Source organism: Anabrus simplex, chromosome 6 (assembly GCF_040414725.1).
Source record: "Anabrus simplex isolate iqAnaSimp1 chromosome 6, ASM4041472v1, whole genome shotgun sequence".
Taxonomy (NCBI): Eukaryota; Metazoa; Arthropoda; class Insecta; order Orthoptera; family Tettigoniidae; genus Anabrus; species Anabrus simplex.
Window position 1 is genome coordinate 16,789,404 of NC_090270.1, and position 72,089 is coordinate 16,861,492.

Here is a 72,089-nt window from a genome sequence, read left to right on the forward strand (position 1 = left end):
ACAGCATACTTTGTAATGAATGCGTACTAGGAACTAAATAATTGAGGAATATCTCTTCAATAGATGCTGTTTTCACTTCAACTTTCCTTTTAGTATTTCGTCCATATGCACTGAAGTATAGTACCGGTCAAAAGCTTAGAACCACATAAAGAAATAACGAAATGTCATCTAGGAAATCATAACGTCCCATATAGAACGTCCCCCTGTGGGTGGGGGCGGTAGAATAACACCCACGGTATCCCCTGCCTGTCGTAAGAGGCGACTAAAAGGGGCCCAGGGGCTCTGAACTTTGGAGCGTGGGTTGGCGACCACGGGGCCTTAGCTGAGTCCTGGCATTGCTTCCACTTACTTGTGCCAGGCTCCTCACTTTCATCTATCCTATCCGACCTCCCTTGGTCAACTCTTGTTCTCTTCTGACCCCGACGCTATTAGGTTTGCGAGGGCTAGGGAGTCTTTCGTTTTCACGCCCTTCGTGGCCCTTGTCTTTCTTTGGCCGATATCTTCATTCCTCGAAGTGTCGGATCCCTTCCATTTTTCCCTCTGATTAGTGTTATATAGAGGATGGTTACCTAGTTGTACTTCCTCTTAAAACAATAATCATCACCACCTCAGCTGAGTCCTGGCATTGCTTCCACTTACTTGTGCTAGGCTCCTCACTTTCATCTATCCTATCCGACCTCCCTTAGTCAACTCTTGTTCTTTTCCGACCCCGACGCTATTAGGTTTGCGAGGGCTAGGGAGTCTTTCATTTTCACGCCCTTCGTGGCCCTTATCGTTCTTTGACCGATATCTTCATTATCCCTTCCGTCTTTTTCTCTCATTAGTTTGATATAGAGGATGGTTGCCTAGTTTTACTTCCTCTTAAAGCAATAATCATCACCACCACCACCATCTAGAATCTAAAATTGTGCCACTAGAACTGTAATTTTCTTTATGAGCTCTCACATCTAATAGGATATATGTCGCCTGAGTTCGTTGAGTTAGTCCAAATAATACAGAAGTTATGAATTTTTTAACTCTTGGAAGGTCACACCAAGAAATCAAAAAATTGGTTTTTGCGTGTTTTTTCTTCGAACCAGGGCAAAAATGGTTGATTTTTCTTTGCTTTTGTCATGTATGGCCCAAGGTCTCAGGACGAGCTATCGGCGTCAAACTTATCTGCTCTGATAGTTTCATTTGCACTCTGCGGATGGCATCCAAGAACGCGTGTCCGACGACATGTTCGACTCGCCAGATGCAGGTCTTTCGATTTGACACCCGTAGGCGACCTGCGCGTCGTGATGAAGTTGAAATGATTATGAAGACGACACATACACCCAGCGCCCGTGTCGCGAAATTAACCAATTATGGTTAAAATTCCCGACCCTGCCGGGAATCGAACCCGGGACCCCTGTGACCAAAGGCCAGCACGCTAACCATTTAGCCATGAAGCCGGACACGTACCTGATGCTGATAGCTCATACTGAGACCTATGGCAAGAACAAGGAAAAATTGACCACCTTAACGGTGGTTTGAAAAACAATAAACACACAAAAATCGCTGCCACATTATTTTCGAAATGTTTATATTTATACTGAAATGAACCCCAACTACTGCTAAGTCTATAAAAGAATCTTGGTGGTCATACTTGAAACCAATTGTAGTATATAGTACATAATATTTCCAAAAATGTTGACTTTCTTATATGACATTCCAACAGTTAAAAATGTATAACTTGTACAACACTTGGCGTAAATAACTGAAATTAGGCGACGTACATCATGTTATATCCGAGAACTGAGAAAGAAATACAGAAGTCTAGGAACACAATTTTAGGTTCTAGATGGAACTTCATGATTGAGGAAAATATATTTCCTCTCTCCTGAAAATGTACTGATTTGTTTTGCTAATTGCTTTACGTCGCACCGACACAGATAGGTCTTATGGCGGCGATGGGATCGCAAAGGCCTAGGAGTTGGAAGGAAGCGGCCGTGGCCTTAATTAAGGTACAGCCCCAGCATTTGCGTGGTGTGTAAATGGGAAACCACGGAAAACCATCTTCAGGGCTGCCGACAATGAGATTCGAACCCACTATCTCCCGGATGCAAGCTCACCGCACGGCCAACTCGCCCGTTTACTGATTTGTTGATTACATTCTGGTGAAGTGTTCAAATGAGGCTGATAATTCATTCTACGAAGAGCCTCCTCATTTGTGATGTGGTCGGTCTGCGAAATCTCAACATCCCATTATACAGCCACATTTCCAACGACGGCACTCTCTTCTCTGTAGCTGCCGAAATGGTATCACCGTCATATTGAGAAGACATCACATTCTACTATCGTATTCTCCGGGCCTAGGTTCCAGGGTCCCCAAAAATAACTGGGGTAAGAAGACGAAAATGTGTTGTCAACTTTTATCACGGACAATTGTTATTAGATTCCTGAATTTCGCGGAGTTCTCAAAATATATTTTTCTCACGGAGAATTTTTTAGAAATATATCTGTTTTCCGCATCGCTATGCCGTACAGCAGAGACGCTTTAAGAACATAAATCAGAAGGGCGATAAAGGCGCTGTAAGCCACAAGCATGCGATATTAATATCAGTGATCGCTAACAAATGTTACGTGAGTTACGTTCTCCTCTGCCCACTTGCTACAAATTAGGGCGGAAACTGCGAGCTTAACCGCCAGCTAATGTGTCACGCAGGATTGCCAATATGCTGAGAGCTTCCGCTAATTGTCCCATCTCAAGTGATCTTAAAACAGATGATATTGCTATATGATCTAGAGGTCAATGTGTCCATTCCGAGTTCATAGGACCATTAATAAATGTCACGAAAGAGTATATAAGTAATAATAATGGTTTTAAGTCTCATCAACTACCTTTGCGGTTTAGAACACGCAGAGGTGCCACAATATCATCCCGCAGGAGTTCTGTTACGTGTCCGTAAATCTGCTGACAAGAGGATGACTACTTTAGCACTTTCAAATACTATCACATTCGCCCGGAAACGAACCCGCTAACTGGATCTCAGAAGGCAAGCACTCAACCGCCTGTTCCCCCTGTGGGTGGGGGTGGTAGAATAACACCCACGGTATGCCCTGCCTGTCGTAAGAGGCGACTAAAAGGGGCCCGAGGAGTTCTGAACTTTGGAGCGTGGGTTGGCGACCACGGGGCCCTTAGCTAAGTCCTGGCATTGCTTCCACTTACTTGTGCCAGGCTCCTCACTTTGATCTATCCGCCCCAGGGGCTCCGAACTTTGGAGCGTGGGTTGGCGACCACGGGGCCCTTAGCTGAGTCCTGACATTGCTTCCACTTACTTGTGCCAGGCTCCTCACTTTCATCTATCCTATTCGACCTCTCTTGGTCAACTCTTGTTCATTTCCGACCCCGACGCTATTAGGTTTGCGAGGGCTAGGGAGTCTTTCATTTTCACGCCCTTCGTGGCCCTTGTCTTCCTTTGGCCGATATCTTCATTTTTCGAAGTATCGGATCCCTTCCACTTTTCCCTCCGATTAGTCTTATATAGAGGATTGTTGCCTCGTTGTACTTCCTCTTTAAACAATAATCACCACCACCTTTCATCTATCCTATCCGACCTCTCTTGGTCAACTCTTGTTCTTTTCAGACCCCAACGCTATTAGGTTTGCGAGGGCTAGGGAGTCTTTCATTTTCATGCCCTTTGTTGCCCTTGTCTTCCTTTGGCCGATATCTTCATTTTTCGAAGTGTCGGACCCCTTCTATTTTTTCTCTCTGATTAGTGTTATTTCGGGGATGGTTGCCTAGTTGTACTTCCTCTTTAAACAATAATCACTACCACCTTTCCCCTGAAATGGCTGGAAAATATGTAACCTCAGCGAAAGGCATATAAACTGACTGACGAAATGTCATGGGATAGCGGAGCACTGATGCACAGTTGTGTTGTCTGCGCACCACACGCGCCCTGTGCCAGCGGCAGTTGTATAGGAGACCTTGTGAGCAGTGTCTGTGCATGTGACAGGTGTAACATGGAACGTCGTCATGGACTGACACGTTCGAACGGGGTATGGTGGTCGGTGCCCGACGGATGGGAAGTGCGATTTCGGAAGTGGTGCGGGAATTCGGCTTTACACGATCAACCGTGTCCAGGGTGTATCGTGAATGGTTGAGTGCGGGTGTCACCGTCCACCATAGACGAACGACCGGCCGTCCAGCCCCCCTCGATGACCGGCGAAATCTGAGACTGGAACAATGGCGTAACGTGATATGGTCGGACGAATCACGATTTCAACTGTACCATGCCGATGAGAGGCACCGTGTATGGCGCAGACCACATGAAGGGATGGATCCCGCATGCCTGAAAGGTGTGGTCCAGGGCGCTGGTGTTTCTGTTATGGCCTGGGGTGCATTTTCCTTGTATGGAATGGGCCCCCTAGTTGTTCTGGAAGAGACTTTGAATGGTACGCGGTATATTGAGCTGCTTGGAGACCATCTCCACCCATTTTGGGCCTTCCAGAGCCCAGACGGTTCTGCGGTGTTTCAACATGATAACGTGCCCCACATCGTTCCCACATCGCCCGGGAATGGTTCCAGGAACATGCAGCGGAGGTCCAACGACTGCCATGGCCACCCAGGAGCCCCGATATGAACCCTATCGAGCATATCTGGGATGTCCTAAAACTCAGGCTCCGTGCCATGGATCCTGCACCCACGAACAGACCAGCATTGGCGGCCGCTCTACAAACGATTTGGTGTCAGCTGCGTCCAGTGGACTACCAGGGACTTGTCGACTCACTTCCACGGCGTCTCACTACAGTTCGCAGGGCCAGAGGAGGCCCCACAAGCTATTAGGTGACTATCCCATGACATTTGCTAACTTAGTGTATATCTATTCTAGATGATTCTCATATTCAGTATCGAATTCTTTATTTCAGAATTCCATTACTCAAAGCTCTCCATACTTTAAAGCATTTGTGATTTTTATCAGGCTCCTCTATTTTCCCTCCTCCTCACAACATGGCCTATGTCTTGGTATTCTCTATACTGTTGCTATTTATCCAATATTCCAAACTCCTATTTACTGCATCAGCCCGTTATTGAACTCTTTCCATATTATTTCCTTCAACCACAATGTCATCAACAAACAATATTGTGTCCATTCCTGTACCTTTGTGAGTTGTTTGTGCTGCCACTGACCACAAATGCATGTTGAGTATTCAATCTGAAGGCTGGTTTGATCGTCAGTTCCGTAATCAGCTGTCGTAGATTGCCTAGGCGTCAGAGAAGCCATGTAGAGAAATAAAGAAGTAATTTCTCGTTACGTTCCTCACCGAGCTAGAAGTTCGACTCGTTGGCTGAACGGTCAGCGTACTGGCCTTCGGTTCGGAGGGTCCTGGGTTCGATTCCCGGCCGAGTCGGGGAATGTAACCTTAATTGGTTTATTCCAATGGCACGGGGGCTGGGTGTACGTGTTGTCTTCATCATCATTTCATCCTCATCACGATGCGCAGGTCGCCTACGGGAGTCAAATAGAAAAACCTGCACCTAGCGAGCAGAACCCGTCCTGGGATATCCCGGCACTAAAAGCCATACGTCATTTCATTTCATTTTTTTCACCGATCCAGAAGTTGCTATTACATATCACTCTGCCAAACCTACCCCAAGAGCGATATTTTCACACCATTCATAACCGGGGCTGGCCTTATAGAGAATTACATTAGTAGAATTGCTCATACCTTGGTCACTTTCATAGTGTTAAAGCCAAGAATGAGACCCCCTCTAGGGACACCATGACCTTGAAGTCGGTGTGGGGGCTTGTGTGCTTGTTGATACCGAGGGCTGTGCCAGCTCAGGGTTACCCAAGCTGGATAGGCCTCGGTGTAGAGCCAGACTAACAAGGTGTCCCCCGAGTTGCTTGGGAGGTGTCTGTGCTCTTTATTCTTCATCACTATTTCTACCCTTCTATTCTCACCATCTTTAATTTCATTCCTCTTCCTGTCTGGCCACCCTCTCTGCCTCAGGTAGATTAGGTTAGACATTACAGAAAAATAAAAAATAAAATCAAAAAAATTAAAAAATAAATTCAAAATTAAATTAAAAAGATAATTAGGTTAGCACGGAGGTTTTATCCTCCCCCAATCACAAGTTTCGGGTCGTGGCGAGGTGATGCATGGCTACTGGGTGAGTAGTTCTTAGCGACCCCCTCCAGATACCGGGCGCCCTCTGGAGTATATAGCCTTGCCTCCGGTAAATCTCCTTGGCTCTGCCCGAGGTCGACGTCATATTTCCGTGAGTACTCGTGGGACCAAGAAACGGAACCTCTATCTTCACTTTCAAATAATTCAAACGGTGGCACCCTTCAAAAAACAGCGTCAAATATTGGTAAAAAAAAGTAAGCTGTATACTCCAGTTCCTGTAGACTACATGAGTGACGAACGTCTTCCTGGATTCCTGGTTGCTTCCAGGGTCGATGGTAAAAGTTTCCTTGACGAATGTCCTTTTATGATAAGTAATTCAATTGAAGAAATTGTTGCTGGTGAAGTCGACGAGATGCGCAAGCTCCGAGATGGATCCGTACTTATCAAGACATTTACGGCTGAACAGTCCAGACGGCTACTTAAAGCCAAGTTATTCGGTAAGGTAGAGGGAAAATCGGGAAGCACCAAACCCTTAACTCCTGCAAGGGAGTTACATTCCACAGGGATTTGGTTAAGTCTTCCGATGATACAATGATCCGGTACCTAGCACGTCGGGGTGTAACCGACGTGAAGAGGTTGAAGAGGCGTGTGGGTGATAAGCTACTCGATACGGGTGCTTTCATCCTTACCTTCGACGCTGAGACCATACCTGAACGACTAAAGGTAGTAATGTATCGCCTGACTGTTCTTCCGTACATTCCGGCACCAATGAGGTGTTATAACTGTCAAAAGTTTGGCCACACCTCATTGCGATGTACAGGTTCGACGACCTGCAAAATGTGTGGGAAGTGCGATCATGCTGGGGTTGAATGCACACCACCACCTGTGTGCGTCAACTGCCCGGGTACGCATGCTCCAATCTCCAAGGAGTGCCCCACATTCAAGCGGGAGAAGAAGATCCAGGAGATAAAAACGCTGGATAAGCTATCTTATCCAGACGCCCGGAGGAAGTTCAAATCCATGGCTGCTCCGGAGTTCTCCATCTCATTCGCGGAAAAGGTCGTAAACGTACGGATCACTCCACAGAGTTTTGTACAGAACACCGGTACTGAAAATACATTGAAAAGTCAAAGCCAGCAACAAAATTCAGTAACTAAAGAAACTGGAGATTCAGCATGTGAAGCACCGAAAAGAGCGTTACTGTCGACGTTGCCTGGGAAGGGCCCTTCCCAGGAACGTTCGGCTGGGAAGTCCTCCCCCAACAGGGCGGGGGGAAAGACTTCCCCAAATAGGGCTGGAAAGTCCAGCCCTCCTTCCAATGCCCTGATCATAAAGGAGGAGGAGGTGAAGCCACAGAGCTCCCTTAAAACATTGGAGAAGAAGCCTTCTCCAACTCAGTCGGGGTCCACAGGATCACCGAAGAAATCCGGCAAGCCATCTGCCGGCTTTCCTCCCAAAAAGAGAGAAACGGTCGGCAAGAGCGAGAGGCCCCGACGCCCTCTTGTTCGATCACTTTCTGGAGAACCTAGTTCTCCCAGAAAGAAGGCCCACTGTTCCAGACCAATGAGATCACCGTCCGCGGAGGGTCCAGTCACTGTGCCTCCTTCTTCTGACGAGACAATGGAGACTGAACCACTCATTGTCGTGGATGGTGACGACAATACCGACAACAACGGCGGAAAATGGCAGGTAGTTGACAAAAAGAAGGAAAAGCAATTGTCCTAATTTCGCAACACTACCAATCCACACAATGGCACTATTGCAGTGGAACTGCAGTAGTTACCACTGTCGCCTAGCTGAGGTACGTCAACTGATATCCGTCTCTGCGGCCTCCATAGTCTGTCTACAGGAATCTCGTCTGAGACCTGGACACGACACGACTATGAGAGGATATCGTCTTTATTCCAAAGACAGAGTAGCTGTGGATGGCGCGGCAACTGGGGGCGTTTGTACCCTAGTTCGCTCCGACATCTTCAGCGAAGAAGTACCGCTCCGTACTCAGCTAGATGCAGTTGCAGTTCGCACTCCGTTGCCAGTAATGACAACGGTTTGCAACGTGTACTTTCCACCGGATTATAACCTTGATATGCATGCACTACAAGATTTGATCGCTCAGTTGCCTCCTCCTTTCCTCATGCTGGGGGATGTGAACGCCCGTAACACACTATGGGGTTCTCCGTCTTCCTGTTCTAGGGGGAGGAAGCTCGAGCGAATGATCAACCTGTTTGATCTTTGTGTGCTCAATACAGGGGAACCGACACATTTCAGTAGCGCGCATGGCACATTCTCACACCTGGATGGCCCCAGGGGCTCTGAACTTTGGAGCGTGGGTTGGCGACCACGGGGCCCTCAGCTGAGTCCTGGCATTGCTTCCACTTACTTGTGCCAGGCTCCTCACTTTTATCTTTCATATCTGACCTCGCTTGGTCAACTCTTGTTCTTTTCCGACCCCGACGCTATTAGGTTTGCGAGGGCTAGGGAGTCTTTCATTTTCATGCCCTTCGTGGCCCTTGTCTTCCTTTCCCCCTGTGGGTGGGGGCGGTAGAATAACACCCACGGTAAACCCTGCCTGTTGTAAGAGGCGACAAAAAGGGGCCCCAGGGGCTCTGAAATTTGGAGCGTGGGTTGGCGACCACGGGGCCCTCAGCTGAGTCCTGACATTGCTTCCACTTACTTGTGCCAGGCTCCTCACTTTCATCTATCCTATCTGACCTCCCTTGGTCAACTCTTGTTCTTTTCCGACCCCGACGCTATTAGGTTTGCGAGGGCTAGGGAGTCTTTCATTTTCACGCCCTTCGTGGCCATTGTCTTCCTTTGGCCGATATCTTCATTTTTCGAAGTGTCGGATCCCTTCCATTTTTCCCTCTGATTAGTGTTATATAGAGGATGGTTGCCTAGTTGTACTTCCTCTTAAAACAATAATCACCACCACCACCTTGTCTTCCTTTGGCCGATACCTTCATTTTTCGAAGTGTCGGACCCCTTCCATTTTTTCTCTCTGATTAGTGTTATATAGAGGATGGTTGCCTAGATGTACTTCCTCTTAAAACAATAATCACCACCACCACCTCACACCTGGATGTCACTTTGTGTAGCCGTGCGCTAGTTCCCTTGCTACGGTGGCAAGTTCACCATCCATCACGGCACATACTCCGTCATCACAAGTGTGGACAGAACTCCGCCGTATTGTCGGAGTACAGAATGTGCCCTCAGTACCCGGAATCTCCATTAATGGAGATATATTTACGATTCCTTCAGTCATTGCAGACCACATCGCGTCACATTTCGCAGATACGTCCAGCTCTAGGAGATACGACCCTGCATTTCTTCCAATTAAGCGCGAGCTGAGGCCCACCATCTCTCTTTTGCCTCTAGTGCTTCGCATCCCTACAACGGGCCCTACACAGAGTGGGAGTTGCGAAGTGCACTTGCGCTATGCAGAGATACGGCTCCTGGACCGGACAATATCCATAATCAAATGCTTAAGCATTTGAGTGACAGATGTCTCAAGGATATCCTCACCCTATTCAACAGAATACGGAGTGAGGGAGTGTTTCCATCTCAATGGCGTGAGGGAATTATAATACCAATTCCCAAGCCAGGTAAAGATCCAAAACTTCTGGACAGTTATAGGCCAATATGCCTTACAAATGGCCTCTGTAAGCTATTTGAAAGGATGGTTAACCGGCGTCTTGTGTGGGCCATGGAAAGGGAGGCCCTCTTGTCTAACTACCAGTGTGGTTTTCGCTCTCATCGGTCTGCCACTGATCATCTGGTCAGACTGGAGAGCGCCATTCAGGAGGCCTTTCTCCGGAAGGAACACCTAGTCGCCGTGTTTTTTGACCTGGAGAAAGCTTACGATACTTCCTGGCGATATGGGATTCTCTCCACTCTACACCAGTGGGGATTTCGGGGAAATTTGCCTACGTTTATTGAGAACTTCATGTCCCTCCGTCTCTTTCGAGTCCGAGTAGGGAATGCATTTTCTCAATACTACGTTCAGGAAAATGGAGTACCTCAGGGATCGGTACTGAGTGTCACGCTGTTCGCAATCGCCATCAACGGCATAGTTGCCGCTGCTGGGCCCGCAGTCATTCCATCGCTGTATGTAGACGACTTAACTCTACATTACAGCTCCGGAAGGGTGGCGTTTGCAGAGAGACAGTTACAACAAGCTATTAACCGAGTCGACAGATGGGCCCTGCATCATGGTTTTCGATTTTCAGCAGCGAAAACCTCAGTTGTACACTTCTATCGACGTCGGCCTGTGCATCCCGAACCAGAGCTCCGCTTGCGAAACAGTGTCTTACCAGTGGTTGACACCTGCAAATTCCTGGGTCTCCATTTTGATAAGAGACTTACGTGGCAGCCCCACATCCGTCAGTTAAAGATTGCCTGCATGAAGAGACTTAACATGCTTAAGTTTCTCAGCGGCACTTCGTGGGGGGCTGACCGATTTTACGCGGCGACGGTCCTCTCCCGAATTGACTATGGAAGTGCGGCTTATGGCTCAGCATCAAAATCTACGCTGAGCCTTTTAGACAGTATTCACCATAGTGGAGTAAGGCTGGCAACGGGTGCTTTCCGTACTAGCCCCATTCCCAGCCTGCTCGCTGAAGCGGGAGTTCCACCTTTACGGATAAGGAGGCAGCAGTTACTCCTAACGTACGCTGCCAAAATTCGTAAAATGCCGCTACATCCAAGCTATCAATGCATCTATTGCACCCAATACCACCAGCGGTGCCAAGACCGGCCGAATGCCACACGGCCGGTTGGGTTTCGGATTGATAGCTTGTGTCATGATTTGAATATTGATATCGGTGGTTGTCTTGAACGAACTCATAGCGAGGTACCTCCGTGGTTGTTTCCGCGACCGGATATACGTCTAGATCTGCTCCGTGGACCCAAGGTGAACACGGATTCCTCCGTTCATCGGAGGTATTTCCAGGACTTTGTTCACCAATATCCGGCCGCGAGACTTATCTTCACGGATGGTTCTAAAATCGGAGATATTGTTGGTTGCTCTTTTGTCATTGATGATATGAGTACGAAGATCTCGCTCACTAAGGTATGTAGCGTGTATACTGCAGAGCTTTACGCCATATTAGAGGCTCTGCAGTTTGCACTGCGTGAAGAAAGAAGCCACTTTCTGTTGTGTTGTGTACCGATTCGTTAAGCTCTCTGCAGTCTATTGAAACCTGTTTCGCGCAACACCCACTGGTGCAGCGGATACATACCTTCTAGCCAGGTTAGGCGTTGCTAGCACCAGAATTACTTTCGCGTGGCTTCCAAGCCACGTTGGGATTGCGGGAAACGAACTTGCGGATGAAGCAGCAAAGGAAGCTGCACTTTTACCTCTAAGACCCTTCAATGTACCTGCTAAGGATATTTGTTCTCAGCTACGTCGAACCATCTTGGCGTTCTGGGAATCGGAGTGGCTAGATATCCGAACTCCCAACAAGCTGAGAGCAATTAAGAAGACAACTACCGTGTGGCGGTCCTCTTTCCGACCTTCACGGAGAGAGGCCATAGTACTGTGCAGGCTGAGGATAGGTCATTTACGATCCACGCACTCTTATCTCCTAAAGAGGGAAGACCCCCCAGTGTGTTCTTTTGGTGCCGAATTCACCGTGGCCCACATCCTCACAGAGTGCGCCGATCTCTCTGGCCTAAGACGGAGCCTCGGCCTGCAGGAAACACTCGAACGCATACTAGCCGATGACGCGACTACTGCTGATCTCGTCATCCGCTTTATGTGCGACAGTGGACTTATCAAGGGTATGTAAATTACAAGTGTACTGTTACTCAGGGAACGTACGTTCCCTTTTGATACGTTAGTAATCCTTTCGGCCTAGTTTTATAATTATGTTTTGTTTTATTTTGTACTGCGTTTCCAAATTCCTTTGTTGAATAAGTAATTTTGTTTTATATTTTAAATTTATTTTCCACTTATTTGTTCAGAGAGGATGATTACCTCGTTGTACTTCCTCTTAAATCAAAAATCACCACCACCACCAAGGATGAGACTGAGACCCATACCAGGAGACATAGTGCACTGTAAACACCGCGTCTTACCAGCAAAGGCACACTATCACAATTACAAATAACCACACATTGAATAGTTAAAAATAACCGATCAATAACATGCTGACCACAGCTTTCAGCGTTGATATATAGAGAAGGAAATTGATGTTTTTTTATATAGGTATAAATTCAATTATTTTTCTATTTGATCGGCATTGTCACTTAGACTTTCATGTTTTAACGAAAATAAAATGATTTCAACCTATTCTAGAAAGACACGCGTCCTTGACCGCCTTAGTCTAAGACAGTAGACGCAATCACTACCTCAAGCTGTGCATCAGTGGTAGGTCGGTCTCCGGGCCTCAAAATCGCCGGTTCATATCTGGCAGAGATACTCCATTTTTTTTTTTTATTTATTTTTTTTTTTTTTATGACAGGAAGATGTTACTCTATGTCAACTGATGTTCGCCTGAAATTGGAGAAACCACTTAAAACTCAGTGATAAATTTCCTTTCTGCCACCTGGTGAAGTAAGACGAAAGGTCAAAATCGACAAGGAGGCTGTCTAAATCTCCCCCTGTGGGTGGGGGCGGTAGAATAACACCCACGGTATCCCCTGCCTGTCGTAAGAGGCGACTAAAAGGGGCCTCAGGGGATCCGAAATTAGGAGCGTGGGTTGGCGACCACGAGGCCCTAAGCTGGGTCCTGCCATTGCTTCCACTTACTTGTGCCAGGCTCCTCACTTTCATCTATCCTATCTGACCTCCCTTGGTCAACTCTTGTTCTTTTCCGACCCCGACGCTATTAGGTTTGCGAGGGCTAGGGAGTCTTTCATTTTCACGCCCTTCGTGGCCCTTGTCTTCCTTTGGCCGATATCTTCACTTTTCGAAGTGTCGGATCCCTTCCATTTTTCCCTCTGATTAGTGTTATATAGAGGATGGTTGCCTAGTTGTACTTCCTCTTAAAACAATAATCACCACCACCACCACCGCTGTCTAAATGTCGTCAGACACGGTAGGTGAGATTATTATTATTATTATTATTATTATTATTATTATTATTATTATTATTATTATTATTATTATTATTATTATATTATTATTATTATTATTATTATTATTGTTGTTGTTGTTAATCAAGTATACTTGTATTTTACGTTATTGTTAATATCATGATCATAGCCACGAGACCTCCAGTTGTACGCGGAATCCGAATATGTGACTTTTAATTTCAAAACTCCCACGTTCATTGGGCGGTGGTGCGAACCACGTCTGCCTTAAACAAAAGCCATGACGATGACGCTCGGCTATCACGCTCCTACTAATAGGCTACAACCGCCAATAACATGTGTGTTTAATTGAACGGGAAATAACACAGAGACGGTTTCTTTCCCCGCTGTCTCCGTCGTCGGTTCGTGATATGCAGGCAGCGTTGCGCTAGTAAAGGTAGGCCACCCGCAGCACGCTCTCACAGTTAGGAGAAGGTGGCGGATGTCGGATGTGATTGATGGACCAGACCTGTTTACCTACAAGACGAGCTATGAGGCGCCACATCCTCTCTAGAAGCGAGAATCACAAGTTCTTTTTTATTTTCAATGTGCATTTGAGGATTTCGCCCACAAACCCATAAACTTGATTAGCTGTTTTTATATTTCATTAATCACTGACGTTACCTGATCTTACACCACTTGTGTAATCAATTATAAAATTCTGCTGTTAATATCGATTATGGACTGAAATATTCAGGGGGTTATTGCATGGAGATGAGTTAAGCGCAGTGACCAGCGAGCAAAATGGTAAACAAGAAATATATCCAAGCATTTCTTCAATTTCCGGCTCCGTGGCTAAATGGTTAACGTGCAAAGGGGCCCAGGTTCTATTCCTGGACGGGAAGGGGATTTTTATCTTTCATTGGTTAATTTCTCTGCTCGGGGTAATTGTCCTGTCTCTATCATTAGAATGTATCCCCCTGTGGGTGGGGGCGGTAGAATAACACCCACGATATCCCCTGCCTGTCGTAAGAGGCAACTAAAAGGGGCCTCAGGGGCTCTGAACTTTGGAGCGTGGGTTGGCGACCACGGGGCCCTGTGCTGAGTCCTGGCATTGCTTCCACTTACTTGTGCCAGACTCCTCACTTTCATCTATCCTATCCGACCTTTCTTAGTCAACTCTTGTTCTTTTCCGACCCCGACGTTATTAGGATTGCGAGGGCTATGGAGTCTTTCACTTTCACGCTCGTCGTGGCCCTTGTCTTCCTTTGGCCGATACCTTCATTTTTCGAAGTGTCGGATTCCTTCCATTTTTTTCCCTCTGATTAGTGTTATATAGAGGATGGTTGCCTATTTGTACTTCCTCTTAAAACAATAATCACCACCACCACCATCATTAGAATTTATCTTAGGTATAATCCCATTCTCACTGACGCGCTGGTCACCTGTAGGGGGTGAAGTCGAAAGACCTGCACCTGGTTTCCCTGATGACTACGCACTATTATTATTATTATTATTATTATTATTATTATTATTATTATTATTATTATTATTATTATTACCGCGTTTTGTGGAGTAGAGAGTGAAGGAGGGTGCTTGCATGAATGGGTCGATATAAGACAATCAGAAGATTCATTTAAAACTTTAAAATTAGAGCTGTATATATTTCTCTGCTAATTTTTTCGTTTCTTTTCAATGTTGAATTTTGACAAACTATTCGCTAAGTGAAAACAAGATTTCAGGTACATTAATGAGATACAGTAGTAATATAATAAATGACAAGAGCACCTTCGCTCCAGGAAAATTATCTAGGAGTATCGAATACCCATTCTACCGGGCGTTTGTGAAAAACAGCAGATTAAAGTTACTGGCGCAAAAGTCAAAATAGTGAGGAGGCGGCCACTTGCGTTCCTTGAAAATGGATATGAAAAGTTTAAAAAACTTTTTGGGCTTTTGGCCCGAAGTAACAGAGGCTAAGCCTATAATATTGAGGTGACTAGATGGATAGAATATTTAAGTTACTAAGATTATAAACTGAAAAAGGTTACAAAATGATAGTGACATCAAAATCAAGTTGATAGGGAATACGAGAGGGTCGCTCACTCTCTGTTCCCTGATTTCGGTCAAGTTTCTTTGGCTTGTTTGATATTTACATTAGAAGTTTGAAATTTACATTTTAGGGAATTAAAGTTACATTATTAAGGACTTAAAACCTTCCCCTCGAGCTAGATTTCAAAAACTATCGCTTAGTTAAACTAGGACTGCCATTACCTTGAGCTGATGGACTTCAATAAGACAATGTGCCAGCTTTTATACCCGTGACGAAGGTTCCAGAAAATTCTGGGCTAAGGTCCGACACATCTCCAGTTTTGATTGGGTAATTAAATAAATACCAGACATAGTTGATTGGTAGAAAAAAAATATATACAAAATGTTCTATTGGCCAACATCTTAAGTTGGCGGGAAGAGATAGAAGTGTTCTAAACTTACATACATACATACATTATCATTATAGACTGTTATGCCTTTCAGCGTTCAGTCTGCAAGCCTCTGAGAATTTACTAAACGTCGCCACAATCCTCGATTTGCAACTAGTGTTGTGGCCTCATTTAGTTCTATACCTCTTATCTTTAAATCGTTAGAAACAGAGTCTAACCATCGTCGTCTTGGTCTCCCTCTACTTCTCTTACCCTCCATAACAGAATCCATTATTCTCCTGGGTAACCTATCCTCCTCCATTCGCCTCACATGACCCCACCACCGAAGCCGGTTTATGCGTACAGCTTCATCCATCGAGTTAATTCCTAAATTAGCCTTTATCTCCTCGTTCCGAGTTCCCTCCTGCCATTGTTCCCACCTGTTTGTACCGGCAATCATTCTTGCTACTTTCATGTCTGTTACTTCTAACTTATGAATAAGATATCCTGAGTCCACCCAGCTTTCGCTCCCATAAAGCAAAGTTGGTCTGAAAACAGACCGATGTAAAGATAGTTTTGTCTGGGAGCTGACTTCCTTCTTACAGAATACTGCTGATCGCAACTGCGAGCTCACTGCATTAGCTTTACTACACCTTGATTCAATCTCACTTACTATATTACCATCCTGGGAAAACACACAACCTAAATACTTGAAATTATCGACCTGTTCTAGCTTTGTATCACCAATCTGACATTCAATTCTGTTGGATTTCTTACCTACTGACATCAATTTAGTCTTTGAGAGGCTAATTTTCATACCATACTCATTGCACCTATTTTCAAGTTCCAAGATGTTAGACTGCAGGCTTTCGGCACAGTCTGCCATTAAGACCAAGTCGTCAGCATAGGCCAGGCTGCTTACTACATTTCCACCTAACTGAATCCCTCCCTGCCATTTTATACCTTTCAGCATATGATCCATGTAAACTACAAACAGCAAAGGTGAAAGATTACAGCCTTGTCTAACTCCTGTACGTACCCTGAACCAAGAACTCATTCTACCATCAATTCTCACTGAAGCCCAATTGTCAACATAAATGCCTTTCATTGATTTTAATAATCTACCTTTAATTCCATAGTCCCCCAGTATAGCGAACATCTTTTCCCTCGGTACCCTGTCATATGCTTTCTCTAGATCTACGAAACATAAACACAACTGCCTATTCCTCTCGTAGCATTTTTCAATTACCTGGCGCATACTGAAAATCTGATCCTGACAGCCTCTCTGTGGTCTGAAACCACACTGGTTTTCATCCAACTTCCTCTCAACGACAGATCGCACCCTCCCTTCCAAGATGCCTGTGAATACTTTGCCTGGTATACTAATCAATGAGATACCTCGATAGTTGTTGCAATCCTTCCTGTTCCCTTGCTTATAGATAGGTGCAATTACTGCTTTTGTCCAATCTGAAGGTACCTTACCAACACTCCACGCTAATTTGACTACTCTATGAAGCCATTTCATCCCTGCCTTCCCACTATACTTCACCATTTCAGGTCTAATTTCATCTATTCCTGCTGCCTTATGACAATGGAGTTTATTTACTATCCTTTCCACTTCCTCAAACATAATTTCACCAACATCATTTTCCTCCTCCCCATGAGCTTGACTGTTTGCAACACCACCATGATGATTTCCTTTTACATTGAGAAGATGTTCAAAATATTCCCTCCACCTCTCCAGTGATTCCCTGGGATCTGTTATGAGTTCACCTGAATTACTCAAAACACTGTTCATTTCCTTTTTCCCTCCCTTCCTAAGATTCTTTATTACTGTCCAGAAAGGTTTCCCTGCTGCTTGACCTAGCCTTTCCAGGTTATTACCCAAATCTTCCCATGACTTCTTTTTGGATTCAACAACTATTTGTTTCGCTCTGTTTCTTTCATCTACGTACAAATCCCTGTCTGCCTCGGCCCTTGTTTGGAGCCATTTCTGATAAGCCTTCTTTTTACGTTTACAGGCTGCTCTCACTTCATCATTCCACCAAGATGTTCGCCTTTTCCCATCTTTACACACAGTTGTTCCTAGGCATTCCCTTGCTGTTTCTACTACAGCATCCCTGTATGCCACCCATTCACTTTCTATATCCTGAACCTGCTTACTGTCTACTGTTCGAAACTTCTCACTAATCATATCCATGTACTTCTGTCTAATTTCCTCATCCTGGAGATTTTCTACCCTTATTCGTTTGCAGACAGATTTCACTTTCTCTACCCTAGGCCTAGAGATACTTAGTTCACTACAGATCAGATAATGGTCTGTATCATCGAAAAATCCCCGAAAAACTCGTACATTCCTAAAAGATTTCCTGAATTCAAAGTCTGTTAAGATATAGTCTATTATGGATCTGGTACCCCTAGCCTCCCATGTGTAGCGGTGAATAGCCTTATGCTTGAAGAATGTATTTGTAACAGCTAAACCCATACTAGCACAGAAGTCCAGCAAACGCTTCCCATTCCCATTAGCTTCCATATCTTCCCCACAATTACCAATCACCCTTTCGTATCCTTCAGTTCTATTCCCAACTCTAGCATTGAAATCGCCCATTAGCACTATTCTATCCTTGCTGTTGACCCTGACTACGATGTCACTCAATGCTTCATAAAACTTGTCAACTTCATCCTCATCTGCACCCTCACATGGTGAATACACGGACACAATTCTTGTCCTAATTCCTCCCACTGACAAATCTACCCACATCATTCGCTCACTTACGTGCCTAACAGAAACTATGTTGCGTGCAATGGTATTCCTGATAAAGAGCCCTACCCCAGACTCTGCCCTTCCCTTTCTAACACCCGTCAAGTACACTTTATAATCTCCTATCTCTTCCTCCTTATCTCCCCTTACCCGAATATCACTTACTCCTAGCACATCCAGATGCATCCTCTTTGCTGACTCAGCAAGTTCTACCTTCTTTCTTCCATAAGCCCCATTAATATTGATAGCTCCCCACCGAATTCCATTTCGTTCGCCAAGTTGTTTCCAAGGAGTCCCTCGCCTGTCAAATGGGAGTGGGACTCCATTACTCCCATAGGTCCGAGGCTTGCTTAAAGTGTTCTGAGCTCGGTAAATTCATGAAGCAGGATGCTGCCCTACTTGCACATAGTCCAAGTGAGGATCTCTCCTCTAACGGGTTATGGACCACCGGTGAATTGTGTAGTCCTGGCCGCCTGAGCACAAGGAGGGCCGCGACTCAGAATATGTCCGAGATGCCCACTCCCATTCCATAGCAACTGGTATCCCGACTCTCAGGACCACTTACTAGGCCACTCAGCCGTTGCCCATGGTTCACGAACTAGGACGTGACTACAGTAACCCACAAAAACAAAGAATAATCAATTCAGTTTAGGAAACCTAGGAATACAAAATTACTTTATAATTTTAGTAGTCAGTCTTCACACCAGAGGGCATAACATAAATTTATAGTAGAGACATCTGTAGGGAAATGTCCAAACGTTTTGTATTAGTTTTTGCAAGTTTTAGATGGCATTCTTCAAGGCACTTCAGTTGAATGAATGGGGTGGGTGTACCTTCCGGTAAAATTATTATTATTATTATTATTATTATTATTATTATTATTATTATTATTATTATTATTATTATTATTATTATTATTATTAATTATTATTATTATTATTATTGTACGGGGCGGTACACCTCCACAATGCCAATTCAAATATTGCGCCAGTTTAAACACCTCTACAGGAGAACGCCTGTACTTTAACAAACTATATTAATCCGAGGGTTTCTCGAAAGATGTCACCACAGTAAATTTGGTAATTCTGAAGTGTCTGAACGGTGTCCATTTCGACTTGTGTTTGTTTCCTCCGAATCAAGAATTTGGACGTTCTCTAATAGATGTCTCTACAAAAAATATAATAACCCACTCTGGTGTGAAGGAATGAACTGTCCTGAAGAAATTTAACATTCATAAGTTTTGTTTTTGCTAAATTTTGTTCTGTGGTTTGAGTGTTGGCAATGTTAATCCTTTCTTTCCGCCAGTTTTGAAATTAGCCAATCCCGAATTTCTTAAATTAATTTTCGGCCAATCGGGGCTTTCGTCCCCAACCTGCTCTGTAACTGTGTTCTGTAACCAATAAACTGCTGTGGGTGTGCCTTATCATTCATGAAAGGTCTCGAATGTTCCACGAGGGTATATAAACTGCTGATTTTCTTGTCTCGGGGCCACTTCCGTAACATGTCTCCTAGTGTAATTATGTAGCATGGGGCGGGAAGCGCCTCTTTCTTCGGGCAGCAGTTCATCCATAAGGTAATGGCTATTTAATAACTTCATTTCTCGCTAGCTCAGCAGTTTAACCCTCGGGGCAGGTTCGAAACTTTTCTCATGTAACCTATCTTTAAAATGTAATAGACACTTGGTAAAACTTCGTCTCTTTAACTATAAATTGTTATAGAGAGTGCTAAACCCTCTCGAGCTCCCACTCCTATTGTTTTGAGGTGACTTTGTTTTCACAACCGTTTCTTCCTTTCTTAATGTAATAATGTCCTCTTATACAAGTCACCTCTTTAGTATGGGATTAGCCCTTGTGTATGCGGCCTAGTGCCAAGTAGGTTTTAAAAGTGTGTTAGGAGTGCAAGTTACGCCTCCAGTCAAGTTGGTATTTTGGGCCATGTAATTAACCTGCTTCTTTACTGAATAGGCCCAGTAGGTTGGGTATTTATTACCCCTGTTCTTGGTATGCCTTGAGGGCAGTTTGAAGTATAGTTTATTGTGGCCTTTGATGGGCTTGAACCTTGAGAGCGGGTTTGCTCTTTCTTAAATTTGGTTTCTGTGTGCCTCGAGGAGGCTTAATATGGTAATCAGGAGCCAGTGCCCCTTGGCATGATTGGGGTTTTCTGCCCCTTTTTTTGAACTTGGTATATAGGTAAAGTTGGGCTTATAGCTCAAGGTTCGTGAGTGTCGGGCTCGAAGCTCAAATTTTGTAATGAACTAAAATTGTACCTTCTTAATTTGTTGATCTGCTACTTGGTACCTGTTATATTCTGTTGTTTATTTATCTTAAAAAGAAAACATAACCTTTGTTAAAGTTTTAAATTAACTTTAATTTCGTAAGATGAGACCTATTCCACCCAGCACCTTCTTTCACCTCTGCTGTTCCACAGATACCTCGGAACAATTATTATTATTATTTCTTCAGTGCCATGATCTATTTATGCTTACAATGATAATAACAAAAGATTGGCCTCAGCTATCATGCCTTGTCATGTCAATGTAATGCCATTTGTACTGTATCCTGGTCGATTGCGACGTTCCGTTGTACTCTACCAAATGACAAAAAAATAGCAAACTCATCTCCGTGGAGGCCTCTGGAGGGGTGGAACATAAAGGCATCCACTATCCGTAACCTCGGCATTTGGTGCGGTAGAGTAGTTTGCTCTAGGCCCGGCCGCCTTTGCTCTCAGGAATTAACCTCGTACTCATTTTAACTGTAGGCTGAGTAAACCTTAGGACCATGTGCACCTCCGGAAGTGGGAAACTCGTTTGTTAAATTTCACGACTTCCTGACGAGGAATCGAAACCACGACCTTCCGGGTGAACCAAGCACGTTTTTACCGCCTCGGCCAGGCAGCAGCTACTCTACCAATGGACTGAGTAAATACATTGTATTTCTACTGGTCGATTTATGGCTTACTTCTAATTAGTTTTCTTGGTTAAAAAGTATTATTATCATTAGTATAATTAGTGTCTCTTACATGCTAGTAATCACTTCCTCAGACAAAGAAGAACCTATTTAACAAGATGAACACATTGAATAGAAGAATAAAGAACAGAATGGATAAGAAAATAAAACAGTAACTAGAGGACGCGCGCTCCTCCGCAGCATTCGTTACAAACAGGTCAGATAACTCGTCTTGATACGCCTGTCGTAGTCATATTGCATCGCCTTCCCTTTTCAATTGTTTCCTGAACATTTAATATGACGCGCGTGATGGTATGAAACAGTCCGTGGTCAGAATTCATACATTCTGACGTCATCATGCCGTTTCTTGTTAAATATCTATCCATATATTGGCTTTATATCCTGCAATTCTTGACGTAAAGCTTGGTAGTGTGTTGCAGAAGGCAATGATATTTTTAATCCGAGTTCTTGTACATAGAACGGTTGTCTTATGAGAGAATGGGTTAGTCCCGAAATAGCGTTTCTGGTCAGGCAGAGACATTTTAAAGATACATGCCCTTCACTCTTTCTAGTGTATCTAGATTATTCTTCTATATCTGTTCCCAGATAATGTCTAAGGCGTATGTCCTGATGGGGTCTATTTGTACGTAGACTACTTTTTCTTAACAGCCTGGAAGTTGTTAGGAACGTTCTGCCATCCGTTCAATATATTTGCAAGCTGGAAAAGGTTAGAGAATCAAAGAGTATCTAGCAGGGAAAAGTATTCTTTGTGATCAGAGGACGTGTATACTCCCCGGCTTGAGAGATAGTCATCAAACATGGCTGCGTGCAATGACATTAATAACGACGAAAATCACATATATGAGAATATTATTGAAGGTGTTAGCCATTTAGCACAGAAAGTATTGAGGGTTAAGGTAAGTCTTCGCCTGCAATTATTGGCTTAACTTGGCTGAACTTAGACCTCCATGATTTACCGGTAGGTAATTCCGGAAAGAATAAAAAACACAAATGAAGCAAATCGGTCCAGTAGAACGGAAGGGTGGGTTTGCCAAAATTGTTTTTAGAAAACTCTTTTAATATATAGATAACGTTATTGGCTTTACCTCGCACTAACTAATTGTGCGATTTTCGGAGACACCGGAGTGCTGGAATGTAGTCAATTTAGTCCCGCAGAAGTTCTTTTACGTGGCAGTAAATTTACCGACACGTGACTCACGTATTTGAGCACCGGACTGAGGACCTGAGCTACTCAGCCCGGCTATATGTTGATTGTTGAAAGTGATACCAATCGTAAATATGTTGTTCAATTAGTTTCATTAATTCTCAGTAGATTGGCGCCATCTTTCTATATAAAACGCTAAGGTGTATGTTTCACAAAATATTTTCGCACCGGATGGAAAAGCAAAGAATGTCATGTATCCACTCGCGTTGCAGTGACCATCATGCATCATGCAAATAAATCGCCATTTATGTAAGCAAATAGAAATAGTTTGATCAAATTAATAGACGTAGGAATCTAAATAATGGAACATATTTACAGCAGTTATTTGTTTTGCACCTAAAATTATAAGTAGATGTAATAAGCTCGTATGTAAATAACAAAACAACCAAAATTAATGAAGAAAAGTGTTAATAAAAAGTGGCATCAAGTAGAATTATTTTAAAAAACTTTTATGTATTAAGGCATACCAGCGCACGCCTGGTAACAACTAGTAATTTAACTTCCTTTAAATATTAAATCAAATTTTTGTTTGTAATATTACTGTAATTTAATTATCCTGTACAATTTAATTTATTTCAAACATTGGAATTAAATTTGAAAACTATTTCTATTACGTGTAAGTTTCTTTCTTTCCATCTCCAATTAACCAGAAATTAAAAAAATAGAAATGTATTTCGAATGATTTTTCGCTCGTGTCTCAGAAATGAAATCTCCTCTGTTAGTTTATTTATGCTCGCTAGTAATTTGAAAGCTACAACGCGCCTCTATATTTCATATATTTCATATCTGAAAACTAACCGTCAATATTTCTATTATGTTTTCATAGTTGGCATGTTGTTTCATGAAAAAATCTCGATTCAACATTGTTATCAACCCTGTGTTCTTATGAAGTCTGTCTGTCAAGTTATCATCTCGAACGTTGGTTAGAGTACAACCCAAAGGAAAAATGTGCCATTGCTTACCACATCGGGCCAGAAAGTACTAATGTAGCACGACCGACCATTTGAGTAACACCGTTCATATCATACAGACACACTGGTCACTCAGCTCCACCCATGCCTCAGCACTACCAATACCTCAGCTCCACCCATACCTCAGCGCTACCAGTACCTCAGCTCTATCCATACGTCAGCACTACAATAACTCAGCTCCACCCATACCTCAGCGCTACCAATACCTCAGTTCTATACATGCCTCAGCACTACTCCCCCTGTGGGTGGGGGCGGTAGAATGACACTCACGGTATCCCCCTCCTGTCGTAAGAGGCGACTAAAAGGAGCCTCAGGGGCTCTGAACTTTGGAGCGTGGGTTGGCGACCACGGGGCCCTCAGCTGAGTCCTGGCATTGCTTCCACTTACTTGTGTCAGGCTCCTCACGTTCATCCAAAGTATCCGACCTCTGTTGGTCAACTCTTGTTCTTTTCCGACCCCGACGCTATTAGGTTTGCGAGGGCTAGGGAGTTTTTCATTTTCACGCCCTTCGTGGCCCTTGTCTTCCTTTGGCCGATAGCTTCATTTTTCGAAGTGTCGGATCCCTTCCATTTTTTCTCTCTTATTAGTGTTATATATAGGATGGTTGCCTAGTTGTACTTCCTCTTAAAACAATAATCACCACCACCACCTCAGCACTACCAATACCTCAGCTTTGTTCCTCCTGTGGGTGGGGGCGGTAGAATAACACCCACGGTATCCCCTGCCTGTCGTAAGAGGCGACTAAAAGGGGCCGCAGGGGCTCTGAACTTTGGAGCGTGGGTTGGCAACCGCGGGGCCCTTAGCTGAGTCCTGGCATTGCTTCCATTTACTTGTGACAGGCTCCTCACTCTCATCTATCCTATCCGACCTCCCTTGGTCAACTCTTGTTCTTTTCAGACCCCGACGCTATTAGGTTTGCGAGGGCAAGGGAATCTTTCATTTTCACGCCTTCGTGACCCTTGTCTTCCTTTGGCCAATATCTTCATTTTTCGAAGTGTCGGACCCCTTCCTCTTTTCCGCCTGATTAGTGTTATATAGAGGATGGTTGCCTAGTTGTACTTCCTCTTAAAACAATAATCACCACCACCCCCACCTCAGCTTTGTCCATACTTCAGCACTACCAATTCCTCAGCTCTATACATGCCTTAGCACTACTAATACCGCAGCTATATCCATGCCTCAGCACTACTAATACCTCAGCTCCACCCATACCTCAGCACTACCAATACCTCAGTTCTACCCATACCTCAGCACTACCAATACCTCAGCTTTGTCCATGCTTCAGCACTACCAATACCTCAGCTCTATACATGCCTCAGCACTACCAATACCTCAGCTCCACCCACACCTCAGCACTACCAATACCTCAGCTTTGTCCATACTTCAGCACTACCAATACCTCAGCTCTATACATGCCTCAGCACTACTAATACCGCAGCTCTATCCACACCTTAGCACTACTAATACCTCAGCTTTGTCCATACTTCAGCACTACCAATACCTCAGCTTTGTCCATACTTCAGCACTACCAATACCTCAGCTCTATACATGCCTCAGCACTACTAATACCGCAGCTCTATCCACACCTTAGCACTACTAATAACTCAGCTTTGTCCATACTTCAGCACTACCAATACCTCAGCTCTATACATGCCTCAGCACTACTAATACCGCAGCTCTACCCACACCTTAGCACTACTAATACCGCAGCTATATCCATGCCTCAGCACTACTAATACCTCAGCTCCACCCACACCTCAGCACTACTAATACCTCAGCTTTGTCCATACTTCAGCACTACCAATACCTCAGCTCTATACATGCCTCAGCACTACTAATACCGCAGCTCTATCCACACCTTAGTACTACTAATACCGCAGCTATATCCATGCCTCATCAGTATCAATTACCCCCAACAACTTTGATACTGTCACAGCCGAAAATAGACGTCTGTGGAGGATACATTTAGCTCTGGGCTGCTCTAAATGTTGGAGGAAACTATTCTACATCTACCGGATAGCAACAACAGGCTGTATTGTTTTAATACACACACATAGGAACATCAGTGGTAGTTTTGTGACATTCAGGAGGACAAATAGAGTACAAATAATTTTGCGAATCGAAAATAACGTGATCATTAATGTAAATATCAAGAGATGGTAAAGGACGGTTTGATCTACCTTCCTCTACTAGCACCAACACAGATAGGTCTTACAGTGACGACGGGATAGGAAAGGGCTAAGAATGGAAATGAAGCGAGCGTGGCCTGGTGCGGAAATGGGAAACCACGGAAAACATCTTGAGGGCTGCCGTCAGTGGGATTCAAACCCATTACCTCCTGAATGCAAGCTGATAGCTACGTGACCACTTGCTCGGTCACAGATATAGCAACGAAGACGGGACATTTTGTGTGATGAAGGGTTACTGCGATTGATTTTAGGACAATTATTGCGCAAATGATCTCTAGAAGCACAGAGTGCGCGTAGAGGCGCGCGGCTGTGAGCTTGCATCCGGGAGATTGTCGGCAGCCCTGAAGATGGTTTTCCGTGGCTTCCCATTTTCACACCAGGCAAATGCTGGGGCTGTACCTTAATTAAGGCCGCGGCCGCTTCCTTCCAACTCCTAGGCCTTTCCCATCCCATCGTCGCCATAAGACCTATCTGTGTCGGTGCGACGTAAAGCAACTAGCAAAAAAAAAAAAAAAAAAATAGAAGCACAGAGTTAATGCTCCTTTAGACTGAAAATATATGTATTTGACAGTAGTGAGGGAGGAATTTTTTTTTCTATTGGCTTTACGTCACACCGACACAGATAGGTCTTATGGCGACGATGGGACAGGAACGGGCTAGGACTGGGAAGGAAGCGGCCTTGGCTTTAATTAAGGTACAGCCTCAGCATTTGCCTGGTGTGAAAATTGGAAACCACGGGAAACCATCTTCAGGGTTGCCGACAGTGGGGTTCGAACCACCTATCTCCCGAATACTGGATACTGGCCGCACTTAAGCGACTGCAGCTATCGAGCTCGGTGGGGAGGAAATTAATCACAGTGGAGGAATCAACATATTTAACACTCTCAGCCACTGATCTCAGATCGGCAAGGGTTTTACGAGATTTGACGACGGATAAATATGACCGATATTGAGGGGAATTCTCACCACGGGCCATCAGTTTATATTAATGTCACCCATGGTCGCTCCAGCTGCCATACTGCTCGCAACACCGTCACAGAACCCCCGTCATTCCTGCTTGTCAGGGAAACAAAAAGAGTGGCTTTTACGAACTCACAATTAGGCGCGTTACTCAAAACAATCATATATCTTGTGGCTAACATTGCATCACAAGGAAGCAAACACTGGTATGGCACAGTCCCAAATAAAATTCTCACGTTACATTTATGAAGTATACAACTCTTGTTGCTATTTATAGGCGTCAAAACTGAGTTTGGAGAAGCTAGTAGTGGTGTTTAGCGGCAAATATAACTGATAATGGGATATTTTCAGAATGCCGAAATAGTTCATGAACTTTCCTTTTCATCCAGATTCATTCTATATAGACCGGGCCGAAGATTTTCCTCAGGATTTTTCCTCTGTCTTTAATTAGTGATCTACTTGCAATGATCAAGGTATCTGAAGTTTTAAATGCTTCGTATTTAATTACTGTTTTAGTGTTTTTGCTAGCCCACCTGGTTGCCAGGGTCGTCCAGTATTTAAGATCTGACAACATGGTGATCTATTTCGAATCCCTTGTTGGAAAAATTTTCACCATCAGAATGTTGACTGGCAGGGTACGAGACGTGGTCCTACGCTATATTCAATCACTAGATTGCATGTTAAAAGCCTGAGTTCAATTCCAAACCTCCCCGCAATATTCATGTGGAATAAGGACATATGACGCTGTTGATGATGATTCTTCCGTCGGATAGAGACATTAAGTTTAGAGCAGTCTCCTTGCTCTTATTCGACAGGAGGAGTCTAGGTTCTAGCGCCGGGTTTCATCCTCTACCTACGTCATTATCATTATCCCAACACTTCCTCAGACGTGCAGATCACCGATGGGTGTCACACAATATGAAAGTGTCTCAATTTTGGTGGTGATTATGTCGAAAATAGCTCGGAAATTGCTATATCGGATACCAATAATGTTTTTCATGTAACTGTGTGTTTTAATAGCAGTCCTCTCTTGAGGCCACACATCACAGCACATCAGTTTTACGTTCATGGAGTCAGTCAGTCAGTCAGTCAGTCAGTCAGTCAGTCAGTCAGTCAGTCAGTCAGTCAGTCAGTCAGTCAGTCAGTCAGTCAGTCAGTCAGTCAGTCAGTCAGTCAGTCAGTCAGTCAGTCAGTCAGTCAGTCAGTCAGTCAGTCAGTCAGTCAGTCAGTCAGTCAGTCAGTCAGTCAGTCAGTCAGTCAGTCAGTCAGTCAGTCAGTCAGTCAGTCAGTCAGTCAGTCAGTCAGTCAGTCAGTCAGTCAGTCAGTCAGTCAGTCAGTCAGTCAGTCAGTCAGTCAGTCAGTCAGTCAGTCAGTCAGTCAGTCAGTCAGTCAGTCAGTCAGTCAGTCAGTCAGTCAGTCAGTCAGTCAGTCAGTCAGTCAGTCAGTCAGTCAGTCAGTCAGTCAGTCAGTCAGTCAGTCAGTCAGTCAGTCAGTCAGTCAGTCAGTCAGTCAGTCAGTCAGTCAGTCAGTCAGTCAGTCAGTCAGTCAGTCAGTCAGTCAGTCAGTCAGTCAGTCAGTCAGTCAGTCAGTTCGTTCGTTCGTTCGTTCGTTCGTTCGTTCGTTAGTTAGTTAGTTAGTTAGTTAGTTATGCTCCCGATACTGGCTAACTGTGCAGCTCGTAAAACTTAACACTTTCTGGCCAGTCATTTCTTACCTTCCCAGAAATTCTTAATTCACTTCTGGTCTTTCACCACTATTCGGGTACTATCAGTTTGGGCAGACTCTTTAAATGATTCAAAGGAAATTTTTGGATGATCAACTCTGCTAATATTCCAGTTCCGGGATTTGATTACTATGACCATCATCATCATCATCATCGTCATCATCATCACCCTCATCCTCATCATCATCTACTTCACCGACTGGAAATTCTTCAATGTGTAATACCTTGTGAGAAGTTCACGGCTTTCCCTTGAATGTACATGTTACTTACGTTTACCTAAGCGTAGTTCATATAAGGGCGAAATACCAAGTCACTGAGATACGTCCTGTTATTTAACTGAAATGCTGACGTCCACAGTGAGTGATGATGGTTAGAGTACAGCCAGGTGAAGTATTTGTGGGCCATACATCATGATAACTGCCGGGCCCAGTCGTGACATGAAATAACAAGCACAAACTAATCAGGCCGCTACAGCGAATAACATGTGTCAAATTCTGACATTCACATTTGTAAAATGCTATTATAAGCGTGTTTTTCACCAAGTCACTATCAATTCCTTGTTCAATACAGCACGTGCTCACTGGTGATACCAGCTGCACACAATACATCATTCTAAAAACATTGGCAACCAAATGAAGTGTCAAATTAGAGCAAACTGTCCTTTTAATTGAACGATATTGTACAGTGTGTGGCAGAGGTCCATTCTGCCCTGTGGTTCTGCTTTTTAATGATGTGAAATATCCACGAACTATGGGAAAACTCGTAGAATGATTTGCTATGTGACTGAATGCCTTTCATTGATCGATTCATTCATGTTGTTTGTTTGTTTGTCTGGCAGATAGCCTATTTGTCTGTGTATTAGGATTCTTTCTTTCGTTGATTGATTACCGTATTTTGTGTTTCTTTGTCTGATTATTGTTGATTGTTGTATTATGTTCTTTTGTATCTATTGCGAATTGTTTATTTGTATCTTTGCATTGTTCTTTTTCAGTTTAATTGATTACCTGATTGTTAGATTATTTGATTTGTGAAATACTGCTTTTAAAGACCTTTCAAGGACCTCCGAAATGTCATAAATATAAAGAGGAAAACAATGGACCGACGCCTGACCCTTGTGGTACGCCCCATTTTACCGGTTCCCAGCTAGAGGATCGACCGTCAACAAACGTGATTCGTTGTTATCTATGTGACAATCGATGGCAGACCAAAAATGTAAACTCTACAGACGTCTTAAAACTATTGGCTTGGGACTTGAATGACTGAACGAAATCGGATAAGAATGTCAAAGAAGGAGGCTTGCTCATCTTATGGACCTGAATGAAATGTGATATTGTACTAAACTGTTTTGCGTATTCTGCTCGTTACTTATGTCTCATTATTTGTCGGCCCCTGAATTTTCAAGCCACTATAGTGATATAAAGCGACAAACCAGATAGGGGGATAAATTATTGAACAGGTGAATAAGTTTAAGTATCTTGGAAGTATTGTGACTGAAGACCTTCACTCTATAACAGATATAAAAGCTCGAATTGCCTTAGCCAAGGAAAGCTTCAACAAGAAGAAAAAAATGTTTTGTGGCCCGCTAGAGAAAAATCTGAGGAAGAGGCTTGCAAGGTGTTACATATGTAGTATAGCTGTATATGGCGCTGAAACATGGACATTAATAAAGGAAGATCAGAGAAGAATAGAGGCATTTGAGATGTGGATTTGGCGAAGAATTGAAGGTGTAAAGTGGGAAGATAAAAATATCAAATGAGGAAGTTCTGAAGAGAGTGGGAGAAGTCAGGAGCATGATGACCGTAATCCAAAATAGGAAGAAAAACTGGATAGGGCATAATCTAAGACACAACACCTTACTACGAGTAGCAATTGAAGGGATGATAACACGAAAACGAGGAAGAGGAAGGAGACGATATCAGTTACTAGACAGCATTAGAAAAAGAAAGGAACATTATGCAGAAGTGAAAAAAGGGCACAAGATCGAAAGATATGGAGGTCACAGCCATGATTGGACCAGCCGAATTGCAGAACAACCTATGATGATGATAGTTATATACCTTCCGTACACAAACTAAGGCACTAATAGAATGTGAAAATTCACGCTGTGGCTATCCAAACACGTACTTGCCAGACGGACCGTGGAATAGAAGCTAATATTTACCTATTGCATGCTGCCAGTAGGATGCGCCAGGTTCAGTGGTTAATGAGACAAGAGTGTTAATTCCTTTTAGATATGAAATTAACTTTACATTTGTAAAATATTATTTTAAATATATTGGAGCCATTCATATATTTCAGTTACCACATTTAATTCAATTTGTGCTCCTGAAAAATTAGCTGAATCAACGAGGAACCATGATATTACATTTTTTTGCATTATATGTAAAAGGTGTTTATTATATACTAGCGAATGTACCCGTGCTTCGCTACGGTATTCTACATTGTATTCGAATATCGAAGTAAATAGTGTACATGCAGTAAATAAGATTGTGTTAAAATTGCACGTCTTTTAGCGTTATCCAAGAAACAGCATGGGGAGGTCCCCGTACGTTGTTTCCAATGTAAAGTGTTTGTTATGGATTTGTGATATAACGGCAGGCTCACTTGCCTACTGGCATTCACAATCGAGTTGGGAAGTTTACATTATAATTGCAGACCCCATTGCCTACTACGCGGACGGAATCGATTTGGGGAATTTTCGTTAAAATGGCAGCCCCCCTTTCCTACTTCCAGACATACTACAGTTGAGAAGTTTTTATTATAATGGTAGGCAATTACCCTACTATCACTCGAAATTGAGTTGTGCAGTTATCATTATAATGCCAGGCCCATTTTCCTACTTCCAGCCAGCTTACTGCCAGTCACACCAAGTTGGTGAGTTTGCATCAAAATAGCAGGCCACTATGCCTAATGCCAGTCACATTTTAGATGAGGACATTTCTTTATAATGGCGGGCACCCTTGCCTACTGCCAAACACTATCGGGTAGGGGAGTTCTAAACAAAACTGCATACTCACTTGCCTTTTGCAAGTCAAATCGAGAAGTGAACTATTCATTACAATTGTAGGCCTTCCTTACTAATGACAGTTACACAGGAGTTGGAAAAGGAACCCTTTCAAACTGCCAGTCAAAGTCGGTGCGGTGAGTACTGATTACAATATCAGACCCACCCTTTCTCGATCGCTAAAAATCGACATCAGTGAATATATATAGATCGACATACGAAAGTATATGCGTGTTTACAATATAGAAGACCTTCATCTACAAATTAACTGCTACTAAACGTACGTCATATCGAAAAAGTATTATACCATAAGACACGCCGGATTTAGTGGCCTAAATGGCTGGTCCTATGATATGTCATCTATTCTTGTGTCAGATTGAGTTAGAAACGTGGACAGGGTAAAGGTTTTGTAAGATTATCTCACATTACATTACTTTTCGGATAATTATGTGACAGCTACATACATAGCATTAGGCTCACATATGCCTGCTGGGTGGGCCAATTTTCGTGAAGAGTATGATGATTCTGTATTTCATATAAGTAATTGAAAGTGTGAATTATGCATGTGAAAATTCCAAATTGACTTAACATCGATTAACAGAGAAAAATCAAACGTAAAAGGGATACAGATACGGCAAAAAGTCATAAGACCAAGGTTGCAGATCATTCCAAATTGAACGGAGATTGTGCAATCCGTTATGTGATAGGAATTTCCAAAGGTCTGCACCATCATTAAAATTGCCTGCATATTTCGATGTTCTTCGGGCATAAAAAGTGAAAAATTTAATGATCTAGGATGTTGTCCGTTCGTTACAGGCTAAAACGTATAATTTTGTCAAATTTCAATTATCTTCTTTTTCTTCTGGCAGATTATGCCGCAATCTGGATTTTGGGCAAGGCAGGTAAAAGTTAGGACTTTCAGGAAACTAAACCAAAAGTTACGGAGATGGTCATTATTACCCCTTAAACGGAAAGCTGTATGATACGAAAATTTCGCCAAAATAGTCATTGTAGAGACACACAGTTGTTACGATTTGATTTATATAGATAAGGAATCTGCTCCATGTAAAACACTTTTTGGGCTATGTCCGTTGGATTTAACCTGCAAAAGTGACCATTCATTATATCTCCCTTATTAATCCTCCTGACGAAAAAATGCACATGAAGAAAAAGGTATAGAGGTGGAATTACATCACGTTTGGTCGATTTCCAGTCAGGTTGGTCTTGTTCTGTATATATTGTGGAAGAGTAAAATCACCATTTTTGTTCCCTATAAACCGCCAGTCCATTCCGGAACATGAAATGTTATTTACGTTTAAAACCTACCTTTGGACAGGTGGATGCTAAATATGAATTTTGGTTCGAATGTCTTCAGTAGTTTTCAAGTTGAAAGAAATACGCTTTACACGCACCCGCTCGTGAGTCAAGTCCGATGGGACTTGTACCGGAAAACGGTCCGTTAATGATATCTCCCTTATTAATCCTCGTATCGAAATGATGCACATGAGAAAAAAGTTTTAGAAATTAATTTCTACCAAGGTAGGTAGATTTCCATTATGTTTGGTTGTGTATATTTTGTGGAAGTGCAAAATCACTGTTTGGGTTTCGTATAAACCCCCAGTAAGTTCAGGGATTTAGAAACAATATTTGCCCTAAAACCTATCAAGGACAGGTGTATTCTAAATATGAGTCTTGGTGGAAATACATCCAGTAGTTTGTAGCACTCGCGTATACGGCGTAATTAAGGAAGAAAATAATACAGTTAAGAAAGTTGAAAGTAATAGAAAATGGATTATAACTGAGGACAGCCAGATAACGACAAATATGTAAATGCCAAGTGAATGTATTGGAAAATCAAATGCCCCTTAATAAATTACGCTAGTGTGAGTTATGGATATAATAAAGCGGTAACAGAGGAGAAATTTAGGTCCAGTGATTCTTACCACGGGGCCCTCAGCTGAGTCCTGGCATTGCTTCCACTTACTTGTGCCGGGCTCCTCACTTTCATCTATCCTATCCGACCTCACTTGGTCAACTCTTGTTCTTTTCTGACCCCGACGCTATTAGGTTTGCGAGGGCTAGGGAGTCTTTCATTTTCACGCCCTTCGTGGCCCTTGTCTTTCTTTGACCGATATCTTCATTTTTCGAAGTGTTGGATCCCTTCCATATTTTCCCTCTGATTAATGTTATATAGAGGATGGTTGCCTAGTTGTACTTCCTCTTAAAACAATAATCACCACCACCACCAGTGATTCTTAGGTAAACAAATAATAAGATGATGACTAATGGTGTTATTACTTAATCTATTCGAGGGCGGTTATAACCTCCAACGATATTCCGCCAATATCCCGCAGATGGGCCGATTGACGCCTCTCTTGCCATCTACCCAAGGAACATCCACGAATTTAAAACATGATGAGGAAAACGGCAATACGTTACTTCCCTACTGGCATGCAGTCAGAGACGTTGCCATGGTAACCTGTAGGTTCGTTGTCGGTCTGTCGGTCACTAATTGCAGAGCATGGTACGAGCTGAAAATTGTAAATTTCTCCGTCATGTGAAGAGTAAGGTAAATTATGAACATAACGAAAGTTGTTTATAATGAGAGTCTTTTCACGTACGGTAAACGATGTTTACAGAAAATCAATAGTATAAGAGAAAATGGAGGAATACCAGAATGGTTTTCCTATAAACCCCCATCTGTTCAAAGATTTTTAAAATGATATGCATTTCGAAACCTTCCTGGGGATGAGTATACTCTGAATATGAAGTTTGGTTGAGATCTATCCAGCCGTTTCGACGTGATGGTGGAAACACCATTCTGGTTTTCCTATAAACCCCCGCCCCCTGTGGGTGGGGGCGGTAGAATAACACCCACGGTATCCTCTGCCTGTCGTAAGAGGCGACTAAAAGAGGCCCCAGGGGCTCTGAACTTTAGAGCGTGGGTTGGCGACCACGGGGCCCTTAGCTGAGTCCTGGCATTGCTTCCACTTACTTGTGTCAGGCTCCTCACTTTCATCTATCCTGTCCGACCTCTCTTGGTCAACTCTTGTTCTTTTCCGACCCCGACGCTATTAGGTTTGCGAGGGCTAGGGAGTCTTTCATTTTCACGCCCTTCATGGCCCTTGCCTTCCTTTGGCCGATATCTTCATTTTTCGAAGTGTCGGACCCCTTCCATTTTTCCCTCTGATTAGTGTTATATAGAGGATGGTTGCCTAGTTGTACTTCCTCTTAAAACAATAATCACCACCACCACCACCTATAAACCCCCGGTCTATTCAAATGTTTTAAAATAATATGCATTTCGAAACCTTCCCCGGGATTAGTATACTCTAAATATGAAGTTTGGTTGAGATCTATCCAGCTATTTCGACGTGATGGTGGAAAACCCATTCAGGGTTTCCTATAAACCCCCCGTCTATTCAAAGATTTTAAAATGATATGCATATCGAAACCTTCTTCGGGATGAGTATACTCTAAATATGAAGTTTGGTTGTGATCTATCCAGCCGTTTCGACGTGATGGTGGAAAAACCATTCTGGTTTTCCTATAAACCCCCCGTGTATTCAAGGATTTTAAAATGATATGCATATCAAAACCTTCCCCGGGATGAGTATACTCAAAATATGAAGTTTGGTTGAGATCTATCTAGCCGTTTCGACGTGATGGTGGAACGGACAAACAGACAGACAAACAGACACGAAACGTAAAAACCACCGATTCGGTCTTGAGTTGACCTGAAACGGATAAATATCTGAAAAATTGGCAAAACAAAAGAAATTACAGACAGCGGACCCCCTACAATTTTATTTATATAGATACATTTGTTACCGTTAATTTCTAAATCTAAGAAACTTACAGCGAAGAAAATACAGTATGTATCTGGTATGGGTAATCGAATTCTATAATCGGCTGTGAAAACACCCGTTAATTCATTGGCGTCTTTTTGAACTCAGGATAGAAAACGAGAATGAGTTTGTGCCAACTTACCTGTTACTTCATTTCTAACTAGCGAAGGTACCCGTGCTTCGCTACGGTATTCTACATTGTATTCGAATATCGAAGTAAATACTGTACATGCAGTAAATAAGATTGTTTTAAAATTGCATGTCTCTTAGCGTTATCCGAGAAAGAGCATGGGGAGCTCCCCGTACGTTGTTTCCAATGTAAAGTGTTTGTTACGGATTTGTGATATAACGGCAGGCTCACTTGCCTACTGCCATTCACAATCGAGTTGGGAAGTTTACATTATAATTGCAGGTCCCATTGCCTACTACGCGTACAGAATCGATTTGGAGATTTTTCGTTAAAATGGCAGCCCCCCTTTCCTACTTCCAGACAGATTACAGTTGAGGAGTTTCTATTATAATGGCAGGCAATTACCCTACTATCACTCAAAATTGAGTTGTGCAGTTATCATTATAATGCCAGGCCCATTTTCCTACTTCCAGCCAGCTTACTGCCAGTCACACCAAGTTGGTGAGTTTCCATCAAAATAGCAGGCCACTATGCCTAATGCCAGTCACATTTTAGATGAGGACATTTCTTTATAATGGCGGGCACCCTTGCCTACTGCCAAACACTATCGGGTAGGGGAGTTTTAAACAAAACTGCATACTCACTTGCCTTTTGCAAGTCAAATCGAGAAGTGAACTATTCATTACAATTGTAGGTATTCCTTACTAATGACAGTTACACAGGAGTTGGAGAAGGAAACCTTTCATACTGCCAGTCAAAGTCGGTGTGGTGAGTACTGATTACAATAGCAGACCCACCCTTTCTCGATCGCTAAAAATCGACATCAGTGAATATATATAGATCGACATACGAAAGTATATGCGTGTTTACAATATTGGAGACCTTCATTTACAGATTAACTGCTACTAAACGTACGTCATATCGACAAAGGATTATACCATAAAACACGCCGGATTTAGTGGCCTAAATGGCTGGTCCTATGATATCTCCCCCTGTGGGTGGGGGCGGTAGAATAACACCCACGGTATCCCTTGCCTGTCGTAAGAGGCGACTAAAAGGGGCCCCAGAGGCTCTGAATTTTGGAGCGTGGGTTGGAGACCACGGGGCCCTTAGCTGAGTCCTGGCATTGCTTCCACTTACTTGTGCCAGGCTCCTCCCTTTCATCTATCCTATCCGACCTCACTTGGTCAACTCTTGTTCTTTTCCGACCCCGACGCTATTAGGTTTCCGAGGGCTAGGGAGTCTTTCATTTTCACGCCCTTCGTGGCCCTTGTCTTACTTTGGCCGATATCTTCATTTTTCGAAGTGTCGGATCCCTTCCATTTTTCCCTCTGATTAGTGTTATATAGAGGATGGTTGCCTAGTTGTACTTCCTCTTAAAACAATAATCACCACCACCACCATCCTATGATATGTCATCTATTCTTGGGTCAGATTGAGTTAGAAACGTGGAACAGGGTAACGTTTTTGTAAGATTATCTCACATTACATTACTTTTCGGATAATTATGTGACAGCTACATACATAGCATTAGGCTCACATATGGCTACTGGGTGGGCCAATTTTCGTGAAGCGTTTGATGATTCTGTATTTCATATGAGTAATTGAAAGTATGAATTATGCACGTGAAAATTCCAAACTGACTTAACATCGATTAACAGAGAAAAATCAAACGTAAAAGGGATACAGATACGGCAAAAGTCATAAGACCAAGGTTGTAGATCATTCCAAATTGAACGGAGATTGTGCAATCTGTTATGTGATAGGAATTTCCGAAGGTCTGCACCATCATTAAAATTGCCTACATATTTCGATATTCTTCGGGAATAAAAAGTGAAAAATGTATGATCTTGAATGTTTTCCGTTCGTTACAGGCTAAAACGTATAATTTTGTCAAATTTCAATTATCTTCTTTTTCTTCTGGCAGATTATGCCGCAATCTGGATTTTGGGCGAGGCGGGTAAAAATTAGGACTTTCAGGAATCTAAACCAAAAATTATGCAGATGGTCATTATTACCCCTAAAACGGAAAGCTGTACGAAAAATTCGCCAAAATAGTCAGTGTAGATGCACACAGTCGTTACGATTAGATTTATATAGATAAGGAATCTGCTCCATGTAAAACACCTTTTGGGCTATGTCAGCTGGACTTAACCTACAAAAGTGACCATTCATGATATCTCCCTTATTAATCCTCCTGACGAAAAAATGCACGTGAAAAAGGGTTTAGAGGTGGAATTCCATCACGTTTGGTCGATTTCCAGTCAGGTTGGTCTTGTTCTGTGTATATTGTGGAAGAGTAAAATCACCATTTCGGTTCCCTATAAACCGCCAGTCCATTCCGGAACATGAAATGTTATTTACGTTTAAAACCTACCTTTGGACATTTGGATGCTAAATATAAATTTTGGTTCGAATGTCTTCAGTGGTTTTCAAGTTGTAAGGAATACGCTTTACACGCACCCGCTCGTGAGTTAAGTCCGATGGGACTTGTACAGAAAAACGGTCCGTTAATGATATCTCCCTTATTAATCCTCGTATCGAAATGATGCACATGAGAAAAAAGGTTTTGGAATTAATTTCTACCAAGGCAGGTAGATTTAAATTAGCGTTGGTTGTGTATATTTTGTGGAAGTGCAAAATCACTGTTTCGGTTTCGTATAAACCCCCAGTCAGTTCAGGGATTTAGAAACAATATTTGGCATAAAACCTATCAAGGACAGGTGTATGAGTCTTGGTGGAAATACATCCAGTAGTTTTTAGCACTCGCGTACATACGGCGTAATTAAGGAAGAAAATAATACAGTTAAGAAAGTTGAAAGTAATAGAAAATGGATTATACCTGAGGACAGCCGGATAACGACAAATATGTAAATGCCAAGTGAATGTATTGGAAAATCAAATGCCCCTCAATAAATTATGCTAGTGTGAGTTATGGATATAATAAAGCAGTAACAGAGGAGAAATTTAGGTCCAGTGATTCCTAGGTAAACAAACAATAAGAAGATGACTAATGGTGTTATTACTTAATCTATTCGAGGGCGGTTATAACATCCAAGGATATTCCGCCAATATCCCGCAGATAGGCCGATTGACGCCTCTCTTGCCTTCTACCCAAGGAACAATCACGAATTTAAAAGCGTGATGAGGAAAATGGCAATACGTTATTTCCCTGCTGGCATGCAGTCAGAGACGTTGCTATGGTAACCTGTAGGTTCGTTGTCGGTCTGTCGGTCACTCAATGCAGAGCATGATACCAGCGGAAAATTGAAAATTTCTCCGTCATATGAAGAGTAAGGTAAATTATGAACATAACGAAAGTTGTTTATAATGAAGAGTCGTTTCACGTACGGTAAACGAAGTTTACAGCAAAACAACAGTATAAGAGAAAATGGAGGCTATAAACCCCCGTCTCCTCAAAGATTTTAAAATGATACGCATATTGAAACCTTCGCGGTATGAGTATACTCTAAATATGAAGTTTGGTTGAGATCTATCCAGCCGTTTCGACGCGATGGTGGAAGAACCATTCTGGTTTTCCTATAAACCCCCCGTCTATTCAAAGGTTTTAAAATGATACGCATATTGAAACCTTTCCTGGTATGAGTATACTCTAAATATGAAGTTTGGTTGAGATCTATCCTGCCGTTTCGACGTGATGGTGGAGAAACCATTCTGGTTTTCCTATAAACCCCCCGTGTATTCAAAGGTTTGAAAATAATATGAATATCGAAACCTTCCCCGGGATGAGTATACTCTAAATATGAAGTTTGGTTGAGATCTATCCAGCCGTTTCGACGTGATGGTGGAAAAACCATTCTGGTTTTCCTATAAACCCGTGTATTCAAAGATTTTTAAACGATATGCATATCAAAACCTTCTCCGGGATGAGTATACTCTAAATATGAAGTTTGGTTGAGATCTATCGAGCCGTTTCGACGTGATGGTGGAACAGAAAAACAGACAGACAAACAGACAAACAAACAGACACGAATCGTAAAAACCACCGATTCGGTCTTAAGTTGACCTAAAACGGATAAATATATGAAAAATTGGCAAAACAAAAGAAATTACAGACAGCGGACCCCCTACAATTTTATTTATATAGATTTACGTATTTATTTATTTATTTATTTATTTATTTATTTATTTATTTATTTATTTATTTATTTATTTATTTATTTATTTATTTATTTATTTATTTATTTATTTATTTACTGGCTCCTTTTCCAGTGGTGAAGTTAAGGCCCGAGGCCCTCTCTTACACTTAACCACATACTAATGAAAATAAAATGCTAAGAAAATAATTAAAGCAATTAAAACTACATAAGTAAAAAGAATTAAAAATTAACTTAATTAAATTACCAACTAAATTAATATGAAAATGAATTAATATAAAAGACTCTTAAAAGTGACTAATCCTCAAGCACCCACACATTCATACATCAACCATTCAGTCAGCTGTCTTCAGGAGATAGTCTCGGCAAGCGACCTTAACTCTTGAGAAAGAGCTAGTTTCTCTGACCTGAGCTGGCAGGAAATTCCATGATCTAGCGCCGGTCACCACAAATGATATATTAATTTGATTTGAACGGTGCGCTGGAATAGACAGACGGGATTCCGAACGTGTATTTATGTATGCAATATGACAGCACGGGACACAACTGCCACAAACGCCACAATATTGAGTAGGTGAGGCACAAGGAGAGAAAGCGAAAAAATAATAATCCTCAACATGTCAATCGGAGAGACGTCACCTACTGAGGTGGGATGTTACTTGATTTCAGAATGAAAGTTAATTCTTACTATTTGCAGACTCTATATAGGCTAAGTAGATCAAACTTGAAAATTCAGGATCTTCTATACAAAACATTAAATATTCTTGAATTAGTACTGAACGTCTTTTTTTTTTTTTTTTTTTTTTTTTTTTGCATTTTTCACGTTTTTAGGTAGTAATTCTAGCATGGATTGATACGCGAAATTCTTCGCTTAACGTAATGATTACTGGCTAACCTCTATACATAAAATGTTTATTCCCACTATACCTGCCTGTCGTATTGGATAGTTGTATCTCAGCCATTTTGACCTGTGCTCACTAACAATTAAAACGCAATGCTATCAATTACGTGTCCTAGCACAAGGGGAAGCTTAACGACGTGGCTATAAAATGATGCGTTGAAGTGGTGTGTTAATGTGCCGGGGTCATTTCCAAAACACAGCAAACATAACTATAATTCAGAACACGTACGTTTTAAAAGCAATTTCACATTACACAAGAGTAATTCTAATAAATGTTTTCATTCGTCAAGGTGTTAAGGTCTATCCACTGAACTTCGTAGTATTAACATAGTGAAAATATTTAAATTATCCGAGAATTGCTATGTGATATCGTTATAATGATTATAATGCACTACTTTAATGGAATATTTTATGTTGAATTGTTTTTTAATTTTGAGTCGCTTTCTGAGTGAGTGCGTTGTAATTCCTTTTTTTTTTTTTTTTTACGATTTGCTTTACATCTTACGGTGACGATGGGTTAGCAAAAGGCGGTTGTCTTAATTGAGGTACAGTCCCAAAATTTGCCTGGTATGAGAATGGGAAACCACGGAAAACCTTCTTCAGGGCTGCTGACACTGGGGTTCGAACCCACTATATTCCGGATGCAAGCTCATAGCTGAGCGCCTCTAACCGCACGGCGAATTCGCTCGGTTGTAACTATGTCATTATCGAAACACATTAATGTTTTAAACTTAGAACTCCGGATCGTTTCCCAGGAAGACGGTGTGTCTGTTTCATCTCGCAGATAGGCGGTCTCCGAATTTAAACAGTTTTATCGGAAATCACCATACGTCACTGATGTTAAGTCTTGCTGGTTCCAGATACCTTTATTTTCTATTTTGGAAGCCTTTCTGAATTAAATCACGATCGGAGGCTGCTATTTAGCTGCAGAAATGGAAGTACATTGATATTGACGTTGATATTGCGTCCAGCAAAATGGCAGCCAACTATTTAATGAAGTAGGCTCTTGTGGATCATTGCCATTTATTAAAATAAACCAATATTAAGTCTGGCTTAAAGCCAGTTTATGTTAACGAGTCTAACAAAGAAAAAAGCTGAGCATTCAGCCAAGTTTCATTGGCTTGCATCAGGGAAAATCATGTGAACGTCTGCTACTGAGAGTATGCATAGAAATTCTTCATGGAACGTGGAAGTCACGACTACATCACCCACGGCCCCCCACTGACTGGACTCGCTGATCGTCGCGCTGTGCTCTGGTAGTTGGGAGGGAAGTTACTGACTCACCGCCCTCCGCCGACAGTTTCTGGAGTAACTCCCCCCCCCCCCCGACCATCAAAGCACAGCGCAACGATCCCTGAGTCCAGTTAGTCCATCATCTACAAAAGAAGAATTCAAACAGATCACCCAAATAGGCACCAGGTGAAGACTCAAGAGTAGCTGAACTATGGAAGTACGCAGGTAAAAAGACCTGATATACATCATCGATGAAATTTGGAAAACAGAAAATTCCAAGAGACTGGAAATCTGCCTTGATTCACCCCCTTCATCAGAAAGGCTACATAAATGTTAAAAACTATCGCGGTATTTCCCTCTTCTTAATCACCTACAAGATTCTTTTGAAAGATCTCCAGAGTAGAGCAGAAAAACAACTAGATCCTCAACTGGGAGGATACCAAGAAGGGTCAAGGGGCCACGCTCTTGTATCGAGCAGATTGCGAATCTGAAATCTGTACTTTCAAATCTAAAGCTCAGGAACAAGGACTTCCTGGTGACTTTAATTGATCGAAATGTCCTAATACAAATCCTAGAGGAGTTCGGCTTGGACAACAACACAAAAATGATCATTCAACAGACACTGACAGGCAGAGGGAAGTTCAGAGTAGAAATTTCATATTCAAAGGGCAGGAATCATGCAGGGAGGTGAGCTCTCATCTCTGGACTTCAACTGCATTCTAAACAAAGTCATCCACGAATGGTGCAAGAAAGTGAGGAATGAATGGGTCCACATAGGAAAGCAAGAACACGAATCTCGTAATCAACAGCCTTGCTTTCGCATATGATCTGGCAGTATTCTCTGATTCGTAGCAGACATCTACAAAACAAATCTGCCAGCTTAAGACACAGGCATGGAAAGCAGGTGTCCAGATCTCCTTTGGGGAAACTCTGTTTTTAACAAACATGAAACCGGCTATCTAGGTGAGTGAATAGAACCCAACATGTCTGAGAGAGAAGCCTCCCCGTCACGCATGAATGGAATGGAAATGGCATACCACCTAACTAAGGATGTCTACAACAAAAGATCAATATCCTTGAACGCCATGCTCAGCCATTACCGCACAGTCAATCTTCCGGATCCCCTCTTAGACAGCGGAGTGCCGTGCAATGAACAAAAAATGCCTTTCTGAAAAACTTGAGATCAAAGAGAGAAATATTTTGAGGAAAATCTTGGATCCCTTCAAAGACAAAGGCGAATATAGAAGAGAGCACCACCACGAGCTCAATTTCTATGTAGAAAAGATAACCGATACGATCTGGAAGAGAAGAATTGCTTCCTATGGTCACATAACAAGACCGAGCCCTGCAAGGTCATGTCCTACTTCCAGAATAAGAAGACAAAAGGGGTCTGCTTCAGTGAGGTAGAAAAATATCTACAAGAGGTGGGCATTACACATAATATCCAGGAGGACAACTCTTTTAAGAAGAAACGTCAAGACCGCAAGGGTTTCGGCCCCACGGGCTCTGAACTTTGGAGCGTGGGTTGGCGATCACGGGGCCCTTAGCTGAGTCCGGGCATTGCTTCCACTTACTTGTGCCAGGCTCCTCACTTTCATCTATCCTACCCGACCTCTGTTGGTCAACTCTTGTTCTTTTCCTACCCCGACGGTATTACGTATGGAGACCTAGGGAGTCTTTCATTTTCACGCTCTTCGTGGCCCTTGTCTTCCTTTGGCCGATACCTTCATTTTTCGAAATGTCGGACCCCTTACATTTTTTCTCTATGATTAGTGTTATATAGAGGATGGTTGCCTATTTGTACTTCCTCTTAAAACAATAATCACCACCACCACCACCGCAAGGCTTTCCAAGTGCAGCCGAAGCAGAAATCAGGGAAGGCGTGGATCGAAGCAAGAAAGGAACAAGACCGGCAAAGAATGCGGAAATACTGGGCAATTTTTAAAGCCCGGGGAAGTAGACAGTTGAAATGACGTGGCCCTTAGTTGGCCAAAACGACAAGAATAAGAAAGCAGCGGTAAAGGGCGACACTTTCAAACTGAAATTACTGGCATTCCTGGGAAAGGCATAGGCTTTCATAATTATAACTTGCGCAAATGTTGTTATCATTCCTTGCTCAAACCAACTGATACAGAACGATATTTTGTGCAGACTTTGAAACTTCTACGATATATGGATCCAGAGAAGAGTCTAACAACAGTTCTGGTTCACTCCGTAAAAATACGTGTGATGCATGAAAACTTCGTTCAATGATTTCAAAACCCCCAAACTATGAAAGCTAGCAACATTCAAAATTCAGTATTCAAATTTCCAACAATCTTCCTTTATTGTTGTTAAGGTTTTCTCCTTCTCTTCCTATTAATATATTCTGTCATCCTGATTTAATTCCAACCCCTGCATTCAAGTCTCCAAGCAGAATAATTTCTCTGTCTGTATGTTTTATACTTCTTCGCAGAAGTTCGTGAAAATGAGTTAAGTTCTCATCCCTTAGGAGCATACGCAATTACTAGTGTCCATGTTTTCGTCCCTTCATTTATATCTATTATCTCGCTGTTTAATTTTCCATTTAACTGACTTGAAAAGAGGTCTGAAGACTCAAGCCATTTTATGGTGCAGGCGAGGCTCGGATCGTACGGTCAAACCAGTGATATCACATATCTTGTCTACATTACATATCTGTAATAATATTCATGAGCAACCGTAATTAGGTACGTGAAAATAGTGAAATATTTGTAAAGTTCGTGAAAATATCCTAAATATCTCAATATATTAATTTAAAGAAAGTTCAGCCCCAGGGGCTCTGAACTTTGGAGCGTGAGTTGGCGACCACGGGGCCCTTAGCTGAGTCCTGGCATTGCTTCCACTTACTTGTGCCAGGCTCCTCACTTTCATCTATCCTTTTCAACCTCCCTTGGTCAACTCTTGTTCTTTTCCGACCCCGACGCTATTAGGTTTGCGAGGGCTAGGAAGTCTTTCATTTTCACGCCCTTCGTGGCCCTTGTCTTCTTTTGATCGATAACTTAATTTTTCGAAGTGTCGGATCCCTTCCATTTTCCCCTCAGATTAGCGTTATATAGAGGATGGTTGCCTAGTTGTACTTCCTCTTAAAACAGTAATCACCACCTTAAAGAAAGTTCAAGTCTATCACAAGCGGAAGTAAGAAGAAGAAGAATTGAGTCTAAGGGGATATAATAGGACCAAAATATTCGGGGTTGAGTGTATTATTACTCAAGGTCTAATGATGTGATGGGCTGTTTTCGTACGGGATTCGCTGTACGGGAATGAAATCTGTGTGGACTCAGGACGTGTTGGCCATAAGTTAGAAGTAACGGACATGAAATTAGTACAAGCTGGTTGGATCAATGACAGCAGACTACTAAGACCAGATTAAACCTCTAAGTTACGAAGAAACTTGCTGGATAAGATAATTGGTATGACCAGTTTTGGCGACGAGGTCATGTGAGAACAGACTCCGTCATGTGGAGGGAGATCAAGGTGAGGAAAGGTAGACTCAGTTCTTTAATGACTTAATGACACGAAGTGTGGAACTGAACGAGGCTCTAGAACTAGTTGTAAACATAGAACTGGAAAGGTGTTTGCTTTAAGTTCGAAAGCCTCTACATTCACCACTAAAAGGAATAGCAGTGTACAAGGTAAGAACGTTGAGGTGGCCGGGATCACTACTCCCTACGGAAGTACACTGACTCAGCAAATGTCATGGGATAGTCACCTAATAGCGTGTGGGGTCTCCTCTGGCCCTGCAAACTGCAGTGAGTCGACAAGTCCCTGGTAGTCCTCTGGACGCAGCTGACACCAAATCGTTTGCAGAGCGGCCGCCAATGCTGGTCTGTTCGTGGGTGCAGGATCCATGGCTGGGAGCCTGCGTTCCAGAACATTCCAGATATGCTCGATAGGGTTCATATCGGGGCTTCTGGATGGTCATGGCAGTCGTTGAACCTCCGCTGCATGTTCCTGGAACCATTCCCGGACGATGTGGGAGCAATGTGGCGGGGCGTTATCATCTTGAAACACCGCAGAACCGTCTGGCCACTGGAAGGCCAAAAATGGGTGGAGATGGTCTCCGAGCAGCTCAACATACCGCGTACCATTCAAAGTCTCTTGTAGAACAACTAGAGGACCCATTCCATACCAGAAAAATGCACCCCAAACCATAACAGAGACACCAGCGCCCTGGACCACACCTTCCAGGCAGGCGGGATCCATCGCTTCATGTGGTCTGCGCAAAACTCGCTGCGTCCCATCGGCATGATACAGTTGAAATCGTGATTCGTCCGACCATATCAGGTTACGCCATTGTTCCAATGCCCATCCCTGGTGACTGGCGACAAATGCGCGTCGTTGTGCCCGATGACGTTGCGTTAACAGTGGCAGCCGTGTGCGGCGCCGGCTCCCATACCCCATAGAACCCATGTTCCTACGGATTGTCCACTGGGAGACGTGTCTAGCACGGCCTGTGTTGAATTGAGCCGTGATTTGTTGCACGGTTGCCCGTCATTCACTATTGATAATCCGTCTCAGATGTCGCCGGTCACGATCATCGTCCCCCAGTGGGTGGGGGCGGTAGAATAACACCCACGGTATCCCCTGCCCGTCGTAAGAGGCGACTAAAAGGGGCCCTATGGGCTCTGAATTTTGGCGCGTGGGTTGGCGACCACGGGGCCCTTAGCTGAGTCCTCGCATTGTTTCCACGTACTTGTGCCAGGCTCCTCACTTTCATCTATCCTATCCGACCTCTTTTAGTCAACTCTTGTTCTTTTCCGACCCCGACGCTATTAGGTTTGCGAGGGTTAGGGAGTCCTTCATTTTCATTCCCTTCGTGGCCCTTATCTTCCTTTGGCTGATATCTTCATTTTTCGAAGCGTCGGACCCCTTCCATATTTTCTCTCTGATTAGTGTTATGTTATATAGAGGATGGTTGCCCAGTTGTACTTCCTCTTAAAACAATAATCACCACCACTACCAACCATCACGGTCATCGAGGGTAGCTGGACGGCCGGTCGTTCGTCTGTTGTGGACGGTGACACCCGCATTCAACCATTCACGATACATCCTGGACACGGTTGATCGTGTGTAGCCGAATTCCCGCACCACTTCCGAAATCGCACTTCCCATCCGTCGGGCACCAACCACCATACTCCGTTCGAACGGTGTCAGTTCACGACGACGTTCCATGTTACATCTGTCACATGCACAGCCACTGCTCACAAGGTCTCCTATACAACTGCCGCTGGCATAGGGGGCGTGTGGTGCGCAGACAACACACCTCCGCATCAGTGCTCCGCTATCCCATGACATTTGCTCAGTCAGTGTATATAGGCCGATGATACTCGTGATGATGTAATCGAACCGATGAAGATTGGAAATAATGTGATTCGACAACATTCGCAAAAGTAGAGCCTAGACTAAGAACAAATCTTTCTGAAGATAAACTCTGCATTCACTCATTTCCATCAGCCGCCCTCCCAAAAGACCTTCGGCTCACGGCCTTCTTCACCCAGTTCTCGGCCAACAGTTCAGGAGGCTTGCCTCTCACAGTGAAGAAACTGCTTTGATCAACTCCACCATGAGCTGCCGCAATTTATGGCACACACAGGCTGTAACCAGCTCCAGAAAATAATGGCTATTTTAAAATTGTTCACAAAGTAAAAGTCCCTCTACCCTACTTTGTAGTTATGAATATTTATCCAACATTGCAGGCCGATCTTACAGAGTACACGCTGTTCCTTGCTTGACAGCACGTATAACAGCAGTCCCTGGTATAACAAGAAACTCCCGGGCATGCTGCAGTGTCTGCCTCCTCCATAACGCTGGAGAATATTTCGTATAACCTTTGACTGATTCTTCTCTAATATCTGGTCATTTTTACCAATTTATTGGAGTCAGATTTAATGTTAGTTTAGTCCAGTTTTACGACCAGATGACCTTCCTGACGCCAATCCTATGTGAAGGAATAAAGTCACTATTGCGTGTTTATGTGTGTAGAATGCCATTAAAGACGTATACTCAGGCGATCACAATCACCCAGTCCCCTAGCCAGAGCAGTTAACTGAACCCAGTTAAAATCAACCCGGGGCCCTCTGAACCCAAGATCAATACACTGACCATTCATCCAAAGAACCGCAAACAAACGTTTATTTATTTATTTATTTATTTATTTATTTATTTATTCTTTCTTTCTTTCTTTCTTTCTTTCTTTCTTTCTTTCTTAGTCCTTTTACCCTCCAGGATTGTTTTTCCCTCGGACTCAGCGAGGGATCCCACCTGTACCGCCTCCTGGGCAGTATCCTGGAGCGTGAGACTTTGGGTCGGGGGATATAACTGGGGAAAAGGACCAGTACCTCGCTCAGACGGCCTCACCTGCTATGCTGAACAGAGGCCTTGTGGGGATGGTAAGATTGGAAGGGATAGACAAGGTCCCCCTGTGGGTGGGGGCGGTAGAATAACACACACGGTATCCCCTGCCTGTCGTAAGAGGCGACTAAAAGGGGCCCCAGGGGCTCTGAACTTTGGAGCGTGGGTTGGCGACCACGGGGCCCTCAGCTGAGTCCTGGCATTGCTTCCACTTACTTGTGCCAGGCTCCTCACTTTCATCTATCCTATCCGACCTCCCTTGGTCAACTCTTGTTCTTTTCCGACCCCGACGCTATTAGGTTTGCGAGGGCTAGGGAGTCTTTCATTTTCATGCCCTTCGTGGCCCTTGTCTTCCTTTGGCCGATATCTTCATTTTTCGAAGTGTCGGACCCCTTCCATTTTTTCCCTCTGATTAGTGTTGTATAGAGGATGGTTGCCTAGTTGTACTTCCTCTTAAAACAATAATCACCACCACCATCACCACCGGATAGACAAGGAAGACGGAAGGAAGCGGCCGTGGCCTTACGTTAGGTACCATCCCCGCATTTGCCTGGAGGAGAAGTGGAAAACCACGGAAAACCACTTCCAGGATGGCTGAGGAGGGTATCGAATCCCCCTCTACTCAGTTGACCTCCCGTGGCTGAGTGGCGGACTATTTATTTTATTTATTTTATTTATTTATTTTATTTATTTATTTTATTTATTTATTTATTTATTTATTTATTTATTTATTTATTTATTTATTTATTTATTTATTTATTTATTTATTCATTTATTCATTTATTTTCTAGCCTCCGTGGTTTAGGCGCCAGCGCACCGGCCTCTCACCTCTGGGTTCCGTGGTTCAAATCTCGGTCACCCCATGTGAGATTTGTGCTGAGCAAAGCGGAGGTGGAACAGGTGATCTGGGTACTCCGGTTTTCCTTGTTATCTTACACTCTCCAATGTCATTTAATATCGTCGATCAATCATTAATCATTGCCCCAGATGAGTGCGACAGGCTTTGGCAGCCGGCACAGTTCCTACCCTCACCGCTAGATTACATTCCTTTCTTGGCCCGGTCCAATGACGGGAAACAGCTGAGGATAACATTTTAATTTATTTATTTATTTTTATTCCACCTGTGGTTTATCGCCTCGCTAAGTGAGCTAGGACGGTGGGGAGGAAGCAGCCGGGGCCTTAATTAAGGCACTGTCCCAGCATTCACTTAGTGACTAATGGAACTATATAGAACCGTCTTCAGGGCCGCCGATCTTAGCGCCGCAGCCTACAGCTACGCGGCCTGTACCATGTAGATGACCAGCACGGTCACGTACGTACAAAGTATTCATACATCTTCATTTTAGTTTGTCGGCGTAATACTTCTCGGGTGCCCGGGTTAGATTCCCGGAACTGCTAGAGATTTAATATTGGTAGAAGAGCTGGTATATCATTAAAATGGCACATGCAGCTCACATGTGTTCCTGCAAAGAGCTACAGCACCTCAGGACGAGGTCACGACACATTTCTTTTTCTTTTGCTTTACGTCGCACCGACACAGATATGTCTTATGGTGACGATCGGATAGGAGAGGCCTAGGAAGTGGAAGGAAGCGGCCGTGGCCTTAATTAAGGTACACCCTCAGCATTTTCCTGGTGTGAAAATGGGAAACAACGGAAAACCATCTTCAGGGCTGCCGACTGGGGCTCGAACCCACTATCTCCCGATTACTGGATACTGGCTGATCTTAAGCGACTGAAGCTATCGAGCTCGGTTGACACAGTTTTATCTTGAGCGATCAGTCTGCAAGTCTCTGTGAATTACCTCAGCATCTCCACAATTCCCTACTTGCACTAGCTCTGTAGTCTTGAAAACTACGACAGTTTACGGTCTCAATCTTATTCTCTTACCCTCAATGATCGACTAGATTATCCTCATGAGTAACCTATCATCTCATACGACCCAACAACCCAAGACGAGTTTATTTCTCCTCAATTCGTGTGCCCTCTTGTCGTCCTACCACGTAATTCTATCAGCAATGTTTCTTACCAATATCATGTGTGGCGGTCGTAGTGATTATTGTTTTAAAAGGATGTAGAGCTCGGCGACCGTCCTCTATTGACAGTAGCCAAAAGATGAAAAGCAAGAGATTTGACCCTTCGTTGAATTAAGGTATCAGTGAATTAAAGGGAAGGGCCACAAATGGCAAGATTCTCTACGCCTACCGTGGAGATCGGAAGAGAACATGAGCTGAAAAACGAAGGTCGAATAAGAAAGATGAAATTGATGACCCTAGCACAAGTAAGTGGAAACAATAGAGGATTCAGATAGGGCCCCCCCGTTGTCGCGAACCCTCTCTCCCAACTTCAGAGCCCCTGGTGCCCTTCAGTCGACACGGACACAGTGGAAATATTCTGCTGCCCCCACCCACAGTTTATGTGTCTAAAAACAGACCGGTGAAAAAAAGTGTTTCGTCAAAACTGCCTTATGTTACGATCTTGTAATCATTAGTGCAGTGGTAATTCCTAAGGAAAGAGAGATAGGGAAGTCTCCCATCAACCATACGCTAATGTCCAATGATAGAATACGAGATCAAGCAGAGTGCAGGAAAGCGTGAGATAGGAGATGATTACGGCGTCCGATTATCGTGATCAAGCAACAACAAGCAATAAATATATATTTTGGGCCTTTTCCCAACAGGTGTTCTGTGGTAGGGACACTTAGAATAAATGGGAGGGGATACAAGAATAACAACACCCAAAAAGACTGGTTACAAGCAATAAATTTTATTATAATAGCATCAAAAAAGAAAGACAACATGCGTTATGCAAGAGTGAATAAAATAGATATCTTTGGTATACACAGGTACAAGAAAAATGTGAATAACAGGCGATCAAACACAAGTTATTATTATTATTTTCTTTTTAAGTACAAAATGACTAGATCAGAAGGAGTTTTACGTGAATTGAAGCCATACAGAATTGTACCACGAAGAAATTTTGGGAAAGCGTATTCAATTTTACACAAGTAGAATGGAACATTCCCTAAGGTATTAGGAGACCAAGTAAAACAACATTTTATCCCCCACACTTCACTTCAAAAAGGAGAGAAGATAGAATGTTTCACAAGCAAGAGAAGGTATACTATCTGATTCGCAGACCACGATTTTACCATTGAATGGCTTTTAAAATCTTCATAATGTAATATAGAAAGAAAGGAAGAGGGATAACACCTGTAAAAGAAAAATAAGAAGGCGAAAGAAAGGGAATGGAAGAATAGGTACGGATCAGGCTGCAAAGTCCCAGTTCAAAATGATGGAATACATCGTTCACAACACCGCACAAGAAGGTTCCAAGTCACTTATAAGGTTGCTGATCCACAACTCCTTTTCCTTCACACTCCGATAATAGGTCACAGAAGTGAGAGTTAGTGCACCATAATTTTGTTGAGTCCTGAAGGGACTAATGTTCAGAGACAAAAATAGTGGCAAGGCCTATCGAGGCAAGAAAAGGGCAAATATGAAAGCATAATAATAATAATAATAATAATAATAATAATAATAATAATAATAATAATAATAATAATAATAATAATAATAATAAGTCTGCTCACCCGGTCTGAAGAGGAAGATTGAAGTGAGGTTAAAACCAGCACGGACCAGCCGTGCGGAAAGTACAAGCTCCCACTGCTTATTACAATATGCAAAGCACACCTGATCGCCGGTCGAAGGGAGACGGCGAGTTATATAGGTCAGGGAAGGCAGGCCTAGAAAGTACTGGAGACAAATGACGTCAAGATGTGCCGCGGAGAGGGGCGAGAGCCCAAGCAGTAGTGAGGGAGACTAGGAAGCAGACGGAACGGAAGCAGAGCAGTATAATGTCTACAGGAACGGAGCGAAGAAATATGCACAAGGTAAGAAAAAAGTTGAGATCGGGAGCACGTAATACTTAGCTGTGTCCAAATAGGGTATGGAAGATCAGATTGCTTTGAAACCAAAAGAGGAGTTCAGCAGGGAAGTGCCATGTAACACTCCTGTACACTATGGTCATGGATCGGAACATAAAATCCATCAAAGAATATTGCTAGGAGCCTAACACTGTAATATTTGCAGATGGTGTTCTGGTCTGGGAATAAAATGAAGTAGAAGTACAGGAGAAACTATTCATTGGAATGGCAAGTTCAAATAATATGGAGTAAACATCAGTAAAAGTAAAACTACTGAAATTACTATAAATAGAAAACGCACAGATTCAAACATTTTTCTGGAGGGAACTCTGTTACAATCTGTTTCTAACTTCAAATACCTTGGAAGTATCGTTTCAAACGATAAAAATCCAGGAATACTTAAGAGGACAGAAAGCTTCTCACTTTTATTTTCAAGTGACAAATCTACTCTGTGATTATAAAATATCCCAGAAAGCAAAACTGACCATGTTTCATACCTACTTCATTCCAGTTCTCACCTTTAGACTCAAAACATAACTTAACAAGGCAAATAGTAAAATCCAGTCAACAGAAATGAAATTCGTCAGAAAAATGAACCAAAATACCTGGAACGACAAGATTAGAAATGAAGCAAACAGAAAGGAGGCTAGCCTCAAGATACCTGTTACCGAACTTTTAGGAAGACTCGAGCTACACTGGTTTGGAGCTGTTACGAGGCTGGGCAGAACTAGAACAGCAAGGAATTACTTTGACAGAGAAGTGACAGGGGAGGCCACGGAATCGATGGATGGACACAGTGAAATCGGAGGTCAACAAGAGGAATGTCAAGTGGGAGGACATGGAGGAACAGAAAGGAAAGGAAGGAATGGCAAGCGATTGTAAGTTATACCACAGCCGAGAAACTGGAGCTGGAAAATGATGTTGATGATGAGCTGACTTCTTTCTTACAGAATACTGCGAGTTTACTGCATTATATTTTCTCCAACTTAATTCAGTCTCACTTACTATCCTAAATACTTGAAGTGATCTATCTGTTCCAGCTTTGTATTCCCAATCCGACAATCAATACTTTTAGGTCCCTTCTCTACTGACATTGCTATAGTCTTGGAAATGCTATTTAATATCATATTCACTGCACCTATGTTCAAGTTCCAAGATATTAGATTGCAGGCATTCGGCAGTCCGCCATTAAGACCAACTCGTCAGCATAGACCAAATTGCTTACTATATTTCTATTGTACTAAGGCAACACCCGATATGTCGAAGATATCTAATTTTCTGTTTTAATGCCAGGATGGTACATTTTGTGATATTTTGCAAAGCCCGGTGTGATTCTTGCTCCCGTAGAATAAGCTGTTCCCGAAATAAAGTTTCCGATATGTTCAGTACATAGATACTGAGGCAAGAGAGTGATGCTTTCCCTGAACTTGTTGAATAAATAATAATAATAAAACGTATTCCTTCTTTTTGTTAAATTCACAAATATATATTAAGAAGAAAGGTTCGCTCGAATGGGCATTAGATTATAAACCAGGTTTTACAGTAGTCACTCGAAGATTTTGTTCTCGCTCGGCACACGGTTATATAATATCTATCACACGCATTACTGCACAGAAAACACACACAACATTCATTAGGATCGTGATAGGTTTTGTTCACACAAATGTTATGGTGAAAGCCACGAATGGCAAGTCGTGTCTTTGTTCTTTGTTTTACCGGGCGAGTTGGCCGTGCGTGTAGAGGCGCGCGGCTGTGAGCTTGCATCCGGGAGATAGTAGGTTCGAATCCCACTATCGGCAGCCCTGAAAATGGTTTTCCGTGGTTTCCCATTTTCACACCAGGCAAATGCTGGGGCTGTACCTTAATTAAGGCCACGGCCGCTTCCTTCCAACTCCTAGGCCTTTCCTATCCCATCGTCGCCATAAGACCTATCTGTGTCGGTGCGACGTAAAGCCCATAGCAAAAAAAATTTTTCTTTGTTTTCTCTGGTCCAGGTCCTGTCGAGAATGGCGTCTGTGGTGTACAAATCTAAATCGATTTCTCTCCTCTTGGCTTTTCTTCCTTCTATATGCTCGGTATAGCTTCTTATGGATGGCAGTGATCGTTGTAACCTCAGGTCTTCTACATAGAAGGATTCTTTAGCTACTTCATAAATCAGCCTTGTGGGTGAAAATTTCCCCACTCTCAATACAAGCTTTAAAATCGACTCTTTATACCCTCAATTTTTGCCAGGTCCTTAATCGACAGGTGTACCAAAACTACCTGTAAACCGTAAGTTGCTATTGGGGATAATTCACAAATATATGCCACTTCAATTTTGAGGTTACTGAAATACAAAATTAATTTCAGTGACCTCGCCAAATTTTTAAAAGCGCCTCCTGAAATATCCACAGGCCTATTCGTTCAGGCAAGCAACTCAGTGTTGAAAACATCCTACGGATATAATTCACGAATTTTAGGAAAATAAAATAATAAAATATGGGAATATATTCTTTATTTATTCCTAACATTTACATTCATTTTCTTAATCATCGTTATCCGGTCGATTAGATTAGCAGTTTGCCTTTTTCTACCACTACAAGCACTAATGTGAATCAATGCATTGTTTCACTTAAGAACCACTACGAGCGCTAATGTGAATCAATGCATTGTTTCACTTAAGCACCACTACGAGCGCTAATGTGAGTTAATGCATTGTTTCACTTAAGCACCACTACGAGCGTTAATGTGAGTTAATGCATTGTTTCACTTAAGCACCACTACGAGCGCTAATGTGAGTTAATGCATTGTTTCACTTAAGAACCACTACGAGCGTTAAAGTGAGTTAATGCATTGTTTCACTTAAGCACCACTACGAGCGCTAATGTGAGTTAATGCATTGTTTCACTTAAGCACCACTACGAGCGCTAATGTGAGTGAATGCATTGTTTCACTTAAGCACCACTACGAGCGCTAATGTGAGTTAATGCATTGTTTCACTTAAGCACCACTACGAGCGCTAATGTGAGTTAATGCATTGTTTCACTTAAGCACCACTACGAGCGCTAATGTGAGTTAATGAATTGTTTCACTTAAGCACCACTACGAGCGCTAATGTGAGTTAATGCATTGTTTCACTTAAGCACCACTACGAACGCTAATGTGAGTTAATGCATTGTTTCACTTAAGCACCACTACGAGCGCTAATGTGAGTTAATGCATTGTTTCACTTAAGCACCACTACGAGCGTTAATGTGAGTTAATGCAATGTTTCACTTAAGCACCACTACGAGCGTTAATGTGAGTTAATGCAATGTTTCACTTAAGCACCACTACGAGCGTTAATGTGAGTTAATGCATTGTTTCACTTAAGCACCACTACGAGCGTTAATGTGAGTTAATGCATTGTTTCACTTAAGCACTACTACGAGCGTTAATGTGAGTTAATGCATTGTTTCACTTAATCGTCACTACGAGCGTTAATGTGAGTCAATGCATTGTTTCACTTAAGCACCACTACGAGCGCTAATGTGAGTTAATGCATTGTTTCACTTAAGCACCACTACGAGCGTTAATGTGAGTTAATGCATTGTTTCACTTAAGCACCACTACGAGCGTTAATGTGAGTTAATGCAATGTTTCACTTAAGCACTACTACGAGCGTTAATGTGAGTTAATGCATTGTTTCACTTAAGCACCACTACGAGCGCTAGTTTAATGCATTGTTTCACTTAAGCACCACTACAAGCGCTAATGTGAGTTACTGCATTGTTTCACTTAAGCACCACTACGAGCGCTAGTTTAATGCATTGTTTCACTTAAGCACCACAACGGGCGTTAATGTGAGTTAATGCATTGTTTCACTTAAGCACTACTACGAGCGCTAATGTGAGTTAATGCATTGTTTCACTTAAGCACCACAACGGGCGTTAATGTGAGTTAATGCATTGTTTCACTTAAGCACCACTACGAGCGCTAAGGCAAGTCAATGCAGAGTTTAACTTACGCCCTTATAAATACATTCAGTGTGGACACTTTTCACAAAATCAAAAAATGCCTGAGGATATTGAACCAAGGAACATATTATAGAAAGAATTATAAAAATAAGTTAATTTGGCTAGGATTTGAATCAAGAAAGAAAACGAGTAAAGAAGCAAGCGATTTTCGGCTGTTTCTCCGGAACTGGATTTAGGCCGGAAGTGATTTATCGAAATGTTCTTCTTTTACTTTTATAGAGCTACGCAATCAACTTACATCACAATTGAGGAAATTGCTTAATTTTACGTTTTTCGTGGTATGTGTCTGCTAAGAGATCTTTTCAACATTAAAACTTCTTTGACATATTGGGTTCTGCCTTAGTACAACATGTTTGCAACTAAATGACATCTTCCACCCCACTTTGTACCTTTGAGTAAAGGATGCATGTAAACTATAAACAACAAAGGTGAGCATTACAACGTTGTCTAACTCCGTAGCTACCTTGTACTACGAACTCAGAGATTTTAACTTGAAGAACGTGGATTAATATTGCTAGCTAAGTAATGTAATAGCTGGTGATGGTACAAGTAAGCAGTAACGAGTATTTTACCGTAGTACTAATTCATGCATTCTCTAATAGCTGGGCCAACGGCTGTAGCCGTGTTGGAACACCGGAACCCGTGAGATCTCCAAAGTTAAGCAACATTAGGCGGGGTCAAGATTTGGATGGGTTGCCACGCGCTGCTGGTGGGTTTAAGGGAATGGCGGAGCGGAAAGGAACTGGTCACCCTACCGTACGCAATCTCCGGCTCAGGCACACTTCTGCGGAGGTTCGGACCTGCCTTCGGGCAGAATACACCCTTACCCTACCCTAATTGCTAGGGTAGGAGAGGCTAGGCCTGGGTACAGGGTGGCTCTGATTTGGTACACCAGTAAGGGTCAAAAATGTATTTTGGGGGAGTTTTAGATGTTTAAAGGATGTTTAATAAGATATCAGTAGTTATATTGATGAAAGTCGTTTCCAACGGCCCATATCAAGTTGACATCTGAGGTCACGCCCATCCTTTTGGCAAGGTGTGAATATTTTTAAAGAAACTCCCTGATTTCAAACTTCACGGTTTAGCAGTGCGCCCTCTTCATGCTACATTCCGTAGTAACGTTTTTTTTAATGCCGTGTGGCCTCCGGAGAGGCCTAGTGCAGGTCTTTTGATTTGACGCCAGTAGGCGACCTGCGCGTCGTGATGATGAACACGGCCCATACATTCAGTCTCGGTACCAGGGGAATCAACCAATTATGGTTAAAATTCCTGACCCTGCCGGAAATAATCCGGGACCCCTGTGACTAAAGGCCAGCACGCTAACCACTTAACCATGGAGCCGGACTGGCCGGTAATGAAATTGTAGTATTGATAATGATGTACCAGGGATTGTATGCAGTTTTATCATCAAGTAAGAGTATGACAGTGCTAGTATTTCTGCGCCTAGTAACATAAGTGACGGCAATAACAAGCTTACAACTGCTTTCAGCTGCTCCAGATGATCCAGAACATGGGCCAGGAATGGTCTGAGGAAACTTTCATCTTTGTTTCAATTCATCTCAATTCTTTTAAATTTATGTTCCTTTTTCTCTAGAACCACAAGTGTTAGGAACATGAAACGTGCACCATATCTTCTTCTTGGGGTTGTAAATACACTGACATATTTTAATACTTCTGTCTTACATTTTTTGAAAATTTAGCTAATGCAGATTTTTTAATTCGCTTCTAACAAAAAAATTCAAAAATGTTTTTGTCGGTAAATATTTGTAAAAGTTTGTCAAATATGCACAAAGCTTCATTATTTTATCGTGGCAACGTTTATTGATTTCTGTGCAATAGTTTTTGAGAAGTAGTAACATGAATTCGGCAAATTTAACATTGTAAAGATAGGGTGCACCTCTTCCCATTAAGGTGCCTGGTGAGGAACTGGGAAATCACGAAAAACTATCTTCAACCACGGGGACAGTGGGATTCGAACCCTTAATCTCCTGAATTAAAATTTAGAGCAACACGACTTTGGTAAACTCACTCACTTATTTCAATTTTCAGGGTTCGAACTCCGTTCTGCTAACGTCAGAATGAGAATACACCTGATTGGGTGCCGAATATACTGTACAGTAAATAGAGTGGATATGGGCCACTAATATAGTTGTAAGGCCATTAGCTCTGTTTATACGAGGCAGCTTTCAGTTGACATGATGTCGACCACAAAACTAATATTTGCTCAGCCTCAACTCCTCCGTCTTTCTCGCCGCTGTGTTTGGGGCCACGAATAATTGAGGAGTTGGCTCTGGTGAAGCGAACGCGACAGGACGTGGTGACTTAAAGAACAGCCCAAGACGCAAGCAAGACAAAGAAAACCCTCGCGAAGAAGAAGTCTCCTAGAAGAGAGACGTGATGTGATTGGGCTATGTGTAAACACGGCGCCCAATTAAGGATCCTGCTGAGCCCGTCATTCCGGCTACGCCTGTGCACTTGAACTGGAAAAGCGAAGCCTCCAGCAGGATAATTGGAATAATCCGCGAGGACATGACGAAAGGACAGCCACTTTAATGGGATACGAAGGCCTTTTCTGGAGCGCGGCCAACACAAGATAAAGATAAAAACGGATTATCGAAACCACAGAAAGAGGGCGAAGAAACCACTGTCATAACACTGTGTCCTGAGGAGACTCCCCAGTATTAAGAAAGGCGACACAATTGAATGTGACAACATCCGGGAAGAACGCCCTCTTCTTTTAACAGCCATTAAACAAGAATGTAGGCCATTCAGGCTGTTGAACCCGACATAGGGCCTCTTTACGACAGACCGAAGAATTTAGTTGTATATTCAAACCAAAACAAACGAATCCCCATGGCGCAAGAACCCCGAAGGACCATGGCCTACCAAGCGACCGCTGCTCAGTCCGAAGCCTGCAGATTACGAGGTATCGTGTGGTCAGCACGACGGATCCTCTCGACCGTTATTTTTGGCTTTCTAGACCGGGGCCTCTATCTTACCGTCAGATAGCTCCTCAATTGTAATCACGTAGGCTGAACGGACCTAGAACCAGCACTCAGATCCGGGTAAAAATCCCTTACCTAGCCGGGATCGAACCCAAGGCCTCCGGGTAAGTATATTCAAACACTATATCTTAATAATACTGAAATTTAAGGCCCCAAAATCAATACAAACTACTCGAAACTATTAAGTTAAAGTCTGCCAACTAATGCTCTGACAATGTACAGTGTAATTATCTTCATTACTCATCACCATGTTTATGTGAGGTCGCTAGTGTTGTCTACAGTGGACAAGAAGTAGGAAGACACGTACACTTCCTTCGACCGGGCGAGTTGGCCGTGCGCGTAGAGGCGCGCGGCTGTGAGCATCCGGGAGATAGTAGGTTCGAATCCCACTATCGGCAGCCCTGAAAATGGTTTTCCGTGGTTTCCCATTTTCACACCAGGCAAATGCTGGGGCTGTACCTTAATTAAGGCCACGGCCGCTTCCTTCCATCTCCTAGGTCTTTCCTATCCCATCGTCGCCATAAGACCTATCTGTGTCGGTGCGACGTAAAGCCCCTAGAAAAAAAACCCCTTCCTTCGCTCACCCTCATACGGTCGGCCGTGCATCGGTCCGCGTTGAGCGGGTTGGCAAGGCGGCTGATGCGCTTACGGACGATGTCAACGAAGTTATTCTGGCTCGGGGGTTGGGTGTTTGTGCCGTCTTCATCTTAGGTAGGGAACCATCCACACAGATGCGCAGGTCGCCTCTACGGCATCAACTAGGAAGACCTGCACCAGCCCTCTCCGGAGGCTATACGTCATTATTATTATTATTATTATTATTATTATTATTATTATTATTATTATTATTATTATTATTATTATTATTATTATTTACAGACCTTCTGTGAAGCCCGATAGAACTTATTTAGCTGACGATGATTCTTTCTTCTCCTAAAACCTCTTCATCTCGGCACTGAACATTTTCCTCCCTTCTTCAGTCCATCGTTTATTGGTCCTGGTATTCATTTCCTCAGCAAAATTATGGTTGTTGACTGGTTTTTTGTTTTGTTTTTTACTGGAGTCGATCTTGAATAATTTCCTGTGGAATGCCAATTTCCTGAAGGTCTTTTTCTATTTCACTAAGCCAGTTGTTCCTGACTTCCATTGAGAATACTTTTGGTGAGCCTATCGTTGTTCATTCGGTGGCCATGGAATTTTAATCGCCTTTACCTGATGGTGTCGGTGATCTCTGTAACGGACTCTTCACTTCACCGGCAACTATTGTTATGAACCTCGCCACGCACATAACCTTTTTCTACTATTAATATGGACTTACCCTCATCAGGATACACACCGCATTTTCTCTTGAACTGGAACTTACATACTTATGTGAATTTGCACACATCATACCTTGCACGAACTCTGCTCTATCCACCTTTACGATCTACGATAAACTAACTTCCTTTTCGCTGCCTGACGTCATGTGACATCGCCCGCTTTGTCACGCATGCTCCACTAACCTCTGGAATCTTCCAGACATATTTCTCATTATTCCACACTATAAATACCCGGCCTTCCTCTGAATGTGCTGAGATGGACTTTGGCCTGTGTGGAGGGAGGAACCTTTAACGTCATCTCCGTCCTTAGCGACATGTGCCCTGGACTCTCCATTTTCGGGCAGAACTACTTGGTTCAAGATGAGGTATGACAAACTGATAATGTCCTTATTGTAAATACTTCTATGTTGCATTTGGAGCTATTTTCTTTGCATATTCTAACTGGGAGCAGTGCATTTCCAGGCCGAGATTTCACTTCTATATTCTATATCTAAGCCTCTATTGACTAACTAGTGACAATTTGCTTTCCAAATGTGCGTGTGGTATATCGGCAACTCTGCGACTCCTATACACACTTGTGCTTCATCAGTGCTTCACCATTTATGTTTTTGCATACTTTGAGACTGTTTCATTATAGTATACAGTGACTTACACCAGTATGACAACGTTAATTTGTGCCTATTCGGGTGATAATTGAAGTGGTGGCAACTTTCATATTACATTTAGACCTTTGCTTAGAAGACTTCATGCTGGTATACTCCAATCTCGTAACTGTGTACATCCTTTTCTTATTCTCGTTGTTCAACATTTCTCTTTATACCCTATTCATCCCTTTCTTGTCCATCCCTTTCCTCTCCTGGCCTATTCTCTTATTTGCTTTCATTCTCTTGGATATTTTATTCTTGGTGTAACAAATTTGTATTACATGTGGTTGGGAAAATTCCGTATTTGTACAGACTTCTATTCATCTAATATTGTAAGAGCTTGATTTAATTCTTCTAATATATCTATTTCCAAATTTTATCTTGGTTTCTCATCTATTTTCACCCGTCATGTCCCTTATTTCTCCTGCCATTTTCTTTTAATTTTTTAAAATACTATCTAGTATAGTTTCCACTGCGCCATCTGTAGTTATCCTGGAATACTTATTGGAGAACTTTTTTTTTTACCACGGCCTCCATTCTCAATTTGGCGTTTTACTCGCTGCGTAAATTTACTGCCTACCGTTTGAAAGTACTCGGTGTCACCGATACTTTGGATTTCCCTCGGCTGGATTTATGAATAAATATATATATACATATACCCCCATAAAAGGGGTTACATCTCGAAAGAATGCTGATAAAGCTCTCAAGACTTCCGTTTCCCGAGATTCCTTCTGAGTACACTGGACCAAATACTGTCCTCAATATTTTCCTCTCCTCTTTCTCTATAACTGATCTGCGTCCAATGATCGAGGTTTCCGAGGCGCACGGTGCTTTAGATTTGATAACTGACTATTAATCAAGTGAATAAGTTCAAGTACTTTAGTTTAGTTTAATAATGTTTTATTTTACCTGACAAAATTAAGGCCTTCAAGCCTTCTCTTCCATCTAACCAGGCACTGAAATATACATATATTACATTGTATCACTTTACAATCATATATTTTATACTAATTCAATTAATAGTAATACAAGAATGATGAGTGGCAGGATTAATTTAAGGTGAAATAAATTACATACAATAAAAGGATAAATTCTTAAAACTAATATCCTATATGTAAAAAAGAGGTAGTACATAAAATTTATATTGATAATAATTCTTCTTCTTCTTCTTCGTAATCTGTTTACCCTCCAACTTGGTTTTTACCGCGGACTAAGTGAGGGATCCCACCTCTACCCTCCCAAGGACACTGTCCTGGAGCGTGAGATACAACTGGGGAGAATGACCAGTACCTCACCTGCTATACTAAACAGGGGCCTTGTTTGAGGATGGGAACATTGGAAGGGATAAACATGGAAGAGGGAAGGAAGCGGCCATGGCCTTAAGTTATGTACCATTCCCGGATTTGCCTGGAGGAGAAGTGCGAAACCACAGAAAACCACTTCCAAGATGGCTGAGGTGGGAATCAAACCCACCTCTACTCATATGACCTCCCGAGACTGAGTGGACCCCGTTCTAGCCCTCGTGCCACTTTTCAAATTTCGTGGCAGAGCCGGAAATCGAACCCGGACCTCCGGAGGTGGCAGTTAATCACACTAACCAATGCACCACACAGGCGTACAATGCCATTTTCTCAATCTCTGTAGAATTAGGCAACTCTCCCCTCCTAAATAATCAGAGGAAAGAATAGAGTTCTGACGTTCTGAAGAATGGCGGTATCAGCAAAAGAAAGGGAAATAGCGCCGTGGCGTTGATAAGTGGAGGTCAGATTGAAAACAAGAAACAAAGAGGCTGGCATAAATAAGAAAAATGCCAGACTCAGCTAGGGTCCCGTGGTCACCAATCCACGCTCCCTTGTTGAGAACGTCTGGATGTTACCACTTTTAGACAGGTGGGAGATATCGTATGTGTATTCTACGTTCCCACTCATGGGGAAAACTGTGGATCACAGGAAAACCCATTAGACTGCTGGTGGTGGTGATTACTGTTTTAACAGGAAGTACAACTGGGAACCCTCCTTTACTAACATTAATCAGACGGCAAAATTGGAAAGGATCTGACGCCCCGAAAAGTGAAGATATCGGCCAAAGGAAGACAAAGGCCACGAATAGCGTGAAAATGAAAGACTCCATAGACCTCGAGTGCTCTAATAGCGTCAGGGTCGGAAAAGAACAAGAGTTGACCAAGTGAGGTCGGATAGGATAGATGAAAGTGAGGAGCCTGACACAAGAGAGTTGAAGCAATGCCAGAACTCAGGTAAGGCCTCATGGTCACCAACCCACGCTCCTAAGTTGAGTCCCTCGAGCACTGGATTACTTGAATGATAGGTACAATCCCCCTGTGGGTGGGGGCGGTAGAATAACACCCACTGTATCCCCTGCCTGTCGTAAGAAGCTACTAAAAGGGGCTCCAGAGGCTCTGAACTTTGGAGCGTGGAATGGTGACCACGGGGCCCTTAGTTGAGTTCTGGTATTGCTTCCACTTACTTGTGCCAGGCTCCTCACTTTCATCTATCCTATCCGACCTCACTTGGTCAACTCTTGTTCTTTTCCGACCCCGACGCTATTAGGTTTGCGAGGGCTAGGGTGTCTTTCATTTTCACGCCCTTCGTAGCCCTTGTCTTCCTCTGGCCGATATCTTCATTTTTCGAAGCGTCGGTCCCTTCCATTTTTTCTCTCTGATTAGTGTTATATAGAGGATGGTTGCCTAGTTGTACTTCCTCTTAAAACAATAATCACCACCACCACCACTGATAGGTACAAGCTGACATTCTCTTCCTGAATATTTGTCTTTCTTCTTGGTGATTGTATCGATGAATCCACCTCTGTGACGTGGTGGTTAGTGTGATTAGCTGCCCACCCCCGGAGGCCCGTGTTCGATTCCCGGTTCTGTCACGAAATTTGAATAGTGGTATGAGATCTGGAACGGGGTCCACTCAGACTTGGGAGGTCAACTGAGCAAAGGGGGGTTCGATGCCCACCTCAATGACCCTCGAAGTGGTTTTCCGCGGTTTCTCACTTCTCTTCCAGGCAAATGGCGAGATGGTACCTAACTTAAGGCCACCGCCGGTTCCTTCACCTATCCCCCTCAAGGCGCCTGTTCAGCCTAGCAGGTGAGGCCACCTGGGCGAGGTACTGGTACTCCAACACGGTTGTATCCCCAGGTCCAACGTCTCACGCTCCAGGACACTGCTCTTGAGGCGGTAGAGGAGGGATCGCTCGCTGAGTCCGGAGGAAAAATCAACCCTGGAGAGGAATGGATTAATAATGAAAGAAAGAAAGAAATATTGTACTATTTAATATTATTTATGAACTAACCGTACCCTGTCCAGAACAACGCGATAATACAGAGAAAAGAACAGAAAATAGAATAACAAATTAAGATCTAAGTGCAAAGCAATCAAGTCCCCCTTCACGGTATGACTGTATCGTGAACGCACGCTATGTGTCAGTAACAAGGTGGCCATGATAACAGCCTCACTGATCGTAAATCACAGCCATAATTAGAAGTGCAATAACAATAACGAGACAGACGAAGTGACATTTCATGTTCGGATTTATTGTTACTGCTAATGGAGGTAATGTTACACAAAGTTCAAACATGAATACTGTGTGACAAGTCATGGCTGTCTCTGTGAATCAGTGGTAGAATGTCGGCCTCCGGATCCCAAGATAGCGGGTTCAAATCCGAGGAGGTAGTCGGATTTTTGTAGGGTGGGATAATGTCCATTACACACTCCATGTAGTACGATGTCGGCATGTAAAAGATCTCTGGTGACACATTTGGGACAAAGTTCATTTAAACTCAGCCATAGACGCCCAAGAGAGATTCAGTATACTCTGCCATCTAGTGGGCCTGGAGTAAAACAGAAATTCGAAATTGACGAGCAGGCAGCCAGATGGCGTCAAATTAAAATGTCTGCACATGGTACCTGAGGTCATGCGATTATTATTATTATTATTATTATTATTATTATTATTATTATTATTATTATTATTATTATTATTATTATTATTATTCCTTTCTTAATCCATTCACCCTCCAGGCTTGATTCTTCCCTCGGACTCAGCGAGGGTTCCCACGTCTACTACCTCAAGGGCAGTGTCCTGGAGCGGGAGACTTTGGGCCGGGGGATACAAATGGGAAGGAGGACCAGTACGTCGACCAGGCGGCCTCACCTGCTATGCTGAACAGGGGCCTTATGGGGGTCCCCTGTGGGTGGGGGCGGTAGAATAGCACCCACGGTATCCCCTGCCTGTCGTAGGAGGCGACTAAAAGGGGCCCCAAGGGCTCTGAACTTTGGAGCGTGGGGTGGCGACCACATTATTATTTTTATTATTATAATTATTATATGTCGCGTTTTATACCAGAGTTTCTCACGCTGGACAGTCCGGCTCCATGGCTAAATGGTTAGCGTGCTGGCCTTTGGTCACAGGGGTCCTGGGTTCGATTCCCGGCAGGGTCGGGAATTTTAACCATAATTGGTTAATTCCGCTGACACGGGGGCTGGGTGTATGTGTCGTCCTCATCATCATTTCATCCTCATCACGACGAGCAGGTCACCTAGGGGAGTCAAATAAAAAGACCTGCACCTGGCGAGCAGAACTTGTCCTCGGACACTACCGGCACTAAAAGCCATACGCCATTTCCATTTTTTTCACGCTGGACATTTGGTTCCCCGGGTGCCCAGCACTGTAAGCGGGCGGTGGGGCAGGTGTTTACTGTATATTATTCAACCAAGCCATGAAAGTTCTCCCAGTCACTCTCGATCACTGCGGCGATACACGAGTTTGAATATAATTTTCAATTTACGTTGTGAGAAATAAGTTTTTTATGTTCATTGCAGTTTACACTATGATTTGAGGTTGTAGAGTTATCTTGATTGTATCCGGTCAAAATACGTAATGTACGTAATGAATTACAATATTCACTATTCAATTTGAAGAGGTGCTTTAGAAGCATTTATAATATAATACACCAAAGCTAAATATATTTTGGAACAACACTTAAATTGTTTTACAGTAATGTTAGTCAAATCAATTTTTAGGATATTTCACAAGATCTGTTGTTTGAATGAATTTTTTAAGTTTATGCAGTTTATTTTAGAAAAAATTTAAGAACAGTTTCCCTTTTCTCCCAGTTTAATTAATTTGTATGTGTAATCGCTCACTTCAAAAAAATTTTAGTATATGTTTGTACTATTTAAGGTAACTAGTTATAACCTACAGCCCTAACATGCTAGACAAAGTACGGCTTTTCCATAGATAATAAATAAATAATGTGGATAATTGTGGCTTGTGGTTGCTTGGTCCCCAACAATCCAATCATGCTTGCCGGGAATAATATCAGTTAGGTTATTTATTTGAAGACATAATGTAAATGTTTTTGTAAATATATTTACATTGCTGTAATTTAATCTTGGATAGTAAATAAGAAACTCCCTCACCATTTAGAGATTAGCTATTATCATCGGATCCCTCATAAGTTTTATAGACTATTTTCAAATTCAGTGAACAGGGAAATTCAAACAACACAACAACCAAACCCCATGGTGCAAAAGCTCAAAAGGGCCATGGCCTATCAACAAAACACAACAGCACTGTACAAAATCAAGCAGTAAAGTAGTTTATGTAAGTAAATTACTTTTTGCTGAATGAATAACAGGAATTTTACTTTTTAAGAAATAGAAATACTGTTTTTCCCATCCAAGCAATTGTAAATGGTAGCTTGTACACTTGAACCATGTACCTTTGTAAATCTATATATGTATAAAATAAGAGTTTTGTCTGTATATTGCTCAGAATTTGAAAATAATGGTATTTCTGTATCAGTCATGTCTACAGTAACAAGGAAATGCACTTTTTACTTTTCCGCAATTTCTGTCTGTCTGTCTATCTGTATGTATGTATGTACGTACATGCATCACGAGAAAATGGCTGAAGAGAATTTAATGAAAATCGGTATGTAGAGCCGGGTGATGAGCCTCTACAATCTAGGCTATAAATAATTTTATTCACACTGAATGAAATGGTTGTTTAGGGGAAGGACTAAAATGTAATTTGCATACATTTATATTATTAGTGATCATGTCGATAAATACTTCGTAACTAAAGTTGTATAAAATTAAATTTCAGATCATTTATGTCTTATACATTTTTACCGTACCGGCTATGATAACACATATATTCTTGAATTTGTATTTTTGTTACAAAGTGCATATCAACGCCAAGCCACGAGAAAATGGGTTAACAGAATTTAAAGAAAATAGGTATGTAGATTCGGGGAATAAGAAACTACACTCTAAGCTGTAAACAATTATATTCACCCTGGATGAAATTGTAGTTTAAGGGAAGGCGCCTGAAATATAACTTTTAAATACCTATTTTATTGGTGCCATCGAAAGTACTACATAACAAAAGTTATAGAGAATGGAATTTCTGATCATTTATGTTTTATTCAGTTTTACCATACCGATTATGGTGGTATTTCAGAGTCGGAAGAAAACTAACTGTGAAGGCCTACAATATCGAAAGCGCATAACATTGATCAACAATGACATTACATTGACCATTGTTTGTTGTGACGTTCTTTGTCTCTTATGTTGCCACTTAACTCCGATAGATGGGATTACTGCTGCGTACCAAGTAAAACAACCTGATTGAATATTGTCGGGAAACTCTTCTTTAGCATGCCATTCCTCTGGTTGGTACGTAACACATCGGTTCATCATAGTATTCCAGATATTCGATCCCTACTCTGACGCGTTTTTTGAAGGTGGTAGTTGTAGTAGTAGTAGTAGTAGTAGTAGTAGTAGTAGTAGTAGTACCTGGTCTAGAATTACAATTTAAGCCTATTCCGAATTATAGTACCACAATTCAGTAAATAACTCAACATTTAACCCTGAAAAGAGCCGTTTTTAAGAAAACCTTCTTCCCCTTCACTTTTATTAAATTCTACATTAATTTTATTCCAAATTAGCAGTGAAAAGGGGTTTGTCCTCTGGCTTGGAGGAAAAATTTGCCTCGGAGTCAGATATATTTTTCCGCCGCCAGTGTAGTGAATTGAGATTTTCAGACTCATCGGGTAGTCCTAGGAAACGGATTAGTAAAAGGTCATAGCTTTTGCCCTGGGACTCTGCACTATTCGACGCCCCCTCGCCCCTCCCCCCTCCCCTACCCCCGCCGAAAAATGACGAAGAGTGTTCACGGATCACGGCTGTCTGCGGGTTGGTCATTCCAGCTCCGGAAATTTGGACTGTTAGATCGGCAGAGTAGTAGGCTACTGTTCGTTAAAAGTGAGAAAATAAGTGGTTTTTCATTTGATCGAGTATTTCATATGAAAGCATTGCTTTTAATCGCGCCATTCCTACTGACGTTATTGTAATGACCTATATTCATTTCAGTTGGGAAAACCACTAGGACAGTCTACGTGAGGATGTAAAAAGGCAAGTGGAGAGTGAGCGTCTGCCATTATAATGAAAAATGCTCAACTCGATTCTGACTGGCAGTAGACAAGTGGGCCTACCATCATAATGAAAACTCCCCAACTTGATTATGAATGACAGTAGAAAACAGTCTTCACACGAGAAAAGACTTATGGAGAATCCCCGTCGCGTTTCTGGGGTAACGTTAAGACATATGCAATTTAATGCAATCTCACTTACAACGTGTACACTACTTACGATAATTCTGTATACAGTGTAGAATTCCGTAGCGAAGCACGGGTACATCAGCTAGTTGTTAAAATACAATTTATAACGTGTTAGTTTTCTTTGACCGGGCGAGTTGGCTGTGTCGTTAAGGTAGCGCAGCCGTGACCTTGCACCCTGGAGATAGTGGGTTCGAATCCCACTGTCGGAAGCCCTGAAGATGGTTTTCCGTGGTTATCCATTTTCTTTTTTTAAGTTGCTTCAAGTCGCACCAACACAGATAGGTCTTACGGCAACGGTGGACAGGAAAGGGCTAGGAGTGGGAAGGAAGCGGCCGTGGCCTTAATTAAGGTACAGCTTTGCCTCGTGTGAAAATGGGAAACCAAGGAAAATCATCTTCAGGGCTGCCGACAGTGGGATTCGAACCCACTATCGCCCGAATACTGGATACTGACCGCAATTAAGCGACTGCAGCTATCGAGCCACGGCCGCTTCCCTCCCACTCCTAGGCCTTCCCTATCCTATCGTCGCCATAAGACCTATCTGTGTCGGTACGATGTGAAGCAAATAGGTAGCAAAAAGTTTTCTTTGAATGTACTGTATAAATAAAACTGACTGTTTACATCGAGCGCAGTATGAATCAAACGGAAATATCTTGAAAAGGTCGGTTTTATAGCGTTTGTTTCTTAAATACTGAACCCATTGAGCATTTCGCAGAGTAGTGGAGGAGAGCTTCGTACGTCACCGTTCCCTTCCTGCAAAGTGCGTTCGCTCTCTCACTTCATTGTTACGTGAACTATCCGCATTTACGTCACGTCAGCCCGGACGCACCGGGCGCCCAGCTGAGCACCTTTGTTTCATACTGTGAAAATATAATTACTGTAAGGACGGCGAGATCAACGGTGCGAATTTGCGAATCACTCTTTTTTTCACAGCGTCCAACTGTACAATAATGTCGCAGCCAGGCTAAGTAATTACTGGTAATATCCGGTAAGAGCCTCCGTGGCTCAGGCGGCAGTGTGCCGGCCTCTCACCGCTGGGTTCTGCGGTCCAGATCCCGGTCACTCCATGTGAGTTTTGTGCTGGATAAAGCGGAGGCGGAACAGGTTTTGCTCGGGCTACTGCGGTTTTCCCTGTCATCTTTTATTCCAGCAACACTCTCCAATATTATTTAATTTCATCTGTCAGTGCGACAGATATCCGCAGCCGGAATAATTGCTATCCTCACCGCTAGGTGGGGCCTTCTTTCATTCCATTCCTGTCTCCCATTCGAAGGACTGGGAACAGGCCGTGGATTTTGATTTCATAAATTTTCTTCTTCTTCTTATTCTTCTTCTCCTTCTTCTTCTTCTTCTTCTTCTACTACTACTAGTGGTTTAGTTGTCCCTTCCCCGCACAAATTGTCCACATTCCAGCATTGCCATATCATGGTCCTCAGTATTCACTGCCGTAGTTCCATGTCCAGGGTAATCTTCCCCAGGCAAGTTCGCCTATCCCTTCTGTCATCGGTTGTATCAGAATACTTTTGTTATTTCGGATGATGTGACTGAAACCGGCTGCTCTCCCGCGTTCACCGAGCGTTAACGTTCGACTTCTTCTTGTACCCTACGACTATTGTACCTCACCGCAGTGTTCGTATGAAATGATGCATATGACGCTGTTGATGGTGATTTAAAATGGAAGATATTGAAATCAGGGTATTTTTAAGGAATAAATACACTGCGTGTGCGCAGAACCGTGGTAGTCTTAGTGGTAGAGTTAGCTTGCGCTGAACATTCCAACCTAAGATAGAGCGTTAACTTCGAACTAAGGCTGGTAGCATTTGAGGAAGTTAAGAAGTGAAAACATCTTGTCGTAGGCTGATTTATTTATTTATTTATTTATTTATTTATTTATTTATTTATTTATTTATTTATTTATTTGTATGGGGGCCGTGATTAGCTCAAAATGGCTGAGATTCAAATCCCGGTCGAGATTTTCACCTCAAGAATTATGTGGCATCAGGTAGGACGTCCGATCTCAAACTCAACAGAACGAAACTGAGCTTGGGTCGGTCCAGTGACCCCAGGAAAATAAAAAGGATAAGCTGAAGAAAAATATTTATATTTACGAGATGTATGTTAACTTATACACACCTTCTTTTAGTTAGTTAGTTAGTTAGTTAGTTAGTTAGTTAGTTAGTTAGTTAGTTAGTTAGTTAGTTAGTTAGTTAGTTAGTTAGTTAGTTAGTTAGTTAGTTAGTTAGTTAGTTAGTTAGTTAGTTAGTTAGTTAGTTAGTTAGTTAGTTAGTTAGTTAGTTAGTTAGTTAGTTAGTTAGTTAGTTAGTTAGTTAGTTAGTTAGTTAGTTAGTTAGTTAGTTAGTTAGTTAGTTAGTTAGTTAGTTAGTTAGTTAGTTAGTTAGTTAGTTAGTTAGTTAGTTAGTTAGTTAGTTAGTTAGTTAGTTAGTTAGTTAGTTAGTTAGTTAGTTAGTTAGTTAGTTAGTTAGTTAGTTAGTTAGTTAGTTAGTTAGTTAGTTAGTTAGTTAGTTAGTTAGTTAGTTAGTTAGTTAGTTAGTTAGTTAGTTAGTTAGTTAGTTAGTTAGTTAGTTAGTTAGTTAGTTAGTTAGTTAGTTAGTTAGTTAGTTAGTTAGTTAGTTAGTTAGTTAGTTAGTTAGTTAGTTAGTTAGTTAGTTAGTTAGTTAGTTAGTTAGTTAGTTAGTTAGTTAGTTAGTTAGTTAGTTAGTTAGTTAGTTAGTTAGTTAGTTAGTTAGTTAGTTAGTTAGTTAGTTAGTTAGTTAGTTAGTTAGTTAGTTAGTTAGTTAGTTAGTTAGTTAGTTAGTTAGTTAGTTAGTTAGTTAGTTAGTTAGTTAGTTAGTTAGTTAGTTAGTTAGTTAGTTAGTTAGTTAGTTAGTTAGTTAGTTAGTTAGTTAGTTAGTTAGTTAGTTAGTTAGTTAGTTAGTTAGTTAGTTAGTTAGTTAGTTAGTTAGTTAGTTAGTTAGTTAGTTAGTTAGTTAGTTAGTTAGTTAGTTAGTTAGTTAGTTAGTTAGTTAGTTAGTTAGTTAGTTAGTTAGTTAGTTAGTTAGTTAGTTAGTTAGTTAGTTAGTTAGTTAGTTAGTTAGTTAGTTAGTTAGTTAGTTAGTTAGTTAGTTAGTTAGTTAGTTAGTTAGTTAGTTAGTTAGTTAGTTAGTTAGTTAGTTAGTTAGTTAGTTAGTTAGTTAGTTAGTTAGTTAGTTAGTTAGTTAGTTAGTTAGTTAGTTAGTTAGTTAGTTAGTTAGTTAGTTAGTTAGTTAGTTAGTTAGTTAGTTAGTTAGTTAGTTAGTTAGTTAGTTAGTTAGTTAGTTAGTTAGTTAGTTAGTTAGTTAGTTAGTTAGTTAGTTAGTTAGTTAGTTAGTTAGTTAGTTAGTTAGTTAGTTAGTTAGTTAGTTAGTTAGTTAGTTAGTTAGTTAGTTAGTTAGTTAGTTAGTTAGTTAGTTAGTTAGTTAGTTAGTTAGTTAGTTAGTTAGTTAGTTAGTTAGTTAGTTAGTTAGTTAGTTAGTTAGTTAGTTAGTTAGTTAGTTAGTTAGTTAGTTAGTTAGTTAGTTAGTTAGTTAGTTAGTTAGTTAGTTAGTTAGTTAGTTAGTTAGTTAGTTAGTTAGTTAGTTAGTTAGTTAGTTAGTTAGTTAGTTAGTTAGTTA